Source organism: Mytilus edulis, chromosome 5, assembly GCF_963676685.1.
Source record: "Mytilus edulis chromosome 5, xbMytEdul2.2, whole genome shotgun sequence".
In the NCBI taxonomy this organism is placed as follows: domain Eukaryota; kingdom Metazoa; phylum Mollusca; class Bivalvia; order Mytilida; family Mytilidae; genus Mytilus; species Mytilus edulis.
The window spans coordinates 24,346,544-24,418,632 of record NC_092348.1 but is presented as its reverse complement, the minus strand read 5'-3'; the positions used below and the strand labels follow the sequence as shown (position 1 = coordinate 24,418,632).

Sequence of the window (72,089 nt, the reverse complement as noted above, 5' to 3'; positions counted from 1 at the left end):
AACCATTCGGTTATCCTCATTTCCAGTTTGAGGACAATGAGAATAGCACTAAATGTTAAGTTGAAGTATATAAATTTTAATTTAAGAGAGTAAACTGATATATTTTAAAAGATAAACTTTTATCACTTGTTGCAAGAAGTTAGATGTAAAAATACTTATAACTTGTACAAAAACCCTGTACAAATTATAATTTGTACAAAATTACATCTTGTACACAACATAAAAACAAAATCAATAAAAAAAATCGTATCCAACGAATAATAGTAGATGAATTTAAACTTGAATAAATACTTCAAAAGGTAATATTTATCAACTGACCAATCACGTGCATTGAATTTAAGTATTATTCTTTTAACAGATTTTGTAACTGAAAATTGTGGACATGTTGTTGGACCAGATTATGGAGCCTATTTAGAATTCGACAGGGCTGCAACATTCAAAAAAGGAGTAGTTGGCGTTCCAGACGCTCTAAAAGGTCAAGAATTTGAATGTATCATTGTTGTAAGGGGTATGCCAACGACTGGAGAAAAGCGATTCATGGCTTTACACATGCGCCAATTCCACTTAAAAGAACAAGCAGTAGTGAGGCCCGAGAACGAGGTTGCAAAGTGCGGGAAAGCTTATGTGATAATTTACAATGGGATGGATAGAAATGCAGCTGAAAAATTTGTCTTCTGTGGTGCAGATGCAGTTACTCAAAACTTGGAATGGACAGGAGAATATATGACATTTTATTTCTATATCGACTATCGTAATCCTGATTTGTCTACAGTCGATCCACTGGTATCACTTCCGCCTGCAACCGGAAATACGACATTGTCTCCACCTACAACAACACCAGATCCGTTTCCGTATCCGACAGTCTATTTCAAGATGGACATAACATCATATGATTTTGGTAAATACTTAAAAATCTGAGAGTTAAAATCTATCAATATAATTTCATACCCATTTAACGCTACTATATAGTCTTATTAAATTAAGGAAAAAAAACTTGACAGCTATACAATGTAAATTAGCCACAATGTCTATGTGCTTGTTAAACGTTCCAAATCTCTTCCGTGATTTTATTTTGCCAAATCTTTTTTTTTGGATTTTTGGATTTGTTTGGGTTTTTTTTTGTGTTTTTTTTATGTTTTGTTTTCGCTTTTAGGTGGATTTGCTATTGATATTAAATTTCTTATTGACTGTTTTTTTTTATTCGTAACTTTTTCAGGCGAACAGAGAATAGAGAAAGGCATATGCATATACCTTATACCTATCGTTGAAAAGTCTGTTGACCTTTTAATAAGTTGTGTCGTTTTGTAACTGTCTCATCGATGGACATCGAACTTTTGTTATATATTGTTTTTTTTGTGAACTATTAAAGTATTTTAAATATAGCAATAGATAGAATCGTAAACAAATAGATTTCCGATCTTGGAGATTTGAAGACGCTGCTTACCCAAGAAGTCAAGTTCTTACTTTTGAACAAAAGTTGTGTAATATCTAATTGATAAAATGTCTAATTGATAAGCATGGTAATGACCGCTAAAATTCAAACAAATCATGTTACATTGGCAAAGGAATGTACGAAAGCATCTACACTGGAACTATCTTTAGCATTACAATAGGTGTGATCCCATGTGATTTCAGCTTGAGATATTTCTCGCGTACAAGGCAAAAATGAAAACCTAACTTGAATTTACAAAACAGGTCTTCTAGTATATTTTTAAGAACGATGTGTAAATCTATCATTTGGAATATTTTTAATCTTTTCTTCTATCGAGTTTATACTTTTTTTTTATCTTTTAAGAATGTAATGAGACCATAGACAAGGTATCTTTAAAATGTAACGACAGCAAAAGATGTATAGACGATTCCTTGAAATGTGACTTTTGGTTCTCTCGAAATTGTGCGTCAGATGTTTACCCACGTGACAACACCGACGTGAGCAGACAAGCACCTGCAAACTGTTTTAGTAAGTATCTGTATACATACCCGTAGCAAGGGCGTTTGGGGGGTTCGGACGACAACCCCCCCCCCCCTTGAAAATAAATAAGCACTGTTTAAGTCAACGTTCTGTTCGAATTGTGACTGTTAAAGTCGAGTTGGTGAGTCCAAATAACCACCCGTTGAGAAGTCCTGGCTACGGCCATGTATAGTTAAAAAATGTGTGGTAAAAATCTTCTTTGACTAACTTGTTGTTATCTTGTTCTTGTCTCCGTCTGAGCCTCCTTTAATTATGAGCACCACCATGGGTTATGACCTATAAAGGAGAACATGTTGAGCCTGTATCGGTACAGATTTATATGAGCATTTGCCTACCCAGTTGTGTTTCTGTGATATTGTTAACTGCTAAAACTAATACAGTTGTCATGGTAACTTTATTTGGATGTTCGGTTGGGTTTTGTTCTGCTTATGAATATAACAAAAGAATATGTGGTAGGATTGCCAATGAGAGAACACTCCAAAGCCTACATTTTTCAGTTGGTTTGATATCTTATAATTTCTTTGAGTTACGATTCAGCAGGGGCGGATCCAGACATTTTTTTAAAGGGTTTCCAACCCAAGATAAAAGTTGGGATTCAACCATATGTCACCATTCAAAAGTATAGATCGTAAAACAAAATTTTGACCTTGTTTAGAAAAAGATATTAAGATATAAGATATTTCATCGCAGAAAATATACACTTTATACTTTATTGTCTTTATTAAACAGATTACAGACAAAAATGTTATTTCATTCGATAATTCACTACAGAAATTTAAATAGTTTAATGCCAACGACCGAACAGACATAAGCCTTTATTTATGGTTTCACATCGATCATTTGAATTGTTCTATTTAAGTAACTATTCTTAAGTGATTATTTTTTAAATGCGTCTTCTTCAGAAGAATTTGAATGTCAAACCCATAAAATTGTAGTCTTACAGTAATTTTTAGTTTCATTTTGATAAAAGAAACATGGCTACTTGCATTGTATATTACAAAGTAACGATACAAATCACTATACAAAAGGAAGAATACACCAAAGAGGGGGAGGGGTGTAGGGGGCAATAAATTTCCATAAAGTCAATAACGACGAACACAATTAAATACTATATAGTTTGATAACTTTGAAAACCCTATATCAAAAGAGAAACGTTTTGTTGTTCCTATCTTGACCAGAATTAAAAGGCTCCAATGAAGAGCCAACGATTTTACACCTTATGGGAAAGTGCTTGAATGTGAATGACATTTCCATTCCATAGCTGACTGCTATAACATCAGACAGCTTATTATTATGTAAAATGAAATAAAATAAGATTAAAGATTTAAGCTTTCAATTATATCAAAGCTTCTGTCTGAAATAAATGATTGATAAAGTTTTGCGTTTTTATCTTCCCCTTTTCGAGTTTCCCTGATAGTTCAGTATTTTGTTATATTTTGATATATTTTGTTATATTTTGTTATATTTTGTTATATATATGATACATGTTTATGAAATTAAGATAGCATTTGATATTTTTTTGACAGGAAAGCCAACAACGACAACAACTACCACAACCCTTGCCCCTCCACCTTTCAGACCTGATTTAACTCCCTTGTATGCTGCTGTAGGTGGAGTGTTAGGTGTAGCGCTACTGTTGTGGTGCTGCTGGAAACCAGCTTATCTCCCTTGGCGTCTTGGACGATGTCGAAACTATCCTTGTTGGGTTAAATGTGGAAATCTGTGTCCTTGTCTCAAATGTCGTGCATGCTTTCCAGGTAGGAATTACACGTTATGAATAATATAAAATGTGATATCGTATATCTAGTTTGAATAAAAGCTTAATTAAAGAAAATAGAAGAAATATCAACCATAATTGTTTCATGTCATATTACATAAACTTTGTTTAATATCGGCTTTTGAGCATGATGGTCTGTTGGTTGGTCAGGTTATATAATTTTATTTTATATTGAGATGACTCTTTTTCTTAGAAATATTAAAGTAATATTTCAGTGTTAAATTTGAATCATAAGAAAAATCATTTTAAACAGTGGACTTTTGGTTTTACTTCAATGCTAGAAAAGGACTAAAATTGTGTATAAACTAGTAATTTTAAAGATTTTAGATTTCTTTTTATTGGAATGGTTATCAAAAGGTGTTTTAATTCTAAAATATAGATGATTGTACATTTTGAAAGATAAATATCAATGGAAGTTAACTTATGTAGTTTCCTTTTCCTTGTAGGACCATCAACTATGAGCCCAACAGGGGCTGCTGCTTGGAAAGCTGCGAGGTTACAAAGAGGCTCTCTTATTTCACAAGACATGTCAGAGTTCTCTCCACTTGGCTATCCGGATAGTCTCCATGGTGAGCATAGTATAAGGCATGCACCAGGGGGATATCCATCTCAAAATGGTTCTCTCCGTCCTAAAAAGGATGGATTAAAATTGGACATATCAAATCCATTTACTCCATATCAACCTCCTCGTAAGAAGAACATTTTATCACAAATATGTCCATGTATGTCGTCAACCACAGCAGTTGAAGGTGAACCTCTATTTACATTTAATCCTCACTTTTGTTAAAAGTTCATAATTATTCATTTGATAGCCTATATTACAATTCAACATATCTCTTTTTGCTCCAGCTATATCTCCCCATACGTCAGGTACCCGAACACTCTACCTAATATGCTTAGCTATTGATCTAATATAAGGCCTTGGAATTTTTTAAATAAGTTTCTTCGTCGGTTTTTAATATATTATTATGTAATTACAAACGGTCACAAAAACAATGTGGCTATCATAATATAAATAAAGAGATGTGGTATGACACCTTTTCACCAGAGACCAAAGGACTGGAATCATCACGTCCTTCAACAATGATCAACACCCATATTGTACAAATATTATATACATGTAGTTATCTATTTAAGCCCCCTGGTAATAAAATTCATGCTTGCATTTCTCTGAAATATAGTTACAATTTATGTTATTAAGATGCCTAATACCGATTTGCTAAGTATATAAGTGTAAAGAAGATACCAAGATGGCACATACTCTGACTCACGGTGTTGCAGAAAGAGTTACCATAGCCTGGTTAAAAAATAAGTGTCAACAGTCATTAAAACAATCAAGTTAAAAATTTAGACGGAGCAAGCCCAACCCAAAAGTAAACGGGGGATCAGGTACAAGAATGGTTTTCGTATTCTACTACTACCATTGCTTAAGAGTGCATTGTTTATTAATCCAACTTGTGAATGTACTCTAGTACTCTTTAGTGCTGTAAGTTGAACAGAAGTTACAGGAGCTGCAAATTATTACAAATAAATATACTTCAAATTTCAAAAAACGGCTTAAAATGTATTGCATTTTTCACAACTACATCTAAATGCAATAAATACGTCTGCCTACATGAAAATTTCTGAATTTCTATATCCCCATTTCCTGCAACATTCTCGTACCTATCGCATTATTAGATAGTATTGTGGTGCAGTTATTGTTTGAAACAATTGATATATGTGGAAATCAGCATTAATCCTTTTGCGTATGAAGAAATAATTAGAAATAGTAAGAGACTCCATTTCAATATAACATATAAAAACCCTTCTGATGCACAAAATATGTTCGCAATCAAACACTGATTGTGCTATGGAACTAAAAGAAAATAATGAACGGCTTTTCCAGTTCAAAATACTTATATGGCATTATTTTTTCCCCTTTCAATGCAAATTTTTGCTTTCAAAATAAAATTGCGTTTCTACTGCAAATGAATATTTGCATGACAAAAAAATTCCCTTCGATGGAATTTTAATTTCTCGTGGGAACATTTGTATTTGCTGCTGGATTCTTTACATAGTTTACGACACGGGCGTTTTATGCACTTTTTCAAAACACTGATACACCTAATTTTGACCTGCTCCTTTGATAACTAAACGACATAGGATTCAGTAAAGGTATCATTAAGAACTGATATTTTACTTTCAAATTTTACCAAATGTCCATACCCATATTTGTCATATTTAATGTTAAATGAATGCAAAATGTTGTCTTGGATATACAGAAAGTAGATTTCACAAAATTATAATTGGAAATCATATGTATGGAAGTATATGCACATGTAAGACTGCACCAGATAGCTGAATTTGTTAAAGAGTCTTCAGAAGAGAAAGGGTAAAGTTTTAAGGTTCGATTTTAATTTTATTTCCTAACTAATTTTTTCTACTATAAGACCTATATTGCTTATAATAAAATATATATATTCTTTAGCAATAATATTAAACATTCCTAATGACAAATGTAACTTTTTTTATTAATTAGGAGGTCCTCGAAAGTCTATTAAATCTGGACAAGTAGCACCCTTTCCGAATGGCAGAGGGAGTATTCCGAATGGAGTACCCACAACTCCGGGCTCATTTGAACAACGATTGGCACAACCGTTTGATTTCTATCCAAGGAATAACGCGAAGAATGTTTCAAATGCGCCACCCAATCCTCAAGTTGATACAGATTCAGTGAATCTTGCTAACAATTGGATGAGACTGTTGTCGGCTGATGGATCTCATTTACGTGAGCAACGATAAACAGTAATCAAATTTAGGATAGCAAAACCAGTTCTAGAAAGAAAGGTTAAGATATGTCTTCAATATTTTATTTAACTTTATTTTATTTCACATTGAATATGTGATTAAAAGAAAACAGACAATAGTTTATTCAAATTAGTATTTGAAGTTATTCAAAGTATTCACGCAACTTGTTTTCAACTGGTTGCTTTATCTTGAATGATATTGCAATCAAGTTCGTTTCTAAAATATTTCTGATGTGTAGTACATGTAGTATTTTTATGTTGGTAAGAAAATTTGTACAGGTTTATACGTACATGTATGTGAGATTTAAGCATGATAAATGAATGATTTACGTGTGGGAATGAAAGTGTGTATGTATGCGGAATACACATTGATACAAGATACAAGATAATAACGATTGTATTGGGTTTGTTGACAAACAAATGTTGTATTTTTGTTTTGAATACACATAATATATCCTTACTTTATAATATGTATAATACTGTATATATCTTATAAAATATTATGTAATCTCTCTCAGGAAAAATTGATACGACACATGCATTTTGAGATTAAACTAAAGATTATATTAAAAGGAAATTTGTGATATGAAATTACTGAGACAGTTTACGGGGTATGGTATGGTATGGTACCAGCATTACACATTTACTGATTGATAATGTTTAGTTTTGAAAGCGAATTTTAACACTGTTGATTATTTCTTGATGGCCATTTTTTATTGGCTCTAGGATGTCGGAGTGCACAAAGAGAATATTCATCCAAAGAAAACATATAGACAACACCTACGTCGCACAGTAATAAGTGTTTAGATGAAATGATAAAAAAAATCTTGATACTATAAGTCAGAAGAGTATTAGTTAAGGAGCAAAATAAGCTAAAATTATTGATAGGTTATGCAGCTCCTTTTTGAAATATTTAACAGGCTGATTCGGAATTTTACCTTGTGTTTGCATTGGATTTTTTTCAAATCGAAAGAAAAGAAATCTAGAATCTGCTTAAATTTTGGCATAGGACATTTTCTGAGCTAATGAAAATTTATTTGAAAAGAAAAATGGGTGTTATTGAGCAAAATATTTGATCTGTATCGTAGGGAAGAAACTAAATGTCTGAGCATCTGACAAAAATTCCTAAACTTGGCAAATATTCGATCTTGATTTCTAGGCCGCATGGCAAGGTTGATGCAGAAAATGTCAAAATGTTGGTTGACTCTATGATATTGTCGCAATTTAGAAATAAGATTAATAATTTCATGTTTAAATGAAAAATGGTCGTCGCTAAGTATATCGCCGGCGTAAGAATGTCACATATGTACTTAGTCTAGTTTTAATGTGGCCGTAGCTATATTCGCTCGCTTTATTGTTTCATTGTTATCCAATCGATAGGAAAATTCTAATCAACTTTATTTCATAACGTCTTTACTAGTATTGCCCTCTTAGTTACTTTTCTCGGCTCTTTCCAATGTTGAGTAAGGGGACATTTTTCATATTAACTAAGAACAACTTATCAATCTGAGAAATGGAAAACATTTCAAAACTTACACTTTCTTATTTTCCTTCGCCATATTAAAACTTTTTTGTTTTCCATCTGATTGTGGCAAATGTTTTCTTTCAGAATTCTACAGAAAGATATTTACGTACCTATCAAATAGATTTATGCCATGTATATATAACAGATTAAAATACATCAATACATTTAATGCCATGACATTCTTATTGTAATGGTAAAGGTGTTTTACTATAGTCCTCAGATGTGATGTTTCTATGTATTACTGAAAATAAATAACAAAGTGAAATGTTCATACCTCATAAACATTGTTTTTGGATATGCGTTTGTCTTTTTTTTTGTCTGTATTTTATTTTGTTATTGGTTTTTTTTATTGTGTGGGTTCTTATAATGTGAGAGGGGAATTCAGTGTGGGAGCAACATTTGAGATATACAACAATATATACTGTGACATATTAATCTATTTATACACGGTTGAGCTAAAAAAAAATGTTAAAGTAATACAAACACTGAAACATCGAAAATTGCGCTCTTTATGCCAATGCAATATTAAAGACAATATCCATTTAACACATTTGTCGTTTTGAGTCGTCCTTTTTGTTTCAATAAGTACATTGTAACATTTACATGAAGGAAAGAATGTTTGAACAGCACTGAATATAAGAGCCCCAGTTTTTTTTTTTATTTCTACCTGGTTAGTATAATCATCATTTATAATGATTTATAACAGAAATAAGAAGATGTGGTATTGATGAAAAAAAAAATTAGAGACATTATGGTGTATTAAAAAGTTTAAACTTATTCATGTGAACAAAATGATATCAATAGGAGTAAATCAGTTTTAGACTTGGTATTCACAGGTTATCTATGTATAGATACTAAAAGACAAAGCCTTATCCTGTATCCACGGATCGGAATTTGTCACAAACTGAAGATTTAGATACCAATTGTAAAAGGGATTATCACCGCCGATACTTAATAACAATGTGCCATTGAGAAGGAGTGCAGTTCATTTGAATAACATTCTCAAACTAGTTGTACTTCATTTCTCAACAAGAAATGAATCTTATAATAACTTTTTGACCTTTAAGGACGTGTACATCTTTTAAAATGAATAAGATATATCAATAAATATGACCTTATAGGACTTTGACATTTTCACAAAAGGTATAATACTCTTTGACATTTTCACTGAATGGTTCAGAGTGAAGAGATAGCTTCTATGTTTTGTTCTTTTATGGATCTTCGATTGTTCCTTTCATGCTCCAGGAATTAAACTTACTTTCATACAAATGAATAATAGTATACTTGAGAAATGAGACGGAAGTAATCATGACTAAAACGAAAAAAATACGAAGACTAACAAAAATTTACAAAACATTTCATGAAAAACTAAAAATTTAGCAAGGGAACCCTGCCAAGCATCGAGGTGTCCCCCAGTGCTCTAAAAGGGTTAACAGATTAACTTGAGCAGTCTGTTTCACATTTGGCACACATCATTTTGTAATGCAAGTTCAATGTATAAATTAAATGAAAAGCAAGAAAAATACAACACCAACAGCCGAACTCCTCCGAAACAAAACACGATGACCAATGATACAAACAACAACACATAGTCCTGGTAGCCTCTCGAAATTAGGTATATCAATGTATATTCAACAACCTACATGTAGACAAAGTGTAAACTGGAAAAGAAGTTATGACCTGATAATTTCCCTAAATTTTCTCCCTTTTTCCCTGTCTTTCTAGTTTTTTTTCATGCTGCTGTTGATTTCAGTATTTCCAAAATTTCAGAATGCTAGATCCATATTGAAGTCAAGCATCAAAATGCTGGTCGTACATTTACTCATGAATCAGATGATAATGGCTTTGTAATGTGCATGGTAAATACAATCATGTAGGTATTTTAATATGTCAGTACAAATTAGAAGATATATTTCTGTATTCTTTTTTATAAAACTTGCAACACAAATCAAAAAATATTTTTTTAATAATAAAAAGGTTTTCGCCAGCGAAATACATTAGAAAACTATATAAAAAAAAAATTACACAAAAAAATTAATGTAACAACACAAATTACTTTTTCAATTAATTGTCAGTCTATACAACAAAATTCTAAAATGATTGAAGGTAATTTTAATGATTCGGTTACAAATCTCCCTCTCTCTCTCTTTCCCTCTCTCTGCTTATTCATTTTGACAAATTTGGTAACGTTGAACAAAAAAATAGTAACAAATAATTTGAAAGGAAGTTGAAAAAATATATCAAATTCATGTTTAATGGGATTATAATGATGAGGACTAACGAATTTGCCTCCCCTCTAATTAAATGTGTTAAAGGATATTTCTTTTTAATTCTTTTTCATTTCTATATAATACACATATACTTTGAGAGTTGGATTAATATTACCATACTATGAATGAAAAAAGATATAAAAATCACTCAGTTGATTGTTAGAGGAAATAAAATATTTAACTAATTATATGCATTTTTTAAAATTGTCGAAATAGAAATTTATTACTATTTGTTAAATACAACCACTGCTTTATCTAAACTAAGAAAGTTTTAAACAAAAATCCCTATGTTTGTTAAAAACTGCATGGAAACCAACATATTGTTTCATGCAATCGAATCTCCAGACTTTGGAATTTTAATAATGCTTTTACTTGAACTTCCTCCTGAATTAGGAGTACTAGGTCTGTCCGGAGATGAAGACATGTTGGGATCAGATCCGTTCTTCACTAAATGGTAACCATCGTTATGAGTTTTGTAATATTTCCTTGTCAGCGGATAATTAGTTTGATTATCCCATTGTTGTATAATTGGAAGTGGATCCTTCAAGAACATCTTCCATCTGTATTGGCGGTATACATAGATACCAATTAAAACGCAAATGATGACGACCGACCCAACACCAATGGCAATCCCTGCTATCAACGCAGAGTTATCACTAGATGCTGTGTTTGCCAGTTCTGCATCTGGAAGACAAAACAGGAGTATATCAGTATAAGTAATATGATAAGTCAGTATATTTGATAAGATCAGATAAACATAGAGATATCGTCAGTATAATATGTATTTCTATGTTGTGATGTTATGCTATTGTTTCAGAAAAAGGGAGAAGGTTTGGATCCATTGAAACGTTTAAAACGTTTAATCCCGCTGCAAATGTTTGTACCTGTCCTAAGTCAGGCATCTGATGTACAGTAATTGTTGTTTGTTTATGTAATTTATACGTGTTTCTTGTTTCTCATTTTTTTAAATTTTATAAAGATTAGACCGTTGGTTTTCCCGTTTGAATGGTTTTACACCAGTAATTTTGGGGCCCTTTATAGCTTGTTGTTCGGTGTGAGCCAAGGCTCCGTGTTGAAGGCCGTACATTGACCTATAATGGTTTACTTTTTTTAAATTGTTATTTGGATGGAGAGTTGTCTCATTGGCACTCACACCACATCTTCCTATATCTAATTACGATTAGATGAACAGGTGTAACACCACTAATTCAGGCCCGGCCAGAAAGCACATACCAGAAAGTAGTACATATTTAACACAAAATAGTTCCTACGCATGGACATAACTCTCAATATATTTAGAATATTTTATTAATTTTGAAATCAAATGAAAGCTGCATGACTGGTGATCATTGCAGAACAATTTTTGACTGATAAATTTGAATAATAAAAAAATGGCATGAAATTTTAAAAGGAGGGTACATTTTGCCTTTTTGTCAGATCGGAAGTACCTGTTTTGGTACATCCGAAGTTCCGGAAACCAGTTCTTTCTTATATGCAATGTAAGGTATGTTGATTTTTTCAGTACAGGACACCAGAAGGTGTTGCTTTGACATGCAATGATTGTCACTTTATTTGCACTTAAGATAAAAGAGCTGTGACCACTCGAAATTGAGGAATTTAACATAGAAAGCAATGGGGCCATTAATTAGTGGTGTACTTCCAACAGTTACGTATCCTCAGTATATGCTGGGAACAGTCAATGTATAGACAATTATAGTACATTGACTTGACATATGAACGAGCTCTTTCCCCGTTTCGGGCCGAATCCTTATATCCACTTGTTGATATGTCAAGTCAATGCACTATTATTGTCTTTATACTGCAATCTAGAAAAAAAAACATGTTCCATTGTGATTTAATGTGTTAATGTTATTTATTTGATATAAATATTGGGGGAAATCTCCCTTCAAAATGGCCTCATATCAGGCGGAGAAATAGATAACACAATGAAATGTACATTACATTGTACCTGTTGAAACCCCAATCGATGGTGAACGAATTCGTTTGAGTATCGACTAAAATATCAACAATAAGCATAAAACATAATGATTTATAGGTTTCAAACAAAAAATATTAACAAGTGAAATATGTTTTTTTTCCAAAAATTGTAAAAGAAATAAGCTGGAGTCGTTCCACGCTTCGTTGTATACATTGGAAACAAGAACAAGTTGAAGAGAGGTTGTATAAATAAATAAATATAGTTTCGGCAACTTCTATTTAAATATTCGTGAGGAAAAGTGAAATCTGTCGGGTCAGTGACTGTATATGACATAGAAATATACAGTCAACGCATTTTGACTGCTCAAATAGAACGAGTGCAGTTTAAATATATGTTCCTGTTATATCAGATGTTATGTTAGATGTCGTTAGTTTATAATATATAATTACCTGTACAGTCAGATTCGTCAGACTGATCCCCACACTGGTCATAATTATCACATTTTAGTGTCGATGAAATACACAGCGAGTTGGTACAGCTGTATTGGTCACTTGAACAGGGTGCTACAAAAATCAAAGTATAATATATAATTATGAAGTGACAAACTGTTTAAACAAGTTGCTGGACTAAGGCCAACAAGGTTTTTGGTTTGTAGGTGGACATCTTTCTGATTGGCAACCCACAACTTCTTTTAGCGAGTAGGGAGAAACTGGGACATGCCGATTTGGGGAACAGTTATAAATGTTGACGACATCGACGACGATGGAATGTGGGATCGCTACGTTTTGATGTCGTAGGCTACATAAAAAAGAAAAGACTTCTGACAAACATGTTTATTCCAAGTTCGGATATTTAGAAAAATAATTTGGAATTATTTACAGAATTTGTAATAACATCCGAAGATTCGTCAACATTGATGTTGACAAACTAGTGAGAATGTTACATAATTTTACTAACTTTCAAAAATAGTTTGTTTATCCTCTTCATTAAGTGTGTTTATATTGTGATTTTTTGATCATGTCTCTTACCATATGAAAATGCCGAAAGTATAAGATCAAAGCCTCTGTAGATGGCTGTTGAGTCTGTAACCAGTTGAACAGTGAGTGAAGTTCCAGTAGAAGTTATGTTGGTTGGCGCTATATCTCCACAGTTATGATCCAAATTCAACGGACTGGCAGAGGTGTCCGCTCCATCATAAAAATTGACACTGTCCTTACAAACGCTACTAAGTACCTCAATTTCATATCGTCTACAAAAAAGATTTTTTTTAATACATAGTTACACTTGCAAAAATTATAAATTTTCCTCGTACTAAGTACTGTAAAGCTAGGTTTAACTTTCTTAAATCAAATAATAAGTGGTTAATACCAATCAATCTATAATGTCGGTAACACCAAATGTCAGTCAATAATGTAATATATATGCTAGTAACATCATCAGTATAGCATCGAACTTTGCAATCTGGAAATTGGGATATTAAAAGGACATCATTCATAAAAATATACACAGATCATGCATCGTAAGGGGCCATTTTTTTTAATGATCCCTGTCTGTTATGAATGAGGCAAGGATAAGAATCATAACAATTGGTTATATTCTCGATAAACAGGCAACTTCAATGTAAATGCTTGAAAATCTCAGCATAAGTCGAACCAGAGGAGATTTTAGTCGTTTAAGAAAACAATCTAAATAACAAAAGGGCTCCGTTGGATAGAAATCGACCTTATGCAAGTGAATATCAATACATGTATATCTCTATTTCGGCTTGAAATTGAATCTCGATCAAAAGTATGTAACTGTTTAAAAATTGCGTTGTTATAAGAACCATATAACACAGATCAAAATTCATCTTTTATTTCGTACTTAAACAGGCTATGTTCTTCTCATATATGTTATGATGGTATGATACTAAACCCCTAACGGGAAGGATTGTGCCTGATGTTCATATGATAAAATCATAATCTTTCAGTCAGTTTAATTGAAGTCTGGAGCTGGCATGTCAGTTAACTGCTAGTAGTCTGTTGTTATTTATGTATTATTGTCATTTTGTTTATTTTCTTTGGTTACATCTTCTGACATCAGACTCGGACTTCTCTTGAGCTGAATTTTAATGTGCGTATTGTTTTGCGTTTACTTTTCTACATTGGTTAGAGGTATAGGGGGAGGGTTGAGATCTCACAAACATGTTTCACACCGCCGCATTTTTGCGCCTGTCCCAAGTCAGGAGCCTCTGGCCTTTGTTAGTCTTGTATTATTTTAATTTTAGTTTCTTGTGTACAATTTGGAAATTAGTATGGCGTTCATTATCACTGAACTAGTATATATTTGTTTAGGGGCCAGCTGAAGGACGCCTCCGGGTGCGGGAATTTCTCGCTACATTGAAGACCTGTTGGTGACCCTCTGCTGTTGTTTTTTATTTGGTCGGGTTGTTGTCTCTGACACATTCCCCATTTCCATTCTCAATTTTATAAAATTTTCCTAAAAATAATCAAAGTTGTATACATGTACATGTAAATGTGCACTTGCATACGATCGATTTCTATCCGACGCAGCTCAAATGATACAATTTATAGAATCCCGCACAGCTATAGACAAAGCTTTGTTTAACCACGATGAAACTATATTTTATTTACAATGATTTTGTACCATCTTATCCCAGTACAAATAAGCAGAGAAAATTGTCCAATTGATGAGCAAGGATTACAATATTAGTATTTTACGGCAAATATGTTCATTTAAAAGGATAGAAAAAAATAGCTTGAAATAAGATCCGACTGATTAGAGTAACTAAAAGACTAGATTAATTGGTTCAAAAATGTCTATTGGCTGATAAGAGTACAGTCATGTCCAAATCTATATCTGGATAAGCTGGTATAAGAATAGCTTTATTGTCATATAAAGTAGAATAAACATTTTAGTTTGTGATGAAAAAAAAGAACGAAGGAAAATATACATGAATCAAGGGAATAACAATTCAATTGTAAATGAACACATGGACAAACATTCTTCTGTCCTCAGTTCTAATGACTGATTAATAAAGGTGCCAATATTTAAAAAAAAATTCCATGATAGAAGAGTTTAGCAGATGTACGGGTAAAAATCTATACGGCAGTACAGAAATAAGATGGTAAAAAAATCCCTTACTATGTTGAACCAAGGAGGTAATATGACCTCATATAACCTCCTTGGTTGAACAAAAGGAATATCACCAATTAGTATCTATAAATTCCTTGATTATAATTATATGTAAATATACGATTTGGAATGTTTCTGCATCAGCAAGGTTTATATATGATTGTCTAACATACCTAAAGACAGCTACTACTTTATAGTTTGTTGGTACAGTGACAGCGAGGTAACAGTTCATGGAGTTAGGGTAATATAATGCTGTACTGGATTGCAGTGATATGCCAGTTGTTATGGCAACAGTCTGGTTACATGATGTTGTTAAATACACTGAAACAAAAATATTTAAGTGTATGTCGATATATAACAGAGATAAAACAAAAGGTTAATTTTGTATCAATACTGTGTAGGAACTTTTGTTTGTGGTCCAAAAAACGTGTTAAATATGGAAAGAAAGAAAAGTTATAGATTGGTCATACAGGATACAAATGTATTGGTGAATTCTGCTAGTATACAGTTTCTTAATCTATAACTTTGATAACTGAAGTATTTTCCTGAAAAATTGAAACTAAGAAAATAATCTAGCTACACGAATTCTTGAAAGTGAACAATCTTTGAAGTAAATTCCTTTTTAATATATTTTTAAGTATTCTATGCATGACTTTTGCTTCAACAATGGGGATTTCAAAAAGAAACATGTTTAAATCAATCCATTGTCCTTTAAATCAGAAAAAAGTTTGTAGTAAAATATATGAATAAGGATAAGAATGAAATTGTTTATTATAGTGTCAGATATTGATTGAACAGCATTCACACAATATTCATTTTTTTATATAAATAAGGTCGTCAGTTTTCTCGTTTGAATTGTTTTACATTTTCTTATCGGGGCCTTTTATAGCTGACTATGCGGGATGGGCTTTTCTCATTGTTGAAAGCCGTACGGTGACCTATAGTTGTTTATGTCCGTGTCATTTTGGTCTCTTGTGGACATAACCGACCGTGCAAGGGCTGTATAGCCAGTCAAGGTCGTTAAAAACTTCCATTTGTTGTCTTGTGGACAGTTGTCTCATTGGCAATCATACCACATCTTCTTCTTTTTTATATATACTCAAACAACAATCAATATCCAGCCAAAAAATGACTTATGAGACACTGATCCTTAAAACCAAAATATATACACTTGTAAATAATCTCATAAAAGTTATATTCAAAATGCGACAAGTCACTTAAAATATGAATAATTCTAAGGCAGCAACCATTTGATTTTCTGGGGGGGGGGGGAGGGGGGGGCTATGTTTTTTTTTTGAAAAAAAAGTTTGTTTCAAGTTTTGGGAGAAAAAAATAATTTGTTTTTGATTCTGAGAAAAAAAAAAATGTTTGTTTCACCCACAGCTGCCACTATATGTAATGCTAAAATTGAAAGAAAAAAACCATAGCCCCCCCCCCCCCCCCCCAGAAAATCAAATGGTTGCTGCCTTAGGTTAAAAAAGGTATATGTATTATGCTTTTTATTATTCTCAATAATATGATATATATAATGCAATAAAAATGTTTCAAATTTGTCAACATGACTTAGTTTATTTCTCCTAAATCTTATATCGAAAATTCAATTCTTCGAAACCGTTATTTGTATGACCAATTTATTTTTTAAGGACATTTGAAATATATACATATTAATGGAAAGGTATAAATATTTCAACACGGGAGCATATTCATAATTTATTTAATCCCGGTGTCTATGAATAGTTTATTTACCTGTATTGTTACAACAAACGAAATCGTCAAAACAATATTAATTCGTGTAGATGTACCGTACATAAGTGACAAATATATAACTTGAAATTATCGTTCGTGTTTCTAAAAAGAATGTAAACAAATATATTATGCGAATGATTAATTTTGTGCCCATACTGGTGTCTGTTTTACTCACCTGTGCTTATCGAAATTGCTGATGGGACGATCAATGAAAAAATGAATAAGAAAACACTGAAGGAACAAAACGATAAATTCATTTTGACGGACACATTGTACATTGTTTACAAATGGCGGCGCTGCTTGGCAATACTCCAGTTTACCTGTACAGGTAACTTAAATTTAATCAACGATGTAAATCGGAACGGAATTGATAAAAAATAACGAATGATCCTTAATTTATTAAAAAAAAAAGAGAGTAAAAATCGAAGACTACTTGTTAAGCCGAAATATTTTTCAACACTATTTTATAGAATAATTTTCGTATATCATCACCTTAATAGATTAGTGTAACGTTTTCCGTTTATTACGTAAATGCATCATTGGATTTTATTATCTTGGTATAATTAGATTACTTATTCTCATTAACCGTTATAAAGTAATTCCTTACAATCTATTTTTATCGCCTTCGATCAGATTGCACTTGTTACATTGTTAAATGTCAAATCAATCATGTAATCAGCGGGTGCCCCGTTGCTTTGTTTATACAGGTGCCTCGGCCGTTGACCTCAGTTTCGGTTGACCTGAGCTCCGGGCTCCGGGCTCCTGTATTATTGCTCCTGTAGAATATTTCTTTGTTCAGAGTCATTTAACCATATTGTAATCAGGTTACTAGAGTAGTATAAAAGAGAGAAATAGATAGTGAGAAGGGAGACGAGATACGATATACGAGGGAGACGATTTTGTGTACGAGAGGTGTGTACTTACGATTTATGATTATACCACCGTATTGTTGAGCCTGCAGTTAAGATGTTGTAAACTTTTACATGTACTTTGGATTTTGAATTATACAGTATTGAACTTTTAATCGACTTTGTGTTTATGTTAACTTGCAAGACTTCGTTCAGACTACACCAGGATCCATTTATTTATTTATGTGACCAGGATTCCCTTAATCACGCTACCAGAGATTTTTAGGGTTACCCTGTTAAAGAGTATACTTGGCATTTGTCGTCCGTGGACGTGTGAAACGTAGACACCAAACAACAAAGCACAAACACAAGAATACACACTTTAGTTTCAGTCCCCATACTTAAACACTTTTTCGTCACATTGGTGGCAGCGGTGGGATTTGGTATTTCTACCGGTATTCTTTCTTCATTATTTTCTGTGAACCATTTGGCTTTCTTATTTCCTTTGTAAGGTTTTAAATTATCTCCATGGATTATTACAGCTGTCGACTTTTTCGAATGTTGAATTTTGAAAATAATGTCACTTTTCTTATCTATTATTACCCATGGTCCTGTCCATTGTCGGACAATCTTTAATTTTAGTCCTGGTGTATTTTTCTTTTGATTCCTTCATACTAGATCCCCTTTCTCATAATTGTGACGTTTTACATTGGTGTTATATAAAATTTTCTGCCTTTCCGCTGATTTCTTTAAATGTTTTCTCGCAAGATCATGAGCTTCCCGTAGCCTTTCTTCCAGCTCAGTGACATACTCTGATGTATATGTTTGGGTCTTGGGACATTTCCTCTATTGGTTCCGTTATGATGTTAATAGGGAAACTCATTTCTCTACCAAAAACTAATTTATACGGGCTTATCCCTGTACTTTCGTGTGGCGTTGAATTGTAGGCCATCATTATAAAATCTAAGCATTGATCGCAATCTTTTTGTTGTGATTTTATATATTTTGAAAGCATATCATTTATACTTCGGTTCATACGTTCAATCATACCATCCGATCGAGGGTGAAAAGGTGTGGTTCTTGTCTTATTTATTTCTAGCAGGGTACACATTTCTTTGAACAAGGCGCTCTCATATTGTTTCCCTTGATCTGAATGGACTTCTATTGGACAACCATACCTTTTAATCCATGCTCGAAAAATTATATTTGCAACCGTCTTAGCCTAAATATCTGGCATAGCATAAGCCTCTGTAAGTTTGGAAAAATAATCACCGACAACCAATATACAACGATTTTTATCATCAGTTATAGGAAAAGGTCCTGCAATGTCTGTGGCAATCCTTTCAAACGGAACTCCTACAACATATGATTTCATACAATGTCTTTTCTTGTTAGGAGGATTTTTACATTTCCCACAAATTTCGCATTGGTTTACATAATTTTTAATTGACTCTTGCATATTTCGCCAATAAAATGGTGATAGTTTGGCTTTTTCATACGTCTTCTTTATACCTAAGTGTCCTGCTGTTTTAGTGTCATGTAGGTACCAGAGGATCGTTTTTTTCAATTGAATTTGGAGCACATATTTTCCATCTCCCTTTCTTTGTGTCATCATCCCAATACATGCATAAAATTCCGTTCTTCATTTCGATCGATTCCCATCTCGCAAGCCAATATTTTAAGTGTACGCTCTCGTAGCTTATCTCGTAGCTTATCTCTCCCCAATCAGGCTTTCTTCCTTCAATTTTGTATTTCAAGATTTGTTTTAAAATTGAATCAGATTCTTGTTTGTCTCGTATGACCTCTAAGGTTAAGTCAGTATCCGGTTGCGGTATTTGTTTCGCTTGTTTTGGTCTGTTTGGTTTTCTCCCCCTCTTTATTTTTGAGGTTCGTCCCAAAACACTGTCGTCTTGCCCGATCAAAAACCCGCTAAAAGAAGTGGAATTTTGTTGTGGGCTCGAGCGACAATGATCATTTACTTCCTCATCGTTATTTTCAAATTCTCCTGAATTTGTAATAGTGTCCACTGGACAATTTGTTTTCTCTCCTTCTTTCATCTCTTTGATTTCTATATGACACGGACCATCATAGATGTAATCCCAGGGCATTTCGCACTGTTTACAGAAAATACCTGTTTCTGTTTTTAATCTTGACATCGCATCCGCATTACCATGTCGGTTGCCAGGTCGGTGTTCAATTTTCATATGAAATTGACTTAATTGCTGGATCCATCTATGTATTTGTCCATCGGGATCTTTAAAATTTTGCAGCCATGTTAACGAACCGTGGTCAGTTCTTAATTTGAAACCACGGCCTAATAGGTAATGTTTAAAATATTTCGTAAAGTAGACTACTGCTAACATTTCTCGTCTGGTAACGCAATAGTTCCTCTCTGGTTTGTCAAGACATCGGCTTCCATAAGCAATTACACGCTCTTTTCCATCTTGTACTTGAGAAATTACAGCTCCAATAGCATAAGCGCTGGCATCAGTGTCCAGTATAAACTCAGACCCACTTGCCCGAGGATATGCCAATATAGATGCTGTAATTAATCTTGTTTTCAGCTCTTGGAATGAAATTTCGCACTCCTCGTCCCAAATAAAACGTGTGTCCTTTTTAGTTAAATCAAATAGTGGTTTAGCTACTTTCGAGTAGTCTTTGATAAACTTCCTGTAATAGGATGATAGCCCAAGAAAGCTTCTTACTTGTGTCACCGTTGTCGGTTTCCTCATATTTTCTACAGCTTGGACTTTTGCTGGGTCTGTTTTTACGCCTGATTTTGAAACAACATGCCCCAAAAATTGTATCTCTTTCTGCAGGAAATTGCATTTCTTTGGTTTCAACTTCAGTTCAGCATCACTGAGTCTACTAAGGACCTGTTCAATGTTTTCAAAATGTTTTTCTAATGTTTTTCCAAAAACAACTTTCTTGGCTACGGGTTCTTTCTACTTCAGGATTGAATTCACTGCTATCTGCATGTAAGTCGATAAAATCTACATAGTTGTCTTGTTCTGATGAGGAGGCCGAATTTTCTGACTGTTTTGTAGTAGGGGTCTTACTTGTGCTTGCAACAGGTCCATGCACATTACTCTGCTCTTTAGCCTCCTTTCTAGGGGATTTCACCTCACTCCTATTTCCGGTTTCATGTAATGCTCTCTGTGCTTGCTCCTTAGCCTCATTTCGATTTATATGATGTGCAGACTGTAAATGTATCATTGAAAGCACTAGTTACCAAATATATATATATTTTTTAATATTTTTTTGTTTTGATAGGTGCTTATTTTTATTTTTACATAGACATTGATTTTGTTCGCAAAACTATTTTAAAGTTTATTATAAAAATTTGGAACCTGTGACCCTAACTTTTTGATTGGTGTCAATCGGAACAAATTTTATTTTGTCTTTTAAGTTACTCTTGTATCCCAAGTTTTTTTTTGGTGTTCAAGGAATAGTTAGAATATCATTATGAGATGAGTAGTTTTATTATATGTTTTATGCTGCATAAACTGAACAGTGGAAGTTCAGGGCTAAGAGGGGGGCTGTGTAACGTTTTCCGTTTATTACGTAAATGCATCACTGGATTTTATTATCTTGGTATAATTAGATTACTTATTCTCATTAACCGTTATAAAGTAATTCCTTACAATCTATTTTTATCGCCTTCGATCAGATTGCACTTGTTACATTGTTAAATGTCAAATCAATCATGTAATCAGCTGGTGCCCCGTTGCTTTGTTTATACAGGTGCCTCGGCCGTTGACCTCAGTTTCGGTTGACCTGAGCTCCGGGCTCCGGGCTCCGGGCTCCGGGCTCCTGTATTATAGGTCCTGTAGAATATTTCTTTGTTCAGAGTCATTTAACCATATTGTAATCAGGTTACTAGAGTAGTATATATAAAAGAAAGAAATAGATAGTGAGAAGGGAGACGAGATACGATATACGAGGGAGACGATTTTGTGTACGAGAGGTGTGTACTTACGATTTATGATTATACCACCGTATTGTTGAGCCTGCAGTTAAGATGTTGTAAACTTGTATTACTTTTACATGTACTTTGGATTTTGAATAATACAGTATTGAACTTTTAATCGACTTTGTGTTTATGTTAACTTGCAAGACTTCATTCAGACTACACCAGGATCCATTTATTTATTTATGTGACCAGGATTCCCTTAATCACGTTACCAGAGATGTTTAGGGTTACCCTGTTAAAGAGTATACTTGGCATTTGTCGTCCGTGGACGTGTGAAACGTAGACACCAAGCAACAAAGCACAAACACAAGAATACACACTTTAATTAGTTTAAGTCCCCATACTTAAACACTTTTTCGTCACATTAGTACCGTTGCGCCAATCTTTAGACTTTTATAATAATATATGAAAAAATCAGTAAAAAGAAAAATTATAAATATATATGTGTATTTTTAGGGCTGTCCAAGACTAATGTAAGTCCAAAAGTAAAAATTAATACAAATGTAACAACTTTTAAAAACATATATTAAAATACGTACGGAACTAGGCCGCCATAATCAATTATAATAGTTTTTATCGAAACGGTATCCACGTCGGTTTTTTTTCTTAAAGACATTATTTTTTATATACCCTTTGGTATCTTCTACCTCACCTTTACATCAATTATGTTTTGTCACTTAACGAGTGCAGGGCCGTTAATACATTGAGGCAAATGAGGCAAATGCCTCATGTTAGAAATTAAAAAAAAAAAAAAAATGAAACAAAAGATTGTCTCAATATCAGATTGTTTTCACGGAAAGTGTCAAACAAGAAGCAAGTTCTCTTCACTCTCTGGTGTCGCCCCTGTATGTTTTTCGTGATCCATATTCTATTTTACTTTCAGTTTTCAGAGTTGATGGTCTATTGTTTGTATTTCTATGTCCCGGGTTTGTCTGTTGTTCATTTATTGTCCTACTTTATGACTATAGTTTGAGTTTTGATTTTCATTTGTAAACGTGTGGTTTTCGCAATGTTGCATGCCCACCGATGTCCAGATAGTGTGCGAGATTTTTTTTTAAGAATATACGATGCTACAACCCACAGAAAAAAAATGGTCGTCTCTGCATGAAGAATTGAACTTGATATCAAAGAATACAAAACTGGTTTCTTTTTTTGGTAGATAAAACTAGACAGCTGACATGGTTTAAATTGAAGTACGGTCACCAATTTCCCGGTATCAAATAATTTGAAGAAAAAAACAATAATGTATTGCCATATGACCTTTAACACAGAAGGGTTAAACTTACATTAAGTCATGTTCAGACCCTTTAACAGAAAATATAGGAATATGGAGTAAATGTGCAAAAACCTAATCGCACACAAATTTAATGCATAGAAAAATACTAATGATCATGGAGGGTTTTCAACAATAACAAAATCATTAATACCGGAAAACAGGGCCAAGAATGTCCCTAGTGTCGACTAAAGCAGTACTAGTACTTAGAGTATAATACTGCAATGTCACTATATTTAAATCTAGTCATAAAAAAATCACCAAAGTCTAAGCACAATACCAGACAAGAACAGACAGACGATTTTTGCTTTATCCTACATAGGTCTTTTAATGTTGTCCATTAAACCTAAAAGTGTTAAATTACAATGAATCTATGTTTTTGCTTTGAGACCAGGACATTGTCGAAAAAATAGTTAAAAATTAATCGCGTTTCAATATCAGAGTCCGGGAAACGTTCAGAATGCACGATTTTGTGTTATTTTTCTCAGAGCTTCTGGGGCCCAGACTCCTCGCAAAATTTTGTTCGCATCGCTCCGCTCGGCGAATATATTTTGCCTCACTATTAGAAGAGGCTAGTTACGGACCTGGAGTGACTTCTTTTTGAACTTTAACTATTGAATTCTCCAAGCATGTACAAGTATTATGGGATTCACGATGGCGAGACAGTATCGCAATGAACCGATAACAAAAAAAATGCATTTATATTTTTTTAAAGTTTGTCTTTTCTTTTCTTTTGGCTCAGGAGCTTGTCTTTTTTTTTAAATTTTGTTAGGAGAGGGAATTATAGGGGTGTCGACTTAGAGATACGTTTTGTCCAGATTCTATCTGCTGACTGTACTGTTCGTGGTTAGATATTTGGCTTGGATCTGTTAAACAGACATCGCACGCTTCATTCATCTGTCTGGTGTTGATGGCACGTATAATTGGTGTTTCAATATCACTGAGCTCAATTTATATTAAACTATCAGAATTGTCACTGAGGCAAAATTATATTTAGAATTGTCCCAGAGGCCAATTTCTGTTATACTATCAGAATTAACTGGCATGCATACATGTATCACTTATATTTTCTGTCTCCGTCTGGATATTTTTGTATTTTGTAAATTAGGTTTATTGTGTGGTTAAAGAATACAAATTATATAGAGTGTATCGATGCTTTTTATAGCAAAATCCCTTATATTAATTATTATAAATTATTAAGTTATAAGCGTAATTTAGTCAAAGTTTGTACAAACTATAATTTGTACAAAGTCAAAATACAAATTATAATTTGTACGATTTTTTTGTACAGATTATAGTTTGTACAAAATGATAACTTGTACACAACATATATAAATTGGTGAGTTGGAAGGACTGACCGAAAAAGTAGCGACTACTTTCACCTTATTTGGAGTTGGAACATGCCTTGGGATAATATAATTAATCCGTTTTTATTTTGCTATGACCCTTTAATTCATTGGTAGTTAACAACAACACCAAAGATCTTGCGTCTTCTCCTTATCTTTAAGTGTCAATAAGTTTGATTTATCTAAAATTTAAAAAAAAAAAAAAATCTGTTTAAAACGTCATGTGCTATGAAGTACATATAGTGTTATCCAACACCTAACACCAAACAGACTGACTATGCGTTATGGGCTTTGCTAATTGTTGAAGGCCGTACGGTGAAAAAAAAAGTTGTTAAAATGTGTGTCATTTTGGTCTCTAGTGGAGAGTTGTCTAATTGTCAATTATACCTCACTTTCTTTTTTAGCTCACCTGGCCTGAAGGGCCAAGTGAGCTTATGCCATCACTTGGCGTCCGTCGTCGTCCGTCGTCTGTCGTCGTCTGTCGTCGTAAACTATTTCAAGAATCTTCTCCTCTGAAACTACTAAGCCAAATACTTCCAAACTATAACTGAATGTTCCTTAGGGTATCTAGTTTATAAATTGTATCCGAAGTTTTGATCTATCAACAAACATAGTCGCCATTGCTAAAAATAGAACATAGGGGTCAAATGCAGTTTTTGGCTTATATCTCAAAAACGAAAGCATTTAGAGCAAATCTGACAGGGGTGAACATGTTTATTAGGTCAAGATCTATCAGCCCTGAAATTTTCAGATGAATCAAACAACCTATATTGTTGGGTTGCTGCCACTTAATTGGTAATTTTAAGGAAATTTTGCAGTTTTTGGTTATTTTCTTGAATATTATTATAGATAAAGATAAACTGTAATTAGCAAAAATGTTCAGCAAAGTAAGATCTACAAATAAGATAAAATGACCAAAATTGTAAATTGACCCCTTAAGGAGTTATTGGCCTTTAAAGACAATTTTACACAATTTGTGTTAACTTTAAAAAATCATCTTCTCTGAAAGTACTGAACCAATTGCAGGTAAACTTATGCTAAATGATTCTAAGAGTATCTTGTATAAAGTTTGTGTTTTGTAAAAAAACATGGCCGCCATGGCTTAAAATAGAACATAGGTTACAATGCAGTTTTTGGCTTGTATTTCAAAAACTAAAGCATTTAGAGCAAATATGTTGAGGAGTTTAAGTGTTTATTAGGTCAAGATCTATCAGCCCTGGAATTTTCAGACAAATCGATACTCATTGTGGGGTTGTTGCCACTTAATTGGTAATTTTAAGCAAATTTTGCAGTTTTTGGTTATTATCTTGAATATTATTATAGATAGAGATAAACTGTAAACAACAAAAATGTTTATCAAAGTATCTACAAATAAGTTTGATGACTAAAAATGTCAGTTGACGCCTTAAGGAGTTATTGCCCTTTAATGATAATTTTACACAATTTTTCATTGTTTTCTAACTTAAAAAAATCTTTTTCTCTTAAACTACTGAACCAATTTCACTTTAACTTAAAACTTAACAATCCTTAGGGTAACTTGTATTAATTTGTGTTTTTTATACCCCCCCCCCCCCCAAAACAAAGTTTTGGGGAAGTATATAGGAATCACCCTGTCCGTCCGTCTGTCTGTCCATATGTCTCGTAAACGCAACTCCTCCTTAATGAATGAACCAATATTAATGAAACTTCACACAGTTGTAGTACACAACATGAGGATGTGCATGAAGGAAAATATTTCTGTTCGGAATTATTTTAAGGGAGATAATTGATTTTACTTAGTTAAATATAGCTATAAATGGCAACAAGTCTGTAAGCGCAACTACTCCTAAACAGATTAATCAATATTGATGAAACTTTACACAGTTTTTGTACACAACGTGTAGATGTGCATGAAGGAAGATATTTCTGGTAAGATTTTTTTCAAGGGAGATAAGCACAACTCCTCCTAAATGACTGTAACAATATTAATTAAACTTTACACAGATCCAGTACATGACCAGAGAATGTGCATAAAGGAAGATATTCTTGGTCTGAAATATTTGAAGGGAGATAATTAACTTTATTTATATAGATTTAGTTATTTTTTTGGTTTCTACACACTGACTTAAAATATGCAAAGAGAGATAACTCTAATTATTATTAATTTTAAATGTTCTTTCATTTCCTTTTACTTCAAGAAAAATAGCCAATGTTGCTAGGGGTAAAATGCATTATTTTTGCCTGTGAAGAAAATATGACAGATACAAAGAATGTTTGAATGGCATATTTTAACACACACTGAAAAGCAAAAATAATCATTGATGAATGATTTAAATAAAAAAATTGAAGATGAGCGATTCAGGCTCTTAAGAGCATCTTGTTTTATATTCAATATACATGTAACCATCAACTTTTGCGAAAATTGCAACCGATTGAATCTGGATATAAACGAAGTTGCATCTAATCTAGTATACTTGCAGTAATTAAAATGATATATATATAGTGATTCCAAATCATCAGTTTATTCTATATATATATTATATATAACTCGTCTTAACATCAACCCAACAATGTTAGATCTGTAATTTTGCTTTCGCATATTTTTGGTTCTTCCCTCGCCGGGATTCGAACCCATGCTACTGTGATATCGTGACACCCGCTAGACCACACGACCACCTGGGCTCTTTATATATATATATATTTAAAAACTAAAGATGCTACGTTCTAAGATTTGGTCATACTCAATGTAAATACAAAAAGACCCCCCCCCATTACCCCAAACAAAAAAGATACACAAAACCGCAACAACAACAAAACCCAAGCAATTACAGAAAAAGAATTGGACTCTTACATAAAGTAACGAACGAACAAACGAACAAAACATAAACATAAGTACAAAAAATAAAATAAAATGTAATACTGCATTAAAAAATTATCTAAGTTACTAAATGTTATATCAAAATTCATAAGATGTTGACGTATCATCATACCATCATTTACCCAAATATCGGGTTTTCTAGTTTTATGTCAAACCGCAACACTAGCACGTTCCAGTAAGACAATATTGTGTACAAAACAACAACAAACTGTACAGTTTATCAATGTAACATAATAACTAGAGGCTCTCAAAATTATATGTCGTTCTCCCGCATCTTCTGTTGTTTTGGAAATCATATATAATAAGGTTAAAATCATACTAAATAGTTTAAGATACCCTAATAATGATTTAGGCCAAGTTTGGTTTAATTTGACCAAGTAGGTCAATAAAAAGCAGAAGATTTTTCTGCGTTAATTGACAATTTTTGCTGTGCATTTCTGTTTACAATTAATCTATATCTATAATAATGTTCAAGATATTAACCAAAAGCCGCAAAAAATTTCTTCAAATTACTAATTCAGAAGCAGCAACCCAAAACCGGTTGTCTGATTCGTCAAAAAAAATTCAGGGCAGTTAAACTAACCCTGATTAACATTTTTGTTCCAAGTAAAATTTGCTTTCAATGCTTATATGCCATAAAAAGCCACAGGAGTGTGTGAGTATTGCATTGAATTCTTATATGCTTTAGTTGAAAAAAACGTTATATGGAATGTATTATCATAAATGTTATGTTGAATGAAAATAACTAATTTTAAATTTCGTGCGTTCGAAACGTTTTTTTTTTTCTTGATTTACCTTTATCTCAAACACTCATTCATAAACATTTTAAAACCAAAACAAGTATACATTAACAAGCTCAATGTTTGAGAAGATATGTGACCAACATACCTTCAAAATTAACTGCATCTATAAGTTAGTACGCGATGTCATCGATATGTGTATTCTAAGAATGTGGATATATGTAAAAATATACACGAAAAAAGTGTTATTTTATCTGTTGTACAAGAAACAACTGTATAATTGATTACTGCAAGATTTTAAGGGAGTTCAACACGAATGATATTTCCAGAGGTTAATATCCTTGTTTACAAGAAATTAGTGTTTTTTCCATGAGAAGCTGTTTTAAAACATTACTCTATTTGCTATTAACAGTTTTCTATAATTTGGTTCTTCTGGGGTCACTAACTGTAAAGAGAAAACAAACTGAAAATAAGTTAACTTATAAAAAAGCATTTATTTTAATTACAGTTTCATATAAAAATACATAAGTATTAAAATAAACGAAAATAAAATCTTGTAAATTGATACTATAATATCGTTAATTGTAAACAAAGTATGTTAGTAATTGGTTGTTATACTTTAGTTTGATGTGTTTGAGCTTTCGACTTTCCGTTTTGAATTATCCTCGGAGTTCGGCATTTTTGTTAGTTTTGTAATTTTTTTATATTGGACTTTAAACAAGGTTTCGGTAACTGCAATTACATTTTTTTAAGTTCGGTATTTTTTGTATTTATAACAGTTGGTTCACAAAAAATGAAACAATCAACATTTTGTACATCACTTCCCCTAAGGATCCGATACTGAAGTTCATTGGTTATTGTTGGTTTTTGTCTGCCACAAACAGTCGATTAATTCAAAAGTGGTGTTTTCTTTTTTGACTCGTTTCACTTAATTTGATATCACTAGTATCTTTATAGTTAACTAATAGGTTGGTGAATTGCTGATTGTTAAAGTCAAGTTAATGTCTCACAGCTACTAACATTTGATCCTTTTTTTGTGTTTTAAGTAGTCACTTCATTGGTTATGATAACGCATATTTATATATATGCATATTTACTGTTTATTAGCGTTAAAACAAACATCTCTGAATTATTAGGATCTTAGCAATTTGATGAGCATGGCATTTCATATTCCGCTAGGGAATGCACTATCAATAACATCAATGTTAACAAGTATTGCTTCATTGCTCCTTGTATCTATTTGCCCTTTTAACGCGTTCTTTTGTATAGACTATTATAAAGGACAGTGTAAAACATCATGATTTACGTTAAGTTGGTGTGTTTGGAAAAGTGTATCCCTAATATGTACTATGGGGTCCAAATCTGTGACAATACGTTAATGTTAAACCATGGAAGTATTATATTGTCAGGATCTTCTGTAGACCCGACTTTACATTTCATCTGCGATGCCTTGCGCAATCTAAATTGACGTTGATTAACTTGAAACATGGCACTTATTTTCAGAACTGCGTTTGGCGTCCTACAATATTGTCATTCTCGGTGTTTTTCGCAATTACGGAAATAAACGAAGAGATCGAAAGTATGGGATTCGTTGTAGAATAATTAATTCTTGGCTGATTTTCATTTGCATCGGTCGACTTGTTTGAATAAGTTGTTCATAAATAAAGATCTACCGACGCGATTGAAATAAGTAAATGTGTTTTCTGACATAGATTGATGTGAATCAGTCTCGATAAAAACCACTTGATTGATAACAAGTATTAAATCTCTAGTAAATTTATGACTGCGTCATCGCAGATGGTCACAAAATAAATTAACGTCAGCGTACAGTTTCCACATCTTTTGACAGGCTAGGGCTACCCGGGTTATAAATAAGTGTTTAACTTAATTAAGTAATTGTAGTTCCTGTCAATATAATACTCCTGAACCATCACAACTGTTTACAAAACTTTGAATTTTTCGAAAAACTTAGGATTTTCTTATCCCAGGCATAGATTACCGTAGCCGTATTTGGCACATTTTTGGAATTTTGGATCCTCAATGCTCTTTAACTTTGTACTTGTTTGGCTTTATAAATATTTTGATATGAGCGTCATTGATGAGTCTTATGTAGACGAAACGCGCGTCTGGCGTAGTAAATTATAATCCTGGTACCTTTGATAACTATTTACACCACTGGGTTGATGCCACTGCTGGTGGACGTTTCGTCCCCTAGGGCATCACCAGCCCAGTAGTCAACACTTCGGTGTTGACATGAATATCAATAATGTGGTCATTTTTACAAATTTCCTGTTTACAAAACTTTGAAATTTTCGAAAAACTAGAGATTTTCTATTCCCAGGCATAGATTAACGTAGCCGTATTTGGCATATTTTTTTGAATTTTGGATCCTCAATGCTCTTCAACTTTGTACTTGTTTGGCTTTATAACTATTTTGATATGAGCATCACTAAAGAGTCTTGTGTAGACGAAACGCGCGTCTGGCGTAGTAAATTATAATCCTGGTACCTTTGATAACTATTGTCAAATGTGGGCGGGCAATGTCATGCTGAGGCATCTTTATCTGCAAGTCAGAGAATATGAGGCTGCAAAAATTACCTCCTTTTAATCGGTGTTGAGCCGTAATTTTGTGTTGGATACGTACTAGTTGTATTATGCAGTTATACGATGATGCTGTCACAATTTCAATTTAACTGTCAATTTGTTGTATGACGCTCAAACGGCTCGTTGTTGAAACCAATTTCAATACCATGCAGTCCCAAAAGTTTGTGACACCAAACCGTCCGTCTTTTATTCTAACTGTTGAATTTTTTTAAAGCCACTGTTCTCTACGTTAAATGAAATTTACTTTTAACTTTGGCAATTTTTCACTTTCAAAAACGTGTTTACATTAAGTGGTTTTACTTCTTTTAGCGGATTTTTGAATCATCATATGGCCACTTGACCACGACTGCTGATATGATACTAATAAAGCGGTTAATTGGTAATTTGCATGCTATCAAACTATATTTCTGTCTCATTTAGCTTCTTTCGTTTATGACATCTATATTATGTATTGTTTTATTTCCATCTATTGTTTCATTTGTGTGTAGAGTTATTTTATTATTGGCGTTATCTACTGACTCAAGGAAACAATAATTCGACACTTGATCTAAAGGGGAGAATTTTTTAACAAAAAAAAACCGCCAATAAAACAGTCAGAAATAAAATGTCTACTTCAATATGTCAGAAAAATACTTTGGCCGAGATTCTTTATTTACTTATGATTATTATACATGTTATTTATCCGTTTAACCTTGTTTAGTCATAAGTGGTCCCATTTAGTACCATAACAACATTAACATAAAATATACTATATCAAGTTTAGCATAACAGCTATAATTGTACACTTACTTCTTTCTTACATTTAAAGAAATATTTTGACCTGTATCAAAAAAGGGCGTTTGAATTAATATTGATTGGTATTGTCCGGGCTCTTTCCCAGAATTTAATATTACACTCTCAAGTTCATGCAATATATAATCCAATGGACGAATATGCCTTCGTCATATATAGTCACTCACTGATATAACGTCAGTCTAAGTGCAATAACGGTATGTATATATAATATTACTTACATAACAGTTACTTAGCTGGATCACCTTTTTTCGCTATTCTAAAATTAGACATACACGTTTGAAATCAGGTTTATAATAAAAAAAAATCATCAATAGGGAAAAGGTAAAATCACAAAAATACTGAACTTAGAGGAAAATCTAATCGGAAAGTCCACAATCACATGGCAAAATCAAATAACAAAACACATAAAAAACGAATAGACAAGAACTGTCATATTCCTGACTTCATACAGGCATTTTCAAATGTAGAAAATGGTGGATTAAACCTGGTTTTATAGCGCTAACCCTCTCACTAACAAATCTTAAATAATCAATAGAAAAGATATTCATTTTTAAAGCGAGTACTACATATTATACTTTAGAACATCTTAACCTGTCGGAAAGTGAAAAATTAATGTGTTATTGAACAAGAGGCTAACATTATTTTGAAAATGAAAATATTCAGCACCAATTTTCAACAGTGATGCTTTAGTATCAAAACATCCGAGCAGATTATCTTCAAAATATTTTTTATTAAATGGTATTCAATTAGTATATGATGTATTGACTTGGTCTTAATCAAAGGCAGCTTTGATGCAAGGTGGTGGTTTTAAAGTTTCCAATTAAAGGCTTGTTCATAAGTAGTTGCAATAGAGACTATATTAAATATAGTTGTTGGTTTTTTTTTTCTGTACTTCGTGGGATTAGTATCTTTCTTTATAACATATCAATTTGAAATATTCATATGGATTCATGATGCTTCTATAATTGCTAATGTTTTTTACAATGTTAAACATACCGACTTATGTTCTCGACGAATTTGGGGACCATCCCAATTGGTCCCAACATTGCCATTACTTTATCAATCTGCTCACTTCTACTATACCCAAATATACACCAGGTAGCAACATGTTCGCAGTTGTTTGTTAGAGCATTGTAGTCGATTTTATCAATTTTCTTCAGTAAAGAATATGCTCTTGCGACAATTTGCTCTCCTTCTAACTTTCTCTTGGCATATTTTCTTAAAGTTACTTTATCCGGATAAAATAATTTGGTTTCTTCTATTATGGTAGCATTACTTTTAGACCTAGAAGTACCACATCCCCTGATGCTTGTGAAGTGAATAATGCTATATTTATTCTCTGCTTCATTGACATCAACAACGATGGCATGATGAGAAGGCCCAGGTCCTTCCCTTTTAAATATTATATGATCCCCTTTCGTTAGCTCTTTTAAGTTGTTGACTTTCTTATCTTTATGTTTGAATTCGATTGCGTTGAAAATCAATGCTGGCACATGTGATAAATATCCTCCAACACCCACTGCAGCTGCTCCAACCTGCGACGATAGTTTAAAATTGATATATAGCAGAGATTGTTCATTTTCATATATCATCTCAAGGTGAACAATAACATGCCCCAATTTATAAAAATCATTAATTGCAATTGCGCCACAAGGGTATAATTCATTTGCACAAAAAGCTGATACCAAGTTTATGCTATTTGACCTCTTATCCAAATGTCGATTGAAGTTTTGATGTGAAGGATGTATCCAAAATACGAAAAATCAAACAGTTTAAGTTTCATTATAAATTTAGAAGTAAACAAAAAGATATATACTGGTTGGTAGATTCTTATAGACTCTATATATAGATATAGATATATTAAGGACACAATTATGCCTGTATCGCTCATCTGTAAAAATAGCCAGACTGCTGACAGGGAATTTAGTATGTACATAATAGTTATTCTTTGTGTTGGTGGTAAGTTTTGCAATTTACATGTCTAAACTAGCTCATCAGAGGTAGTGACCCAGTGTTATTAAAAATGACAACATTTTGTTGACACTAACAATTCCCGCAGGCAATGTTGCTTTAGATGAATTAATTTAAAACGGACAAGAAAACATAGCACTGGGCTTATGATACCCTCGGGACTGATATTGTTTAAAAGAATTTCTTTTTTTTTAACAATATGTGAATTTCTTAATCTTACTTCCTTCTCCACGTGGGGTGTAGGGATAAGATATATTGCTTGCGAAAGGAAGAGAATAATTTAAGCAAATACGGTGTATTAAATTATAATCCTGGTACCTTTGATAACTAATTGTACAGTAAATATGAATATTGTATGAAAAAAAATATGTTCTGAGACTAGTATATGGTCTTATAACCAACAAATCACCACTAGTATATATTTTAAGTTTAAATTAACTTGATAAAATATAATACTTTGTTTACAAAATTGAGAAGAAAAAAGTCGAATTCGAATTCAGAGCGCCACTCATACAGAGTTTAATCATTTGGAGAAGGCTTTTCTCAAACTATAAATAAATTTCTCTTCCTTGTACAAGTATGTGTTTACATTGAAAGACCAGCAGATAAATATTATTCAAAAGCGTATTAAACAAAAAAGTATGGGAAATAATCCCAAAAATTCAGATAAGTCTCAATTGTGGGCAAAATTTTAATGCATTCGAAGGAAAACAGTTACAGATTTGCTGGTCACCAAATAAGTGCTCTTTATTACTGTATATGAACAAAATTAACATAGCTGAAGAAACGGAGGATACAAAAACTAATTCGATCAACAAAGAATTTTGTTTTAATAATGTCGAAGGAAAGACATGACACACTCTTTGTGCCATTTTTAACATCACAATACCACTATATAATATATCAGAGATAAATAGTACGATTAAAGAATACATCATCATTTAAAAATGAGCCATTAATATTTATCACATGCATTCATTTTTTGACTTAATGCATGATGATATTATTGTCAAATTGTTCTAAAAAGGAAAGAAATAAAAGAAAACATCACTAGATTTTTACAACCGCGTAGTGCAATAAAGGATCTTCTCATAAAACTAGTTCACAGGTCGGTGCAAACCCACTTTCTATCATTCAGTATAAGATTAAACATAAAATATATGGAACTTCATAGTAAATAAGGATATGCCAACAATAACACAGAATGGAAACTTGTTGTCTGTTTCTAAAATAAAGAAAGATCCCCAAACTATAAAAAAGGTGTTGTAAGGGTACCGTAACGTTATAACAAAAATAAGACAACAGGCTTCCACCTCGAAAAATGGGGAAAACACTATCTATCAAAAACAATACACGGTAGCTATAGTATCCGGCTAGGATCGTGGTTTTTTGAATGATTTGATCGGATTTTTTTTTAGTGTGACCACTTTTTTCGAGTGAATATGATCGAAAAGGTAAACAAACTTCCTTTTTGACGAGACGTAACATAGAAGCTTGAGTTCAATATACGTGGATATACAAGGTGTGTTAATATTTGATAAAAAAAAAGATATAATCAATCCGACATAATTTTCGGTAAAACAGTTGAATTAAGCATTACAATGCTTTATTCCAATAACAGAATAAAAACCAGGATCCTCAATGCTCTTCAACTTTGTACCTGTTTGGCTTTATAAATATTTTGATATGAGCGTCACTGATGAGTCTTATGCAGACGAAACGCGCGTCTGGCGTACTAAATTATAATCCTGGTACCTTTGATAACTAATTATACACAGACTAATGCAAATGCTAAATGCAAACATGGAATCCATATACTATCCTTAGATAAACAGACATTTTACAAAAGTTCTTGTTATTGAATTGAAAACGACATTTTGAGACTAAATTCATTTCTATGTGTTTTTTTTTAGAGCAGTCCGGGCTTTTTCAAGTACGTCTGAGTTTTATCGAGTGATTTTACAAATTTCCTATAGTTTAAAATGTGTCAGTGTATTTACGTTTAAAACAATAAAAAGAAGGGTTAAAATTGTGTACCTTTTAATCCTATCATGATTTTCTTGATAGAGGGTTACTGCTCACAAGGAAGCTATTAAACCAAGAGTTTCAAATGGTGAAGTTGAAATCATCCCTTCGTAAATTTTACGGACGCCATCATGAGTTGGTTGACCGTTATGGAATAACCGTTTCACAAATGATATCGGATATGTTCTTTACGTCGTAACTACAATCCCCTTCCCTTTCATGAATGTGACCTACCGAATTAGACTATTTACCGGATTTGTAATCACATAAGCAACACGACGGGTGCCACATGTGGAGCAGGATCTGCTTACCCTTCCGCAGCACCTGAGATCACTCCTAGTTTTTGGTGGGGTTCGTGTTGTTTATTCTTTAGTTTTCTATGTTGTGTCATGTGTACTATTGTTTTTCTGTTTGTCTTTTTTATTTTTAGCCATGGCGTTGTCAGTTTGTATTGGATTTATCAGTTTGACTGTCCCTTTGGTATCTTTCGTCCCTCTTTTAAGGCACTAAACCAATGCATTCACTAGTTTGATAATGGTGTACTAACACTTACACTTTATAAACAAGTATCGTTCATTTGTATATATTGTTGTTTGTCATCTTATAAATTACATGTACAGTATATATTTTTGATGTCAACAACCTGATTTAAGCAGAGATAATTTGGATTGATAAAGACAACAGTAGTATACCGCTGTTCGAAATTCATAAATCTATAGAGAAAAAAAACAAATGCGAGTTATAAACACATCAAATATAAGAGAACTACAACACAACAGAAACACAATATTAAATGTAACCCACACAGAAACGAACTGTAATATACTATTTCCCTGACTTGGTACAGGGCATTTTACAATGAAAATGGTGGGTTGAACCTGGTTGTGTGGCATGCCAAACCTCCCGCTTTAATGGCAATGTTAATTATAACATTAAAATGACAATATTACATGATAGGACTACAATAAAAATAAATGGGACAAAAAAATTGACAGAGAAACAAACGATTAATAGCCAACAACAAGTACCTGGTTAAATATTTAATACGACAGATGCACGCCACGTCCACACAAGACTAACCAGCAACGCCCAGATGAAAAAAAGTTTGAAAGCCCAAAACGAGTATAAAGCTGAAAAGTACTTAGACGTACGTACATAAAGTGTGCTAAGTTGGTAAACAATTCGTTTCATTGTTAACTTTATATGAAATGAAATTCAATTTTTATTACCATTACTGATTCTTCTCTGCTGTCGAGTAGGTTTCTTACTCCTTTTTTAATAAACAGCTGCGACATTGGCGCATGATACGCCTGTTGCGTTTCAAAGAATAAAATTCATTCTCTTACAATTGTGGCTTATTATCTATTTTTTGCATGGATACAACTTGCACGGAGTACGATACGAAAATCCGCGTTAATTTTATTTGCTTATTCAACATCATTAGACGATATAACGGAATTTCCATTGGTGACCTTGAAAGATTACGACGATGTGCATTTCTTGTGGAAAATACTAAAACAACGATTCGTGGAATATTTTATTTTACACAATGAGAGTGTTGACCATAAGACATTTAGGTTTAACAACGTGTGAGAATGGGATATCGCTTGATACTGTATCAACTCTCGTTATTTAATTCAAATAGTAATAATAAACTCGCCGAAGGATCGTTAACTAGTATATAGAAATTGAATAACTCGAGTTGATATCAAGCGATATCCACTCTCACTCGTAATGAAACCTTAAAACAATTTCTCCATGTCATATACATTTTATTTCGAAAAATTAAAGGGAGATTGCCTTAATCTACATAAACCAGTCACCAAAATTTCATGAAAACTCCACAAAGCAAAACGTATTGTGAAAAAACTGTAAAATCCCTTTACGTTTTAGAGTTATTGTCCGACATGCTGACGACGAACACCGGTGTACCATAATTCGTCCCGTATAAAAAAAACCTCAAGGGTTTACCATGAAAAATATTATTAACTGTGACAATAAAAGTACCATGAAATGAAGTTGAAAAGATTATGAGTTCTCTGCAATATGTTCTAAAGACCTTTTTATGAAGTATCCAATAATTTTCAATTTATTACCGAAAAGTTATGGTAAAACGTTTTGCTTTAAATTGAAGAAGGTTAGTTTTGATCACCGTAGTAATATGTTTCGGTGATTTATAGAGAATATATGATATTTTCATTCATTAAATAACAGTAATAAACTAGAAAAGACATTTTTTAAAGTCAAGAATACTTTTTTATTTTCGTTAAAAAAACGGACCAATTGTTTAAAAAACTGGACTTTTTCACAATTGCTCACGAAAAAGCCCGAACAATATCAAATACTGATTTTTTTTTAAATTTTGATACAAGGAAATTGTGCTTCTTTGTTGCTTAAAACCTTAAAGTATACAAAATAAGAGAGGTAGTCATGTAAACATACTATTGTAATTACGACATAGCAGTTAATTGAACTGATCGCATGTTTTATCACTCGACAAAAACCGTATGCACTCGAAACAAATGGACCGATTCACTTGAAAAAAGACGATCGTAGCCGGACACTATACTTATGGTGCAAAAGATATGAACAAAGTGTCTGATGTTCACGTCATGCAATGAGCCAGCTACCCAGAGTCACTCTAAATCTATGGTCTTCAAAAAAAAAAATACAGGTATATATATTTATTTATATGATTCCTATCAAGCCCTAAATCGAGTATTTAAATTTTTGTATACATTTAAAAGACCCTATAACAGTTTTGTGCAAACAGATATTACACCGATATAATCAAAATAACTTAAAGAATAATAATATGACTACTGACGATGTTTATAACTTTAAAAAGGCACATCAAAATATAAGGAGACACAATTGAACAACAGGGTCTAAAAACTTTTAAGTGCAAAATTTTCAATTCGTATGTATGCACTATGATACATACTATATCTGATTAAATGAAGTGAATTTCAAAGCTTTCAAAAACATTATGTGGCTGGAATAGTATATAAGTAATGACTATATATTTGTAAATTACTTTCACGGGTATCAGTGTTACTATTATAGCATACTGGAATTAAGTGTAACTAAGGTATCATAAATGCTCTTCATCGACAGCAGATAAAACAAAATAATGTTGGAATATATAAAAGAATATGTGGTATGATAGCAATAAGACAACTCACTTGATAAGACCAAGGGACATAGAAATTAACAACTATAGGTCACCGTGCGCGGCCTTCAACAATGAGCAAAGCTCATGCCGCATAGTCAGCTATAAAAAAAAATCTGCAATGACAACTGTAAAATAATTAAAACGAAATAACTAACTGATGTATTTTAAAAGCAGGTATCGGGTTCTTTCAATATTCTGCATTCAACATTAAAAGGAAATACTAATTCTTCAAATACGAAATTATAGATATTTTGATTGATATTTGGTTTAATTCGGTAAATAAAATTACACATTAAGATATCTTACCCCAATAAGAATTAACGCCATTCTTCGATTCTTTGCTTGGTTTTAATGTCTAAAAAATAAGAGCACACATTTAAACTTCAGTAGGTACAGGAAACCCTGACATTTATGAAATGTTTAATTCTACGAAATTTAAAGTTCCTTGTCGTACGCGTCCCTAGTTACAAATGTTTACCTGTATTTTACGATTCATCTAACAAATCAATGTTTAAATTTGTGCAGCGGAAACAATAACGCATTTGTTCTTATTTTGTTCTTATAATCTTGATGATATAGTTTACATAACCAATTATATGTTTAAACGGGTAACCAAATGATTACATATTTACAAAAAATTATTTATTATGAAATTATTGGGTCAAATTTAACTAAACTTGCTCACAGTCATCATTTGGGTATCTAAGTTTGAAATTTGTACGATAATCCACACAACATGGCTGTCAAAAAGAACCTGTGGCTAAAATTGCAAATGCTGTCTTTTATTTTGGAAACCGCCGTAGAAACAATTGGTCAAAAGTGATAAGTTTAATATGAATGTCTTTTACATCAATACTACCAGGTGCCTTTTTATAGTTGTTTTGCCCATACATGACGACTTCTTTTTAATGTCTGCCAATAATCATGAAAATTACAAGATATCAATAGAAACTTGTAATATCAAAAATTATCATCAAGACAGCAACATACTAACAGCGCCTGTATACGGAGTATACATCTCCAAATTGGTACGATATTCCCGTACACATATTGTGTACTATAATTTGTCTGTTTGTCTTTTTTTCTTTTTTCTTTAGCCATGTCATTATTAGTTTATTTTTTATCTATGCGTTTGACTGTCTCTCTGTGACAGAAATCGTCAGGCGACTTCAAATTGGTGGTCTTAACAATGATTTGTACCAATGTCTGCGTGTTTGCCTATTATTTTGAAAACTAGACTATTTAGATAGAAAAATTATTTATTGAAATTTATCACCCGGACAAGGTACAAATAAATATCGTCCACAATAGTAAATCGACTCCTTTTTGAAGTTGTTTCCGTTATATTATAATTTTTCAAATTTATTTTGTGTACAGCATTTCGGTTTTGACACATATCAATTATATGGTGATTTTTATAAATTTCCTGTTCACAAAAGTAGGAATTGCTCGAAATACTGTGTACTTGTTTGGCTTTAAAACTATTTCAATCTGATCGTCACTTATGAGTCTCATGTAGATGAAACGCGCATCTGGCGTAATATATTATAAGCCTGTTACCTTTGATAACTGTTTACACCACTAGGTTGATGCTGGTGGACATTTTGTCCCCGAGGGTATCATCAGCCCAATAGTCAGCACTTCAGTGTTGACATACATATCAATTATATGGTTGTTTTTTTTTTTTTATAAATTTCCTGTTTACAAAAGTAGGAATTTCACGACATACTAAGGATTTTTTATCCCAGGCATAGATTACCGTAGCCATATTTGGCACAACTTTTTGGAATTTTAGGTCCTCAATGCTTCTCAACTTTGTACTTGTTTGGCTCCATAACTATTTTGATCTTAGCGTCACTGAGGATTTACCCTTTACCATAAGGCGCCAAACACTCATTTACGGGTACTGTTAGCGTCAAATTGTTAAAAAAAAAAGTACCTCGAATCGTAAAAATATCTTAGTCGTTCGTCAGAGGTCTAAAATCAATATCCTTTACGTTCTTTTTGGAAATAAAACAGTCAATTTTTTATCGTCTAAAAGAAAGTGTACATTTTATCGTCATGCACCAAAAAATACCGATAACGTCATTTTGCAGGAATGTTTACCGCTATTCGTCACGAAGGTATTCCTATTTCGATCCTCTTGAATATATAGAAATTATCAATAGCAAGAATGGCACACATGGCAAATTCTACAAATGAGTCAATATTTATGAAATCATTGGTCAACTCATAAGAGTCAGTGCCCTTTATTGAAAATGTTTACCATATGTTTGTGTTTCTGCATATTTATATAATCTTAACAACTGCAATTGTAGTGTAAATAACAAAAGGCGAAAGATACCAAAAACATCTAGAAAGACAAGATTTACAAATAAGTGAAAAACTGAAATCGTCGCTCAACTCTTAATGGGAATAAATATCCTTAAATGACAACTTTTTTTTTTTGATGTTTTTTTATCTTATAAACTCTAAGAGTTAGATACAAACTTAAGGTCACAAAACAATCAGCAAGGCGATATCTGCAACAAGGTCAGCGTAGATGAAATTTTTGTACAGAAGTAATTGTCCTTAAATAATATATTTTTGAAAATGTAAACAGAAATAAACACACTACAAGATCAACAGACAATATATTGTTTTCGTGAATGATATTCATGTCGCCAATATTAGAGAGTGTCCATTGTTGAACTAGGTGAGCGATACAGGAGTTTTATATCTGTATTTATATTTAGACCTATTTTTGTTACAAGTAGATACATTGATAGCACGAACTACTGTAAAAGATTATTATCTGATGAAACGGTACGGTGGTCTCTCAAATCAAGAGCTTCTTCAATATACATACAAATAGATATTTATCCTTTTTCAGACATAGGATTTAACATTTTGAAAAAATTTGCATCCAAATTATTTGATTAATATCATTAATTTTATATTTAGACCTATTTTTGTTATATTGCGGACATTCAATCAAGAAATGAATCTCATTTTCAATTTTTCCAGTGCAAAATTTACAAAATCTCTCATTAGAGGGTATTGTTGGTCTTGCATACCTACCAGTTTCTATTGCTAATGAGTGTGCACTTATTCTTAATTTAGTGATAAATAAAAAGTTAACCACAGTTTCCATCTTTTATCTTAGATAGTTCGAATTTAATTTTATTTTTGTAGAAATCTTCTAGTTTCTGTTTGAAATTATTATTACAATGCTTGTTAAAGGGTATTCCAATATATTTCATTAATTCAGATAATTTATTAGACCACAAGTTTTCTCTGTACTAAGTAGATATTTTAATAGGATTGATTGGTTGCTTAATGTCCAGTGGCAAATATTTCAGGCATATCTGTCAGGACGAATATTTACACAGTGTCTGTAAATTGTGTCATTTTAGGATAATTTAGTTTGTATCAAGCGGATACATTGTTATGACACAGTGTCTGTAAATTATGTCTTTTTAGAATAATTTAGTTTGTATCAAGTAGCTATTTTGGTAGGACACAGTGTCTGTAAATTGTGTATTTTTAGGATAATCTAGTTTGTATCAATTAGATCCATTGTTAGGACATTGTGTCTTTTTAGGATAATTTAGTTTGTATCAAGTAGACACATTGATATGACGCAGTGTCTGTAAATTATGTCTTTTAAGAATAATTTAGTTTATATCAAGTAGATACATTGATATGACACAGTGTCTGTAAATTATGTCTTTTAAGGATAATTTAGTTTATATCAAGTAGATACATTGATAAGACACAATGTCTGTAAATTGTGTCTTTTAAGGATAATTTAGTTTGTATCAAGTAGATACATTGATAGGACACAGTGTCTGTAAATTGTGTCTTTTAAGGATAATTTAGTTTGTATCAAGTAGATACATTGATAGGACACAGTGTCTGTAAGTTATGTCTTTTAAGGATAATTTAGTTTGTATCAAGTAGATACATTGATAGGACACAGTGTCTGTAAATTGTGTATTTTAAGGATAATTTAGTTTGTATCAAATAGATACATTGATAGAACACAGTGTCTGTAAATTGTGTATTTTAACGATAATTTAGTTTGTATCAAGTAGATACATTGATAGGACACAGTGTCTGTAAATTGTGGCTTTTAAGGATAATTTAGTTTGTATCAAGTAGATACATTGATAGGACACAGTGTCTGCAAATTGTGTCTTTTAAGGATAATTTAGTTTGTATCAAGTAGATACATTAATATGACACAGTGTCTGTAAATTGTGTATTTTAAGGATAATTTAGTTTGTATCAAGTAGATACATTGATAGGACACAGTGTCTGTAAATTGTGGCCTTTAAGGATAATTTAGTTTTTATCAAGTAGATACATTGATAGGACACAGTGACTGTAAATTGTGTCTTTTAAGGATAATTTAGTTTGTATCAAGTAGATACATTGATAGGACACAGTGTCTTTAAATTGTGTATTTTAAGGATAATTTAGTTTGTATCAAGTAGATACATTGATAGGACATAGTGTCTGTAAATTGTGTCTTTTTAATTAAGTATATTTTGATTTGTATCAAGTAGATACATCGATAGGACACAGTGTCTGTAAATTGTTCCTTTTTAGTATTTTTGATTTGTATCAAATAGATACATCAGAAACATAGTGTACAGGTCTAGTTGTTTTCGAAGCGTTCCGTAAATTGTATAATTATGATATCATTTGGCCACCACTTTTAGAATCACTTAAGGCACTTTTATTGCATGTAACTATATTAATTGCTTATATGTCACTTGACACAACTTAAAAGGGTTTATAGGACAGCTAACTGTTATCCGTAAAGAAAGATCACGTTGCAAAATTTTGCTAATATTGTTATCCCATTCTCAAAAACGGATCAATGTTGTCATGGTACATGTATAGAAATAACAGAAACTAAACTAAAATATTGTCTAATTTATTGGTTAAAAATATGAAATGCAAAGACCAAAGGTTAAAGTCCCCTTATTCTCTGACTTTGGTGACAAGTACCAGTGTTCATGTGTTCTAAGTTTTAAAGGTTTGAATACATGTACATGTAGGAATAATGGATTCAGTTTCATTTTGAATCGGAGATATGGTAAAAACCAATAAGCATGAATAAAGCAGCCACAAGAATGTACACCTTTGCCGCTTAGCTATATATACAATTGGGAGGTTGTTACATAAAATACCCTGAAATATATAAGCCCGGTATATTCACATCTGACGGCGTTACTTTATCTCATGTGGGCAATTGTTTTTTCTTTACAGGTTAATTTAAATATAAATATATGTGTGTGGTCATTTAAAAGTACGGTCACGGCGGGTGTGTTGTGTCGCTACCGCATTTGTGGCGGTGGTCGAACTCAGTTTCCAATAACTCTTGGCATAGCCACTGAATTCGACCATGTGGCGAAAATAGCGACACAACATCTACAAATATATTATGCTTCTTATAATGGAATTATGTATCCGCTGAGCTTCTGTTTCCCAGGGCCAGCATCCGATATATTTTGGAAGCAATAATGTTAATAAGGATATTATATTGATATATAAGGAAATGACATTATAAGGAATAACAATAAGGTGGAAATAAGGAATAAGAATAATGTGGAAATAAGAAATAAGGAATGGACAATAATGTGGAAATAAGGAATAAGGAATGGACTATAAGGTTTAATTATATATACTAGGGACTTGCCAATTATGTTTCTCGGCAGTCCCATTCTTTGTCAAGCCGTGGCCGTACAATTTTGTACTTTTGCCAAATAAAATATTTCTTACTTTATATTTGTATTTCATTTGGCCCCACGTTGTCTCAGATAACAAAAGGCGAAAGATACCAAAAACATCTAGAAAGACAAGATTTACAAATAAGTGAAAAACTGAAATCGTCGCTCAACTCTTATGGGAATAAATATCCTTAAATGACAACTTTTTTTTGTTGATGTTTTTTATCTTATAAACTCTAAGAGTTAGATACAAACTTAAGGTCACAAAACAATCAGCAAGGCGATATCTGCAACAAGGTCAGCGTAGATGAAATTTTTGTACAGAAGTAATTGTCCTTAAATAATATATTTTTGAAAATGTAAACAGAAATAAACACACTACAAGATCAACAGACAATATATTGTTTTCGTGAATGATATTCATGTCGCCAATATTAGAGAGTGTCCATTGTTGAACTAGGTGAGCGATACAGGAGTTTTATATCTGTATATATATTAGTTTTTTAAAGGTGGAAAGTATAGTGTTCTGTTGCTTCTGTAAAAGGTGTTACATCCCAGCTTCTTTGTTCACCCCAGTTTGAGTTTCTTTGTTATGCATGCTTTCCTTTGTTCTGTAACATTTTGGCGGAATGTCAAATCCACTATAAAACTTATAATCAATTATACGGAAAAGACTATCTATCAAAATTCACGTAGAAAAAATCCAGTGTATATGCTGGGATTCGAACTCAATACCTTTAGCATATCAAGCCACAACACATACCACTACACCAGGACGACTGGATACGAATTAATAGTAATTTTACATACTTAAAGGATTTTTTTTATAAATGGGGCGAGTTGTCAAACCTTTATTAAGTGAGGTTTAAACCTTTTCCGTTAATAACATGAATAAGTCAGTTTTCAGACTGATTGTTCAATTTGATTTTACACTTTTTCAAAAGTGGGGCGAGTCGGTAAACAAGAGTGGGGCGATTTTTTATAAAGTGGCGATATAGTGTGGGCCGATTGGCAAGTGGGGCGAGTTGACATTATTTGATATCTACTCATCGTGTTTGAGGGTCATTAAGGGTATACATCATATAGTAATATATAAAGTATATTATAATGGTTGTGTGGCATTCTAAACTAGATTTTATGAATTGTAAATGGTTTTCCGTCTAATCTAAAACAGCTGGGATGTAAAATAGTTATCCCTTCGGACTTGGTGTTTCAGTGTTATCGGGGTGATCTTACACACCGCGTCCTTGTGGGATAACTATTAATGAATCTTCACACGGAATCGCAACACGTCTCGTTCACTTATTCTTTTGGTTGGTTTTTTTTTTTGCGTTTGAGGATTTTAACGGATGAACATATCAGTTTTAATCAGTTGTTCATGGGTTGCAATGAGTAAAATACCTTACTCCGAGGAAAATTCTAAACGGAAGTTAACTAAGCAAATAGCACAATCAAAGGCCCAAACACATCAAACGAATGGATAACAACTGCCATATTCCTGACGTGATTCATGCATTTTCTTGTGTATGACTGTTGCAAAAAATTCCTTTTAATTGACAACGATGTGTAAACAAAACAAACAGACAGAATATGTAAACATGTCAAAATTAGCGGTACAGCAGTCAACATTGTGTTATAATCTTAATTACTGTTAAACCAAACAAATATTTCAGCAGAGAAAAACAAAACAAATTGTAAGGGTTCCGCGGAACCAAGTGTCGCCTGCTGTCAATCACAGGCTCAACAAAAATGAGGAAAACAATTCCTCTCAATACTATCTTTTGATTGTAAGAAGCTTTTGTCCAAGTTTGGTAAAATTGCAAAATAGTTTATTAATCTAATAAATGTTTCAAAAACTTTAACTCCAGACTGTACTGTTTAACCGTTTAAAGATTTTAACAAAATATCCTTCTAGATACTAGCTTTTGATCATAAACAAGCTTCTGTTTAAGTTTGGTATACATCCATGATGGTGTAAGAAATTTATTTAAATTTTAAAAACTCAGAGTGACTGTTTTGTTTTCTGACAGAAAAACTAAAACCATTTATAAATAAATTACGGAATTATATTTTTTTTAATCAAAATTTACTTTTAATTACTATCTAATGACTACAAACAAGCTTCAATCCAAGTTTGGTAAAAATCAAGGATAGTTTAAGAAAGTTATTGAAATTTTAAAAACTTTAACCACAGAGTGAATGTAATGTTTCCCGGCAGAAAAAACTAAGTCCATTTATAAGTAAAATACGGAATAAAAAGAATTTTATTTTTACAAAATGTCCTTCTGCATACTATCTTATGATCATAAACAAACTTCTGTCCATGTTTGGCAGAAATCCAGGATAGTTAAAGAAAGTTATTTAATTTTTAAAACTTAAACCACTGATTGAATATTTGTGGACGCCGACGGAATGTAGGATCGATATGTCTCTTTTTCGACTAAAGTCGAAGGCTCGACAAAAAGTATATAGACAATGCACATTGGCAACACGAAAGACAGGAATACAAAAAACTTACCATAGCACAATAACACAATCTAACGGGATAGGTAAATGATATACCAATTACTGGTGCATGTGATACATGTGTCTAAAATAATTAATATGAATCAAATAGTAGCGATCGACTAAATCATTTATACTTTTTTTGTCATTATTAATTCAGAAAAGACAATATTTATTTTCAGACAAAAGAAACGATGTGCGAAAATGAAAAATGTTTGTGTGGAACGATAAAACATTTACAATTATGTCTGTTCATGGTAAACATTAAAGATTTTGTTTTTAAAAATGATTACCAGTTGCTGTGTTCATATGCATTTATTAAACCAAAGTTTTTAAGTAATGAAGTTGAAATCATTAATTCGAAAACTTTCCTGACGCCATCGTACGGTGTGGTGCATCGTTAGGGAATATCTGTTTCATAGATGACGATAGATATGTCTCAATATAAACACAATCCCCATCCCGTCGTAAATTAGACTTACCGCCAGGTTTGTACTTACTTAAGCTACACAACGGATGCCACATGTGGAAAGGATCTGATAACTCTCCGGATCACCTGAAATCAACCCTGGTTTTAGGATTGGTTCGTGTTGCCAAGTCTTTTGTTTTGTATGTTGTGTTTTGTATACTAGTAGGTTTTGTTTTGTGTTTTTTTGTGTTTTTTTGGCCATGGCGTTTTAAGCTTGATGTTAACTTATGAGTTTAAATGTCCCTTTGGTATCTTTTGTCTATCTTTTTGTATATTTGCATTTAATTATATACCAAAATTAGATTCGTTTGACGTTGTAAAGTAACCTGTATTATAAAGTGTTAAATATTTGCTGCATATACATCTATTCTGTTGATTCTTTTCTGAACTAGCATTTTGACCTGATATATACTGCAATTGTCATACATATCTTTTATATATATAAATTACTAAAACCACACAAAATTATTCTGTATTGACTTTTTCTTATTTCATGAGCTGAGATATTTTAGCATTGGCGTTCTGAGACTAAATTCCATCTTCACAATAAAGTCATGCATTGAATGTGTACTGGTTATATTATGTATTTATTTGTTTTAGTTGTCGATGAACTAGCTTTCGGAAACTGTGAGTTCTCTTAGATAGATACTTTGTGTCTTTTGTTCCTAATGGTATAGCTATTGGTTTAGTTTGGGGTTCTTTTTAACGCTTAGTACCCTGCAATTTCTACATTATCTTATAGTTTTAATTTGCTGTTTCATAACTGCTCTAAATTTAGTGAGAGATGATAACTCACAAACATATATCATTTCTTGTTTGAATTGTGTCACATTCTGATATATGCTGGAACGTTTAATGTAGTTACCTATAAGATTTTTTTATAGCTTTATTGAAAGGTTAATGCCCGCGTCACACTGTCCCGATTTTTATATACGATGGACACCCGAATGCGAAAATTGTAAGTTCGTACGAAGTCGTTCCCGATCTCGTTAAAATACCAAAAAGTGACCGAAGCAAGTACGATGAATAACGAAGTCTATACGATGGTGCCGAAATTATATACGATAGGTATGGACATACGAAATTATATACGATAGGTATGGACATACGAAGGTTAACCGAAGACGGGTATTTGAGCTTCATATCTCAGCCGAAGCCTACACGATGGATCACGAAGGCTACACGATGGATTACGAAGGCTACACGATGGATTACAATGATGGCGCGATGGCCATACGATGTCTAAAAGACGACGTGTACAGCTTACGATGCATTCTAATTATATAACGATGGCATCACGCGTTTTAAATTGTTTGATCAATATTGAATATATATGATATTGTACATTTCATTTCTCGTTTAATCATAAGACGGAAGACCGTGGGCTTGAAGGGTAAAACTTGACTCTGAGTCTCTGCATATAATGCCACCAAAATCTGGTAAAATACATGTATATACATAATACAAGTATACAAACGATCTAAAAATGCGTTCTACCTGTTTTGAACTTTTTATGATACGAACAGAATTTCGACAACATATCGTTTCTATACAAGTCTGCCATGCATGTCGGGAAATCGATCTTTTTGTCTAATTCTTATAAAACTTAGTTTATTATCCCCTCGCCTACTACATGTAAGTTGCGTGCAGATAAAATTGTTATGGACACTCTAGAACCAAAATGCTCAAAACTTGGTATGGTGTTACTCGTTAAGAATATCTTAAGCGCTATTGACTTTAAAGTTCAAAGGTCAAGGTCACAGTGGCAGTTGTAATACAAGGCAATATAACCCTTGTGAACACTCTAAAACCAATATGCTTCAAAAGATTTTAACCACATTTGGTATATTGTTCCTCCTTGTAATGATCTGACATTTTTTACGTTCAAGGCCAAAGGTCAAGGTCATGCAGATGGACTTGTTTTTTCTCCTTGAAATAGCATAATACACATGAAATTTGTTGCTCATTTTTTTACCTGCTGGTTCTAAAGACAATATTAAAGGTATTTCCAGTTACTGAATGTTTTGGTTGATTTCTAAAAAAAAAATAGTTTATGTATCGAATATGCATATTCAATTTACCATTTTCTGCATGTGTCATATACAAATATAGTGTCCATATTTGTCCCCAATATGTTACATACGAGCGGATGCCACGCTCGGCATTATCTTGTTTGAACTGCAAAATGTGTGCACTAGTCTGAATAATCACCCATAATTATGTCCATGTTTACTGATCTATCTTAAAGGTAAGGTAATGGGTTCGTTGATCCCTTTTATTCAAAAAGAGCTCTTTCCAGGAGAATATCATAATAATATAGACAAAAGGAAGGATGTTGGGAAAGCAACAAATGCGGCAAAATATGACATATAAAAAACATAATGGTTATAGAGTAAACATTCGTGTGACAACAACTCAGACGATACATAAAAAATCAGAATAATGAAGAAAAAGTTGGTTTCCCTATATACGTGTACCTGCAGTGTTGGTGTACGAGGCGCGTTTAAGATTTTCATTATGTTTACTTGATATGAAAAATTGACAAAAAATAATATTTTACTTGTAAAAGTAAATCCTGAGCCTGTAATAGCTGCTCTTCTTGTTCCATTTGAATTAATAGAAACAACGCGGTCGCCTTTCTTGTTCTCATAGAATCATATGATATGAGCTGCATGTTTTGTGAACGTCTTTCTTAACTGTCGTATTAGACTGACCAGTGCATATCGCGCATGGTACTTTAAATGTATTTTAGCGCGAAAATTAACTTACATTTACATTTAGCTGGATTTATTGCCGTCGTAGTTCCATCTTGTCGCCTTCGTACTTTTATTCGATGGCAACACGACGGGATTACGAGGTCTTCACGAAGTCGTGTTGCCATCGTAAGACCTTCGGGTAGCTTCGTGATTCATTCGTGTAGACATCGTAATGTCAAAACTGCCAGATGGAAACGATGGAAACACGAATGCAATACGATGTTCAAAGATGCATTCCCGGTGACATTACGATGGTGAGGAAGGTGATACGAACTCAATACGAACCCTCAACATCGGACGCACCTTCGGGGATTTTTTAACATGTTAAAAAATTTAGAACCCTTCCCGAAGTTGTCCCCGAAGGCTAGAAAACGTGGCCGATGGTTCTACGATGGTTAAAGATGGCACTACGAATAGCCCGATCTGGATACGATCAGTCCCGATTTTGAAAATTTCCATAATCGTGTTGCCATCGGCGTAAAAATCGGGACAGTGTGACGCGGGCATTACAGTAAACATACACGACATTTTGATAGCTGTCTTATTGTCAATTATAAAACATCTTCTTTCATTTGTTTGCAAGCTCTATCCACTTCAAAATTAGTGCAGCAGCTATCCTCAAGTATATTTGTATCAGCTAGCTAGCTTTTATGCTTACAAATTGAATATTTGTTTACGTTATTGAACACTGTAATAACGTATGGGTTGGTTTATTCTGTAGGGAAACATATCATCCATATTCATGAGGCTAACTGTTTTGGATCCTTATTTTATTACAGTTAATATCCATTCGTTTGATCTGTTTAAGCTTTTGATTCTGCCATTTAATAGAAGAAAAAAAAGAAGAAAACATTACATATCCAGAAATCAACGCCACTTTGCTTATTTGAATATTATACTAAAGAAATCGGATACGGGTCACGGAAATTACATTAAAATGATAGGGAATTTTGAAAAAATGTCTGTTTTAATTTTAATTTAAGTGATGGACAGGTTGCCGGGGCAGAAAATGAATATACACAACAATATACACCATTTAAACGAAACATAATGACTGTTGTTGCAAAAATACAGGTTCCTGAGCTATTTTAAAAATCGAAGCGAGAGGCTTTTAACATGGCAGTGTAAAATACAGGCTAAAATGGCTGAAACGTCAAATTTGCAAACTTCGTGTTGAAAATTGGCTTACAAGGCCATTACAAAAACAGGTTGCCGGGGTGAAATTTGAAACTTGAATTTCCAAAGAATAAGCAAGTCCAAACCTTGTATATGTAGTCGTTGAACTCTAGGTTCCCACGTAAAATTAAAATGTCACTATTTCAAGAAGAATAAACTCACAAAAGCACGAAAAATTCACTAAATTCGCGTTCATTGTTTTGATTTTGACCGCCTGACAACTTTACGGAAATATCAAAGTGATTGTAAACAAGGACTCTGTGACGGGCAACTTATAATATCCGTGTTTTTAAAGATTTTAATGATATCAAGCCTATCAAGCCAGTCTAATTCAAACTACTATCACGTGGTACAATTCTCATTTACATATTATGAATATTAATTAGCAAAACCACTACTAATTTCTGGCTATGATAAGCATGAGGCGATACGTCTTTTTGAAAATTCTTTTATAAACTGCACATTCACTCGGCTTCACGACAGACACTTACCAGGTAATAAAAGTTCATAAATTACATGCGTCAAAACTGGCCCCATGCTCTTCTGGATTAACCTTCATCAGCAAATTAAATTAGTGGTCAGAATAGGTATAATTTCTTCGAGGGCACTGGAACCGCACATTCTCAATGATGTATCAACTTATCAATGAAGAATTCAAACACAAATGTTATAAATGATATGTGTACTAACGTATTGACCGAAAGCGTAAGCAAATCCTGCTTTGTATGTGCTACTAGTCATGTATATCACGTAAGTACACACCCGGTGATGTAAAATTAGAAAAAAAGACCGGGATTGTGCTTTTCACAAATTTCTTGTGGACTTTAGCGGAGGTCATTTTGTGGACTTTAGCGGAAAGTTTGTGGACTTTAGCGGCGTTTTGGACTTTAGCGGAGATTTGTTGTGGACTTTAGAGGAATTTTTTGACTTTAACGGTGCCCCAGTGCATACATACATACATACATACATACATACATACATACATACATACATACATACATACATACATACATACATACATACATACATACATACATACATACATACATACATACATACATACATACATACATACATACATACATACATACATACATACATACATACATACATACATACATACATACATACATACATACATACATACATACATACATACATACATACATACATACATACATACATACATACATACATACATACATACATACATACATACATACATACATACATACATACATAGCAGGAGAACATGCATCCGGTCTCGCTCGTTTTGGAGTTCATATTATTCTCTCGAGTTTTTATTGTTACCTTAATATATCTAATCCTAAACAATTTGTGAGGTTTTAAATTTAGTAAACCACTGTTGTCTTAATTCAATAGCGTCCTTATACGCAGAGATCATCTATCAAGAAAATCTTAATAGAAAATGCAGGTTATTGTTTCAACTGGTAAAAATATATTCCATATGCAGGTGCTGCTACAACAACAAACTTCAACAAACTCTCATTGACAATAACGGAACGAAAGTCAAGATGTGAGACAGATTTAACTGTACTTGTGTATTCTTCATTTCGATTTCGATGGGATAGATACGTTTAGCTTAATAACCCACCTTTGAATTATTCAGTGAGATGACATCGTTTGAATAGACGAATGTGAGTCACAAATTCAGAAATTATTGCGATGTTTTTATTATTGCGAAAAATGCGACAGGGTTATGATCGCAATAATTTAAAAACTTACAATTTTGAATTATTTTATATGAATTAAACCGAGTTTTCTCAATATCGCAAAAAATAAAATCACGTTTTAGTCTAAAATGAAAATATCTTTCGCAATAATAAATGCACGCAATAATTTCTGAATTTACAGTAATACACGATGGTCTTGAAGTTTAGATTCAGGATACTGACGTTGTTTATCATCTCTTTTTTTTACGATATTTTATTCAATCATGTCCTGATATATTAAAACCTAAGTAGCCCAGGTCGCATACTAGTATTTAGGGACTCCTGTATTTTAACAGCCTCACTTTAACCGGGATGAAATCAAATGAATTTATACAACAGTTTTACATACATAATAATATTTAGATAACCAATGCAATTGTTTTTCACCTGATAAGCATAGGCGGATTCAGCCCCCCCCACCCCCCCCCCCCCCCGCCCTTTCGTGGAAAAATTTGGTTGATTATATAGGGAATCAGGGAATAATTGAAGCATGACTGGAGTGAGCCCCCTTCTCTTAGGTCAGTCAGCGCCCCGCCCCCCCCCCCCCCTTAGGAAAAGTTCTGGATCCGCCACTGGAAGTACTTTCATTTTACTATTCAGAAATGCATTTGAATATGTATCATGACTGTTTACTTTTTTTGCTATTTTTAAAAACCTAAGGCCACTAGTACTTTTAGGTCTTTTATGGTGCAGTGAATACAAAATTAAAAAAAAATCTCAAAAAATCATTTTCATCTGTATGTAAAATTATTTAATATTTTTCTACACCTGATTCATTTCTCAGTTTGGGAAAGTATGTTCAGTTGATACTGTATTTTTTTGTCCAATCACACAGTTTAGATACATTTTGTTGTAACCTAACGCTTTTCGTCGACCCCAATAAACAAGATGTGCTTCCTCGACGAACTGATGTCTATTTATATAGTGATGCCAGGGACTGAAATATGAAGATTTTATTAAAATCAAAGAATGCCTCTCATGACAGAGCCATGTTTTACATCTTTCTGTCTTATCAAACTCTACAGTCAAAGGTACAAGAAGATTTACATGGTGTTGAGGAATGGTGCAATGATAACAATATGTTCATCAATAAAAATAAAACAAAATACGTGGTTATTCGAACGAAGCAAAGAGCAATGCCACATTACAATGAGAGCTGTTTAACTATTTACAATCAAGTGATACAATCTTCCACATGCGAAAGTCTTTTAGGCATTAAAATTGACCCTTCCCTCACATGGACAGTTTCCGAATATTCCTCATTAGACCATATTTCTAACTAATAAATTTCTAAATCTAGACTGCAGAAAATTATTCTATAATGGTTATATCCTGCCACCAATTGATTATTTAATGAATGGCTATTATCTATTTTGAATTTATTGAACCATAAAACTAATTTTGAATCTTCACATTGAATAATCAGCGAAGCGGATTATGTAAAATGTGAAGAGTCAAAAATTAGTTTTATGGTTCAATAAAATCAAAATAAATTATTGCCATTCATTATCAATAAATTTCTATAAAAAATCAGGCTCAAAGAACTTTTTATATTATTTATATTAACAATAACAACGTACACACATGTTGGTGTATGAATACACAACGTCAGAGTGGGCGTGTCGCCATCAAAATTGACAACATGAAAAATAAAACTAATAACTTTAACCAATCAGATGACGGTAAAAACACCAAATTTATTTATTGTTGTATAGTGTGGAGTAGTTGTAGCAGTGAGGGTTTAAATAAATTACAAAAGAGAGCTGCTAGATTAATACTAGAAACAGACCCTTTCGCTCCTTCTGCGCCCTTATTCAAACACTTAAACTGGATGACAGTTGAACAGAGAATAAAATATCACAAGTTTGTGATGACATTTAAGTTCATTAAAAATGATGCCCCATCATATCTTATAGTCCGGCGGCTACAAGCATATTTCAGACGAACATATTTGTGCACATCCTGCTACAAGCATGAAATTTGGCATAGACCTTCCTGAACTATTACTCTTTAATTTCAGATAGGGAGGCATTTGAAAAAAATGTCTCACTTCCGGTAAAATTCAAAATGGCGGACTTCATACTTAAATCAGCCCAATATCGAAGGCTAGTATGTGAATAGATATTATTATCATGCTACTATCATAATATTTAGTATAAACCTTTGTTTTTTATTACTATGATATATTATATAGATTAGATGTCTTTAACAACCCTACTTCCGGTAAAATCCAACATGGCGGACATTGTACTAAAATAAACTTATTTTTTAGGGAGGGTAATTGAAATGTGTTTTAACGTATTGCTACTATCATTACATTGTGCAGGATCCTTTCTTTAGTGCTTCTCAATGTTACAATGTATAAGACGTATATCTTTAGTACCCTTACTTCCGGTAATATCCAAAAATGGCGGACATAGAAATATTAATTTATTATTTGAATATTCAACTTTTTTCAACATGTAAAGAAAATGTTGTTTTTTGTGCTGGTCATTAAACATTTGGCTTTAAGTTATCCCCAAAACCACGTATTCTATTCTGTTGTAAATGTTTAAATACATAGTTGACACTTCCGGTAAAAAATATGGCGTAAATTTCAAAGGTAAGTCCTCAATCCATATCTTCGATGTAGAGTTTTAAATAGATTGATTGAAACAAAATAAAATCACAAAATTACTAAAACAATTTTAAAATTACTACTATTTAGCCAAAAATACATGTTAATTCACGGTCACCACCACATGCACACAGGGCAGTGCACGGGGGATCCGATTTTTCCCATAAACAACGACCGCGGCATCCTTTCTTACATCCACAATGTACAAACTTCTAATAAAATGATGAGGCATCAGAAAGAGTTTTTTTAAAAGGAATCCTCTTTGTCCCTTCGCCATCCATTAGCGCCTGGATTTGGTAGCATAAGAGCCAATCCCAAGTCCGTCCCCCTAAACACCCACCTGAGTTTATTGCACGTTTTAAATGCTGGAAAAGACTAGACCAAGTTGAGGGAACAGTCTCAATTAGCCTTCCCCTTTGTGCAAATAGTTATTTTCTTGCTTCGTTAACCATGTTAGTCCCATCTGATAAGTTTGTGCGATCTTACAGTAAAACCCCGGTGATTTTGGCTTATCAATCATCATTCTTTATGTTAAAGTCACATCTTCAAATGCCATAAATGTCTCTAACGCAGTCTTTTTTCCTTTTCAAGCAAACAGAGAACTGTATCACAACCGGTAAAGGCATGGATCAAAATAAGTGTGTGTGATCACTCATTGCCTAGTGCATTTGAAAGGCCATTGATAGATAGTAATCGAAAGTTTTTTGCCTTCATAAACACAATTCATAGTTCGTCTACCCCTTTGTGACGGTATAGCGAAACTGTAATGACAGCATTATCAGTAACGACTGTTCGAATCATCACTCGTTTAAGTTCGTGTTTCACTGCATCAGACACATGCACCATGATTCTTGTGTCAGCCTCTTAAATGCTTAATGTGAACTTAGTGCTAAACTTGAAATACATCACGTGGTGGATAACACTGAACATCCTGAGCATTTGTTGCTACAACTACAATACTCATTCAAGACTTCATTCACTCTTGTTACAGTTTCAAGGTATTTTATTAAAGTGAGGACATAATACTCAATCAGCAAACTCGTTAGGAAACACCTTGAAACTGTAACAACAGTGGATGTAGTCTCGGATGCGTACATAGACAATACTGGTAGTTTGAAGGCTGCTACAAGAAGCAAGAGCTACATTTAGGGGAAAAGGGAATACACAGACGAATCCAGGGTCAGAGATGGGTCCGATTACTTTCAATGTACTTGATTAAATTACAATTACTTTGTCATTTGTACGATTAAATTAAATAAATGATTACATCATTTCTGAAAGTGTCTGATTAAATTAATGATTACATTGGCAAAGTAATCATGATTACATCTGATTACAATGAATTTAAAAATATAACCGATTTGAATGATGTGAATGAATTAACGTTTAAAACAACTATAGTACTTTTTAGCAGGGTTGGCAAAGTATTACCCGCCCGGGAATTCCCGGGTGAGAAAACCCGGGTTTTCCAGGGCTGGGCAATACTCCCAGAAATGGTAATAGTGGGCATTACTGGGCAATATGATTTTTTAAGCTTTTTTTAACACAATATAGTAAAGACTTGTTGTAGTTTCATAGTATTACAGCTAAATACATTCTTTTTATACAGATAACCATTGAGAGTCATTTCTAGAAGAATGAATATTCAATTTCACTTGTTCTTCAATAATTCTATATGTAGGCAGAATACAAGATTAGCACATTTAAGGATAGCTTGTTAATTACCAAGCATTGTTTCAATAATCTAAACTTTGATAAAATTGCTTTTTTTTAAGTGAATTTAATAATTCAATGATGATATTGCTAAATAAATACCCTAAGGGGTCATGCCATTAACCTTTAAAGAATTGAAAGGGCTGATTATTGTTACATAAACAAATCTGTGTTCTAATCTGAATAATTACTTATTAATTAGTGACAATAAATATACATTATTTAAATGTATTTTTTTTTTACATGTAATTGTTAATTCTTAATCATGTTAATAGGAGTTATACTTATTTGAAAAAAATTTTTTTTTTTGCTTTACACCAAAACCAGTTATACATATCTTAACTGTATTACATCTGTGTTTATTCACTAAATCCTCTATAAAATTTAGACCAGTATTTTATATTACCCAATATTACCCACTAAAACCCAGTAAAACCCGGGTTTTCCCAGTATTTCCCACTGGGCTGGGCAATAATCATAAAACCCGGGTTTTTGCCAACCCTGCTTTTTAGAAAGGATTTTGTTTTATATATTATAAAATTATAACTTCAAACTTCATCTATTTCATAAACCACAAAAGTTCATGACATGCATACATGAACATTGAATCACTGGTCATGACCCATTACACTTTGCCATCATTGATATCTGAATTATTTAGCTTCAATTGAATATAGCTTTATAAAGAGTTTGCTGTTTGTCTACTGACTTCTTACAGACTTTGTATGTATTTCAAGGTGCAGTTGATGGAATTTAAAATATGGATGAAATAAAGTTACCAGTTGAAAACTCTGTCAAATTTTAATAGAATAGTTTTATCAAATTGTTAACCAAACACAAGTACTTTAAATTAAAGCATTCATGTCCAGTCCAAGTATAAAAAAAATGATTATTTTAAACAAGATGTTTGTCCAACTTTTGATTTAGTTTGTGCTAATGCGACAAATTTACACATGTCTGGTTAATCTTTTATCATATATATTGTCCTACAGCTATATTCAATTAAAAATTGCAATAAAAACAAACCTTACTTGGTTTCCTACCAGTCAATTCAAAGTTGACAAAAATCACAATATTAACAAAAGATTATAATTTAGGGTTACAGAAAAGTATAACATAATTATTACTTAGACTTTTCAACACAGTACTAACAACAGTTTATTTTTTACTGAAGTATACACATCAATTAAAATGCTATAGAGTAAACCCAACTATTTTAACATGTTGAATATTTATTAAATAAGAATTACATTTATTGAACATAAACACAGTTCAAGTTTTTTTTTTCATTGTAATCAGAATGTAATCAAAAAGTAATCAGAATAACAGGGTATTTTGAAAAGTAATTGATTAAATTAAATTATATGTAATCAGGTTTTTGGCTGATTAATGATTACTATGATTACTTGAAAAACTGTAATCAATTACAGCTGATTAACGATTACAATTACAATTACCCCAAGTCTGTCCAGGGTCAAAACAAATTTCTCAAAATTGGCAAAGTTTTCTGAGAGATGACGACAAAATGAAAGAACTTTTTAATTTTCATTCACAGCAGCTTGCTCAATAAAATTTTAAGGAAAAGGTTGTTGTAACAACAAATGCTCAGAATGTTCAGTGTTATCCACCACTTGATGATGTTTCAAGTTTAGCACCATGTTAACATGAAGAGACTGACACTAGAATCAGGATGGATGTGTCTGATGCAGTGAATCACAAACTTAATTGAGTCATAACTCGAACAGTCGATACTGATGTCATTGCTGTTTCGCTATTCCGTGACATAAGGGCAGACGATTTATGGTTTGCATTTGGAAGTGGGGAAAGCTTTAGATATATATCTATCCACGACCTTTCAAATGCACTAGGTATTGAGAGTTTACACATTTGCTGGAAAAGGAACTGCGTTGGTGACATGGATGAAGATGTGACTTTAACATTTAGAAAGATGATTGATCAGCCAACATCACCAGATATGGATTTGATAATGTCATTGATAAAACAATATATGACTTTGTTGTAAGATCGAAAAACTTATCAGATGGGGTTAACAAAGCCAGCAAACATGTGTTTTTGGGAGAGGAAAGACTTATTGAGGCTATTCCCACGACTCGGTTTAGTCTTTACAGCATGTAAAGCGTGCAATATACCATGGCGGGTGTGAATGAGTAATAATCTTGGAATTGGTTCCTATGCTAACTAGTCCAGACGCTTATGAATGGCGAAGGATCAAATATGATCCATGGGAACCTTTTGAACAACTCTTTGTGAGGCCTATTCATCTTATCAAGAGGTTGTACACTGGACGTAAGAAACAATACCACAATCTTTGCAAATGTGGAAAATCAGCTCTCCGATTGTGAATAAACATGTATTTGCGGCCTTACGAGTATGTTAATTGGGTATTATGTCCTTACCTTAATAAAATACCTTGAAACTGTAACACGAGTGGATGAAGTCTTGGATGCGTATGGTAGTTGTAGCAACGAATACTCTGGATATTCTATCTTATCCACCACATGATGTATTTCAAGCTTAGCACTAAGTTCACATTAAGAGGCATGGCAGACACTAGCATCATTGTGCATGTGTCTTATGCAGTGAAACACGAGTCATGATTCGAACAGTTGTTACTGAGGATGCTGTCATTACTGTTTCGCTATTCCGTGACATAGGGGTAGACGAACTATGGATTGTGTTTGGGAATGCAAAAAACTTTAGATTAATATCTATCAATGGCCTTTCAAATGCACTAGGTAATGAGTGATCACACACACTTATTGTGATCCATGCCTTTACCGGATGTGATGCGGTTCTCTGTTTGCTTGAAAGGAAAAAAAGACTGTGTGGGAGACATTGATGGCATTTGAAGATGTGACTTTCACATAAAGAATGATGATTGGTCAGCCTAAATCAGCGGGGTTTTACTGTATGATCGCACAAACTTATCAGATTGGGCTAACATGGTTAACGAAGCAAGAAAATAACTATTTGCACAAAAGAGAAGGCTAATTGAGGCTGTTCCCTCAACTTGGTGTAGTATTTTCCAGCATGTAAACCTGCAATAAACTCAGGCAGGTGTTTAGGGGACGAGCTTGGAATTGCTACCTAGTCAAGGAGGTAATGGATGGCGAAGAGGATCCCTTTTAAAAAACTCTTTCTGAGGCCTCATCATTTTGTTAGAAGTTTGTACATTGTGGATTGAAGAAAGGATGCTGCGGGCGTTGTTTATGGGGAAAATCGGACCCCCCCCGTGCACTGTCTTGTGTGCATGTGGTGGTGGTCGTGAATAAACATGTATTGTTGGCCAAATAGTAGTAATTTTAAAAATGTTTTAGTAATTAAGTGATTTTATTTTGTTTCAATCAATCTATTCAAAACTCTACATCGAAGATATGGATTGAGGACTTACCTTTGAAATTTACGCTATTATTTTTACCGGAAGTGTCAACTTTGTATTTAAACATTTACAATAGAATAGAATTAGTGGGTTTGGGGATAACTTAAAGCCAAAAGTTAAATGACCAGCACAAAAAACAACATTTTCTTTACATGTTGAAAAAAGTTGAATATTTTAATAAATTGATATTTCTATGTCCGCCATTTTTGGATATTACCGGAAGTAAGGGTTTTAATGATATACGTCTTATACATTGTATCCATGAAAAGAAGAAGCTGGGCCAAAGTTAAAAGAAAAACCGCAGTTTGGGATGAACTTACAATTCCCTGTCGAAATCGAAGAACGGAGAAGAAAATTATATCCTGTCATGAAAGACGCGAAAAGAAATGGGAAAAGAGTTAGTCTGATACGGGACAAATTAATTATCGAAGGTAAAGTTTATAATTCTAAAACCAATACGTAGGAAAGCCAGACATCCCCAAAAGAAAATAATGATACTGAAATTAGGCCAAACAAGAGATTCAGAACTGGCTCATCGTCATAGGAAATCGCAGGAGGTACAAATGTTAATACAAAAACTTTGAATCATAAACAGTGTAAGCTAAATTGCCGTGAACTTGAAATTAGAAATTTAAAAATATTAAGCTTAAATGTATGTGGAATTAAGACAAGAATGAAATATCCCGAATTTATTGACCTTATAACCAAATACGATATTATATGTTTCCAAGAAACCAAAACCGACAACTGCGACCATCTATCCCTACCTAGCTATACTTTCAAAATGAAAAACAGATTCAGCTTATCAAATAGAAGATCAGGCGGCCTAATAATTTGTTATAAAGATGAGATTTCAAAATATGTCCGACTTATAAAAAATGAGAGCAATTTTGTCATGTGGATAAATGTTTCTTCCCAATACACTAAATTAGACGACGATTTAATTCTTGGTTCGGTTTACATTCCACCTGAAAATACACGATACAGTTCTTCCGATTCTTTTCGGGAAATTGAAAATGATATTTTAGAAAATTCTTCTCGATATAAATATGTATGCTTAGCCGGTGATTTTAACAGCAGAACATCGACAGACTTAGATCATGTATCAAGTGAAGACAACGATTTTGATGATATTCTCATCGAATCATCCATTTTTGAAGAAAATAGTCTGCACATACCTGATAACCTCACATGTCCTACTACTAGGGAAAATATGGATAAAACAAAAAATAATTACGGTAATTTACTCCTAGATTTATGTAGATACACTGATGTATATATTGTGAACGGAAGAATAGGTGATAACATTACCGGTAAACTAACAAGTAAAAATGCAGCTACCGTTGATTATTTTTTAGCAACCCCAGACCTCCTTAATATTATTTCAAACTCTGATGTGCTACATTTTAGTAATTTATTTTCTGACGCCCACTGTCCTTTGGACATTTCGATAAACATCAACACTACTACATGTACATGTAATGCATGTAACCCTAGAACGGATATCCAACCACAAAAAGAACAGGTCAAGAAGTGGAATTTAGCTAAAGCGGATGAATTTAATGAATACTTGGATCTTGCAAAAATTGAAACTATTGATAATGCGTTGGATCTACTGACAGATGACCATGTTAACCTGAATCATATTAATGATACTGTAAAGAATATTGGTGATATATTTGTCGACGCCGCAAAACATACGTTTGGAACTTACAATCCAAAAAAACCTGATAAAAGAACCTACAATGCGCAAAAAGAGAAATCGAATAAACCATGGTTTGACAATGAGTGCAGGCAAAAAAAGGAAAAACACGAGGCGCACCCAAAGGTTATACAGACTATGTAAATCCGAAGAAAATAAAAGAATTAAAAATCAAAGCGAAAAAGAATATAAAAAGACCTTAAACAAATGTATTCAAAAATATAGGATCGAAATGAGAAATAAAATGAAAAATATGAAAACAAAAAATCCAAAGGAATATTGGAAATTACTGAATGGTGAACATAAACAAAAACAAAAACAACCAAATATACCTATACAAATATTATACGACTTCTTTAAGGAATTAAACGAGACAACAAGCAACGATGAAAATGGAAACACACAACAAAATGAGCATGATGATACCAATGTACAAAACGAGTCGAACGAAATTATTAATGATGTAATTACAGCAGAAGAGATATTGAAATGTATAAAGAAGCTTAAAAACAATAAAGCTAGTGGCGATGACCTTATTATTAATGAATACATAAAATCAACAGCTAACAAAATGATAAATATATATGTGAAATTGTTTAATATAATTTTTAATACTGGAATTATACCGGAAAGCTGGCTCCTTGGAAATATAAATCCGATGTACAAAAACAAAGGAGATGTGGAGGATCCGAATAACTTTAGACCAATAACAATCTTGAGCTGTTTTTGGAAATTATTCACGTCTGTCTTAAATGAAAGATTATCCACTTTTATTGAATCTTTTTCTATACTTCATAATAACCAGAGCGGATTTAGGAAAAATTACTCCACCACTGATAATTTATTCATATTACATTGTCTTTTTGAAATGATGAAAAATCGGAGAAAAAAACTGTTCAGCGCCTTCGTCGACTTCGCAAAGGCATTCGATACTGTCTGGAGAAATGGACTCTGGTATAAAATGAACTTGAATGACATCAATGGTAAGATGTATAATGTGATAGTAAATATGTACAATGGTATCAAATCACGGATAACATATAACAATGAATCTTCAACATTTTTTTCTTGCAATATTGGCGTTAGACAGGGTGAAAACCTATCACCATTATTATTTTCTTTATATATAAATGATTTAACAGATTATTTAAATAGCAAAAATATAAATGGCTTATCGTCTATATCTGAATGTTTGGAAAATGATCTAAATGTGTACCTAAAATTATTTATACTACTTTATGCTGATGACACAGTCATTATGTCAGAGAATAGAGACGATCTTCAAAATCAATTGGATATATTTAGTGAATACTGTGATATTTGGAAATTAAAAGTTAATGTGGCAAAAACAAAAGTTATGATATTCTCAAAGGGAAGACCTCCTAGTAACGTACATTTCTTGTACAAAGGAAACAAACTGGACATAGTAAACGAGTTCAATTATTTGGGTATAAATCTCGCCAGAACATTTACAAAAGCAAAGAAAAAAATTGCAGAAAAAGCAACGAAAGCCATGTATGGCGTCATACAAAAAAGCCGTTTATTTAACCTTTCAAGAAAATGCCAACTTGAACTGTTCGACAAAATAGTTAAACCCATACTTCTGTATGGATGTGAAGTTTGGGGATCTGAGAAAAATGATGTTATCGAACAAGTTCACCTGAAATTTCTAAAACATATATTGCACTTTAAAAAAATCAACACCAAGCATAATTGTGTATTGTGAAACAGGCAGATACCCACTTGACATCAACATAAAATGCCGAACTATTTCGTTCTGGTGCAAACTATGTTCAAACGAAAACAAACTGTCTTCATTAATTTACAGGACTGCATATTACCAACATTGTGTGAAAAATCAAAGCATCAAATGGATCAAATATGTTCAAAATATTCTGAACATGAGCGGGTTTTCAAATATTTTTCAACAACAAAATGGACTTTTCTCAAAGTAGCTAAATCAGAGCATCAAAATGAGGCTAATCGACCAATACAAGCAGACGTGGTACTCTTCAGTACAAGACTCACCAAAATGCATTAACTATAGACTGTTTAAAAAACATTGGAGTTTGAGAACTACTTGAATACTCTTGAAGATAAACATTTGTTTACATTATGTAAATTCAGAGCAGGTAACCATGCGTTACCTATAGAAAAGGGAAGATGGCAAAACATTGCCCGAAATGAAAGAACATGTTCGTTGTGTAGTTCCGGTGAGATAGGCTACGAATTTCATTATTTGTTTTGCTGTTCGCATTTGAAGAACGAAAGACAATTATTTCTACAAATTAAGTTTTCAAATAATCCCAATATAATTTTATTTTGCTCATTATTTAATAGTAAAAAACAATCTGTCTTAAGGAAACTGTGTTTATTTATTAAGTGTATTAATAAAAAAGTTTGTCCCTCCATGTAAATGTAATCTCATAAGCATATTTGTATTTGTTTACCTTAACTATTGTGTCTTTATTTATATTGTATGTTTCTCTGTAAACTTGTATCTAGTTTTTAGAGAATAAAGTATCTATCTATCTATAAAAAAAAAAAAAAAAAAAGCACTAAAGAAAGGTTGCTGCACAATGTAATGATGGTAGCAATACGTTAAAACACATTTCAATTACCCTCCCTAAAAATAAGTTTATTTTAGTACAATGTCCGCCATGTTGGATTTTATATATATTTATTGAATATAGTGATTTTTTTTATTTTAATGGTGAATTTTTTGTGACTTGTATGTTTTTTACGGAATATATTTGAATTTTTATAGAACTTTAAGCTTTTTAGTGTCTCATAAGTCGTTTTTATGGCTGGATATTGATTGTTTTATGTGTATATATTATATAATGTTGCTTATATTTATGTCAATCAATATGTGACACTTTAATAAACTATTTACTTACTATATAGAAACCAGCCCTATAATACTAAAGCACACCAGTAACTATATCAAACGTGAGTAATATTGAATTCGTAAAACGGTAAGAATTACTTATCTCTGAAAATGAAAATAAACTAAATACCGGGTACATTTGCTTTACCTTAATATACGAATGTTCTTATTTATGGTTTATACAAGTACGTAAATCATCTTTTACAATGATTTTGTGAGAATATGTCAAAATGCAGTATGAAATTTGAAAAAAAAATATACGTAACTTTTATATGTCCAACGAATTATTGTTACATTTTATATGCATACGTACTGCTACAACTTCCGTTTTATTGATAAGAAACTTGTTTTGATTAGTATGAATAAATGCGCAAAAAAGGGGGAAAAAGCAGTACGTCGTTCCTGCATTGTGCATGCATCGGAATCTTATTGTTTACGGTTTTATTTATATTTATAGTATTATATAGTTTTTACAGCAAAACAAAAATAGTTGGCCCCTTTTAATTGTAGATCATTAAAAGGGAAATGCTAATAGCAAAACCATGGCATTAAAACAAGTTATTCGCAGTAAAGGTTTTTGAGAAAAGGCCAATTAGTCACCTACTATTCCAAGTTTTTTGCGATATTTACGAGCGTCCTATGCGTTAATACTCTTTTCTAACTTGTTAAAGTTACTTATATTTTATTTTTCTAAATTTATATGTAGTTCATTGTGCCGGTTAGAAGCGTGCAAACTTTCATAAAAATCCTCGAGATCGCCATTTATGTATTTTGCATATTATGTTTTTTAATATTTCTTATTAAAGTTTTTTTCGATCAGTCAATCTGATTTCAAATTGTTCCATTATTTTTTACGATATTTATGCACATTCTATTCATGTTTACTTTTTTCTCGGGAACATTCAGTCTAATTTATACTAAAAAGAACCAGTTAATTTAAGATTTGATTTTACATTTATATATGCAGTTAATTGTGCTCTAGATGCTTGCAAAACGTCTCACCTCTTCATTTTATATAACATACAAATAGTTAAAAATGTATCTTCATCAGACAAATGCATACAATTAACATTAGAGATGCTTATAAAAACTAATAACAAAAACCAAATCTTGAATACACAGGACAATTCATTAATACATGTTTTCCCCTTCAAATAAAAGATTTTCATTGTATACAAGAGTTGGTAAAACTAACTCTATTTTACAACTAAGAGACCTTCATACCTCCCAGTCTCAATTTTAAAAGGAGCAGTACCACTTCAAAATTTGAAAAATGCAAACCAAGATTTTTTTCCAGGTATGATTTTAAAGATTCCCCCCCCCCCCTAAATTTTTTTTTTAAAACAGTCTGTACGAACGTAGTTTGCTTCGCTCGTTTAAATTAAACAATTAAACTATTATTCTATAAATTCATTTTAAAACAGATCATCTCAATATTTTGTATTACATGTTTATCAATAATTATATCAATATTACAAAAATGTTCCATCTCAAATTCTTTAAACTTTGTGTAAACTCTGAAATTCCGATTTTTCAGTCTTTTATTACATAATAATTATTATTTGAATCATCTTTACTCCCCATATTGCAGCACCATATTCAAAAACAAGAGTGTTGAAAAGAGTAAAATAGAATACTCAAAACCACCTTTTGTTCTGCATTTAACGAGTAGTAAGCCTAAAGATCTGCTTGCTGATATTGCTACAATTTTCGCCATGTAATTATAATCCAAAAACTCATTTAATATTAAACAAAGATACATATATATGTTATGGAACAATATCTAACTGGTTTCCGTTCAACATAAATTCAAATTTGTTACATATCAGATATACATGCATGATATATCATATGGGTTAAATTTAGCAAACTGTGGATTATTCAGTGGTCATTAATATCGAAAGTTGTGATACACTACTGGACGGTCTGTTGATTTAATTGTGGATAAGCATAAAACAACTCGGAATGGGCTCTGACGGCTGGTCATTATTTCGACACAATAAAACATAAATAAAGTAAGAGGTGAAATAAGAAGAAACTTGTATTTTAACTACACTAAATTGGACAGATTCTTCTTCGAACTCAGAAACAGCGGTAATTTCCTCTTAACTACGCTTCGTTGGCTTTCACGTGATGATAGTTAAGCGAAGCAAATTCACCACTGTTTCGGAGTTTGCTGATTCTTCTTCCCCAAAAGGATACGGACTCACCTCAGAAAGGTATGCAGGACGAATTTAATTTTATTTTTGACACTTAAAAATCGACTCACTTTTTTTTTTAAGTTTAAGAATATTTTAACATTCTTTGATTAAAATAGATCGAAATAATGCACTTAACTTAGTCTATTTTAAAAGTCAAAATGTAGACATGGAATAATTGACGTAAACTAAAAGTGACGTCTGAGAACAAAAATACCCTGCCCTTTTCAACAGCTGCAAAAAACTATTTGTCAGAACATAGGCTGCACGCGAATCAGTCTAATCGTTCGGATAGAGGCAACCATGTTTTGTAGCTTAAACTTGAGAAAAAAAAATCATGTGGTAATTTTAAATGAATTTGACGATAATGTGGAAGATATTGTTCTGATTTTTACTGAAAAAAATGTTTGTCCTGCATTTTTTTTTTTAACCCAAAACTCCAGTCCTGTTTATTTTAAAACTTCATCCTAGCCTACATTAAAAATCAAATGGTAGCTTAGTATCGCTCTGATGAGTTAAGCCTTTTTCATCTAAATTTTATAGTGTGTTCTTATGTTGCGTTGTTACTACACTGACCCTGGTTAGGGGGTGGGGCGAGAGCTCACACATATACATGTTTAACTCCGCCATATTCTTTGTGTGCCTAGATCCAAAGTCAGGAGTCTGTAGTTCAGTGGTTAATTTTGTCGTTATAGTTCATGTCTGTCATATTTGTTTTTTCATAAATCGTTATGCAATAAATTAGTTCGTTAGTTTTCTAAATCAAAATGATATTTTTCATGTCAAGCCTTACATAGAGCCGACCATACGGTATGAGTTTTTTCATTGATGAAGACTGTACGGCAGTCTGATTAAAACCAAGCCCCCACTATCCACATGCGTCTCAAACAGTGGATGCTGGTCTTAATCAGACTAAATGTACGGTTGCCTAAGCCCCAGTCACACTGTCAGGTTTCAAGAGCTACGTTTTACTACGTTTTGAAAGCGTAGCGAAACGGAGATATACGTTACAAAGCGTAACGAAACGCAGTGATCCTTTGTTCAAAACGGGACCTGCCCCGTTGTTTTGAAAATTCAACAACAAACGTAGCGAAAATTGAAACGAAGTAGAAACCTAGTAAATGCGTATCAAAGCTTAGCGGAACGTAACAAAACGTGCTTACTACGTATCGAAACATGTCAATTCGTGTTGGAAACATGGGTCTACACGTACAATGTACTTATACGTAGACTTTACTTCTTAAAAGAGGACATTGTAAAAATTAGATCGTCAGTATTATAAAAAAAAACACAAAAAAGAAGGAATAGGATCTTTAAAATTGAATTTTAAAATTTTGAAAGTGGCTGCACCACTAGTGTTTGCAACAAGATTTAACCCGATATTTATTGAAATCGGCAGAATTTTCTGCAATCGTTTTCTAAAAATACATATATTATTCAATTTACCAGCACGTGTGAGTTTTAAATAATATATAGTCTATAATAAAATAATAAGGGTCAAGTAAAAAATAAATAAATGCTAAGAAAAGAATTACACCACAACAAAAATATAATCATAAGTCTATGGAAGAAGTGATTCGATAAAAACTTTTCTTATATCAACGAGCGATATTTTGGGAAATTTCAGTAATGACTCTTTTCTTTAAACAGGGTGACATTTAACACGACATACGTCTGGTGTATAATTTCCATGAATTATTTTATGTAATAACAAGCAAGGTGTATTTAAACGAGAAAATTAAATTGTTGAATAACACAGTGTACAAGCGGACAGTGACACAAAACGGAAGTTGCTGATCTGTCCGACGGCGATCGGCTCGTTGTTTTTCAAAAAAATATAGAATATCAACACAAAGTGTCCCATAATGGATTGTTCAGCAGCTCAAGGTAAGTGAATAACTACAATGATGTATTTTTGACCATTTAAAGCTTATTTTATGCTTTTAGCATCAACCGTCTTTTTAAAATAACTCCTGATCATGAAGAGGGGTCAAAATTTTGCGATTTTTCGAGTCATAAATCTTAACAAAACTCCGAAAATTCAAACATTTTCAAGATTTTTAATCGATACATAGTTGAATAATCATATTCCGCATACACACACAAAAGTTTGGTTCATTTTTTTTTATTATATTGTCACAATTGAATCTTTTCTATTCAAAGTGTACTGTCCGCCTCGTTGCCACCGTATGTTTTCATACTGTCCGATTCGTTGGTCATATTCATGATCGATATCTTAAGCAAAAGTAAGATTGAAACATGCAATTTATCCACATTTAAACTTTATTCAACACAGATACTGTCTTTGATTATATATGGAAAATATTTAAAGATTATATATTCAGCTTGGATCTCGTGTCAATTAAAGGGGGACATTGGTCACTCTTCCAGAACCTTTACTCATGTCTGCTGCTCGTATTCATCGTTTGCGGACCTTGTTGTTAGATTCTCTACCGATATAATATTCTAATAAATGCATGGTGAATTCAGTACACATGTTCCCTATGACATGATCTTTCTAATTTAATGCAAAATTAGAGTTTTGATCCAATTTTACGGCCTAATGAACATAGAAAACGATAGTGCGAGTGGGGCATCCGTGTACTATGGTCACATTCTTGTTTAAAAGTTATTTTAAAACAACAGTAGATGATAGTGAGTGATGCAGCGCACTTAAGAACATCAATTAAATAATGTTTTGCTTATATTTTCAGATATACATGATGAGTACTAGTAATCCTTATAGTTGTACAACATGCTTGTTTTCGTGCAAAATATTTTCCGAAATAATAGACCACAATATAATTCGCCATCCGGAACAAACACTTAAAATAAAGGTTTATATTCAAAATAAATGCATTCTTCAGACGAAAAACTTTTGTGTTATACCAAACCAACTACAAAAGGATGGTTATTACATACATAGTGACAATTATAAGGAAACTCTTAATATAGGAAAAACATGTGATCTTTTGGAAACAGCAAGCACTCTTTTTGAAATTGAAAATGATAACTCGCATGAAATTGGAAGCATCTGATATTTCTCATGACCTCAAGGAACAGACAGACGAGGAAATGGAAACTGAAGGAGACAAGAATAAATCATTTTTCGATATCGATGCAGATCTGTCGAGAGAACTTTTGGATCTTTCTATATCGGATGACAATTACATTGACTCTGATATTGAAGAAATGCGGCAATTGCTGCCAATACTTTTTGAAAAAATGAAAACAGTAAATCAAAAATATAATTGACGGACGGACGGACGGACGGACGGAGTGAATGACGAAGTATAGCGGTTACGAGACTTTCTTTCACTTCGATGACGCAGGTTACAATCAAGATATAGATTTAGATATGGTCATAAAAGATTTACTTAAAGCATATGACCAATTAGAGGCGGATCCAGATTTTATAAAAATAAAAGGGGTCCCACTAATGTTTGCATCAAGAATGGAGGAGCGGACACAAAACAAGTTGACTCGCAATCTCTGTAAATTTTAAATGAAATTAAAACCGATAAGGATGGCCTGGGGGCCCACGCCCGTTTTTGTTCAGCTTATGCCATGTTGGTATACGGCGTGTAATGTTTAGAACATAATAATATTTGATAACTTCATTGATTTATATTTGATCAATCGTTCAGCATAATTATCAAAGCATTTATATATATTTTTATCACACATTTTGAACTGATATGTATGCTTTTGCATGGTCAGATAAAGCAGGAAGTTAAAGTTGGCTATTTTCCAATATCCATATCAGCCCCCGAAAATCCATATCAGCCCCTGAAAATTGATATCAGCCCTTGAAATCGATATCAGCCTTTGAAAATCGATATCAGCCCTTGAGAATCGATATTAGCTTTTGAAAATCCATATCAGCCCCAGTAAACTTGGAAATATGTGATAAATAGATCATGACATGTCATTTTACATATCGGCCCTGGTTTCAGCCTTCGACCCATATCAAGCCCTCGGGCTAAAGCCCTCTGGCTTGATATGGAAGTCTAGGGCTGATACCAGGGTTGATATGGAAAATGCCATGTAATAATTTAAAATTATCGTGTCCTTTTCTTCACAGACATTTCAAAAGGAAAATACGCTCTTACTTTGCATCCGTGATCAGACTTTAACATTTCGATCATAATGTATACTATAACATAGATGTAATCGTAGGTGCATGGGGACGGGTATTTTTTGCCCCATATTTTCCATATTTGTTAATTTCACTGATATTCGTGTTTTTTAAACTTACAAAAATATAATTCAGGAGCGGATCCAGAAATTGTTAAGAGAGAATTCATACCCAGATGAAAGATTAAAAAAAAAGTAACTAGGGTTCCCAACCCCGGACCCCCGACCGCCTGGATCCGCAACTGCCTAAGCGATTACAAATACATGTATTAAGTAACGTGAATGTATTCATATTAATTTATTTAATCGATGA

General features: G+C 32.7%; 3 protein-coding genes across 3 annotated transcripts in view; 1 reads left to right on the top strand and 2 right to left on the bottom strand.

The window, feature by feature from the left end:
- LOC139523244 (uncharacterized) overlaps window positions 1–8,358 on the top strand; it is an 11,628-nt gene extending 3,270 nt beyond the window's left edge. The window contains exons 2-6 of the mRNA XM_071317093.1: window positions 359–898; window positions 1,796–1,960; window positions 3,499–3,729; window positions 4,196–4,318; window positions 6,271–8,358. Coding sequence (XP_071173194.1) covers window positions 359–898; window positions 1,796–1,960; window positions 3,499–3,729; window positions 4,196–4,318; window positions 6,271–6,533 — 1,322 coding nt within the window. The 3' untranslated portion in view covers window positions 6,534–8,358. The remainder of the gene's footprint in view (window positions 1–358; window positions 899–1,795; window positions 1,961–3,498; window positions 3,730–4,195; window positions 4,319–6,270) is intronic.
- Window positions 8,359–10,011: 1,653 nt separating this feature from the next.
- LOC139523245 (neuropilin and tolloid-like protein 1) lies at window positions 10,012–17,492 on the bottom strand. The gene is made up of 5 exons (XM_071317095.1): window positions 17,329–17,492; window positions 15,581–15,728; window positions 13,301–13,521; window positions 12,722–12,835; window positions 10,012–11,017 (listed from the first exon to the last, which is right to left on the bottom strand). Exons 1-5 carry the CDS (start codon window positions 17,429–17,431, stop codon window positions 10,659–10,661), a joined length of 945 nt encoding a protein of 314 aa, XP_071173196.1. The 5' UTR covers window positions 17,432–17,492; the 3' UTR covers window positions 10,012–10,658.
- Window positions 17,493–27,072: 9,580 nt separating this feature from the next.
- LOC139523243 (uncharacterized) lies at window positions 27,073–39,205 on the bottom strand. The gene is made up of 4 exons (XM_071317092.1): window positions 39,067–39,205; window positions 32,586–33,124; window positions 31,808–31,845; window positions 27,073–28,635 (listed from the first exon to the last, which is right to left on the bottom strand). Exons 1-3 carry the CDS (start codon window positions 39,085–39,087, stop codon window positions 31,815–31,817), a joined length of 591 nt encoding a protein of 196 aa, XP_071173193.1. The 5' UTR covers window positions 39,088–39,205; the 3' UTR covers window positions 27,073–28,635; window positions 31,808–31,814.
- Between the last annotated feature and the right edge of the window lie 32,884 nt (window positions 39,206–72,089).

What these genes read in the sequence shown, in the direction of transcription:
- LOC139523243 (XM_071317092.1), bottom strand. Translation starts at nt 39,087, where the DNA reads ATGGCGTTAATTCTTATTGGG. An exon ending in TGGCGTTAATTCTTATTGGG is followed by an intron (nt 33,125 to 39,066) that starts GTAAGATATCTT and finishes CTATCGTCGCAG; the next exon opens with GTTGGAGCAGCTGCAGTGGG. An exon ending in TTCGTCGAGAACATAAGTCG is followed by an intron (nt 31,846 to 32,585) that starts GTATGTTTAACA and finishes GTCTAATTTTAG; the next exon opens with AATAGCGAAAAAAGGTGATC.
- LOC139523245 (XM_071317095.1), bottom strand. Translation starts at nt 17,431, where the DNA reads ATGTACAATGTGTCCGTCAAAATGAATTTATCGTTTTGTTCCTTCAGT. An exon ending in ACTTTCGGCATTTTCATATG is followed by an intron (nt 12,836 to 13,300) that starts GTAAGAGACATG and finishes TGATTTTTGTAG; the next exon opens with CACCCTGTTCAAGTGACCAA. An exon ending in TGACGAATCTGACTGTACAG is followed by an intron (nt 11,018 to 12,721) that starts GTAATTATATAT and finishes TTTGTCTTCCAG; the next exon opens with ATGCAGAACTGGCAAACACA.